The sequence below is a fragment of the Chlorocebus sabaeus genome, chromosome 22 (assembly GCF_047675955.1).
Source record: "Chlorocebus sabaeus isolate Y175 chromosome 22, mChlSab1.0.hap1, whole genome shotgun sequence".
Classification (NCBI taxonomy): Eukaryota; Metazoa; Chordata; class Mammalia; order Primates; family Cercopithecidae; genus Chlorocebus; species Chlorocebus sabaeus.
The window spans coordinates 25,991,699-26,063,787 of record NC_132925.1 but is presented as its reverse complement, the minus strand read 5'-3'; positions in this window follow the sequence as shown (position 1 = coordinate 26,063,787).

Sequence of the window (72,089 nt, the reverse complement as noted above, 5' to 3'; positions counted from 1 at the left end):
CTTAGACCTGTAGCATTTCCAATGTAGTAGAGTAAATGGACAAATATATTCTTAGAATATCCTTGGGCAAATGCCTGATATAGTCCTCTATCAGGACAACTTCATTTTTAGTATTTGATTTCTGAATGTATCCATTTTAAAATATTATAATTTATATCACATTATATACATTTTAAAAGCTAAAAAGGCATAGTCTCATCTTCAAAATTGCCTTACAAATTTATTATATACGTGTGTGTTTATATACAAATGTACATGTCATTTATTATGTACATTATCTTATTTAATTATAATAACCCAGGGAATTAAGACCTTACATCAGATTTTCTTTCCTTTTTCAGATTGGAAGAGGGTTCAAAAATCTGTCAAAAGTCACTCAACAGTTTCATGATGGATCCTGGATTCACAGCCAACTTTACTTGGCGATAAAATTCAGGTACTGTTCACATCACAACACATTTTTACTGAAAGAAAATATGATGTGTAGATGTTTGGAGGCATCCTATCTTAATAAGGCTTTTGTTAGAAAGAGTTTTCTTAAAATTACAGTGTTGGGGAAATAAAAAATGTTTGTTGCTCAGATTAACAAAAAAATAGTATACAGAAAATAAAGCTAAGAAAGGAAAGTGCAGACAACCAAGAGACTAGAATTTTCAATAAATGGCAAAATTGTGGTGTTCTGTGGTAACCTCTTGAAGATCTGACCTGAATCATGCAGCAATTGCTCCTTACCCTCAGTCCTCAAATTACAATAGTGAAAGAGGTTTCCATAGATATTATATTTGAATCTGCTATCTGCTATATTTTCTTTATTACTTGCAAGGACATAGAGGAGAGCACAAGTTTTCCCTGTAATTTCTTAGGTTTAGTAACTGGAGCTTGTGAATTAAACTGGCAAAATACAGATTAACAGAAGAAAAGTCATAGACATTTTATTTTAAATTTCATATGCAACGTAGTTCCAGAGAAAAGAAGTGAAAGCCCAAGGAAGCAATTAGACTTGAGGAGTTACATCTTCAACAAAGATTGATGATTGTAGAGAAGTGACTAGATTTTTTTTTAAGATGGTTTTAGGCTTCCAAGGGTGATAAAGCATGCGAAGGTAAATACATGAGGGAAACTAATGGTATATAGGAGTTATTTAGTAAGGCTTGTTTACACAGACTAATCTCAGTGGTAAGAACGATTTTTTTCCTTTTTCTGGTCAGGGGAAGGAGAAGGGACACCATCACAATGGGAATTTATGCTTTCCTGGTAGACAAATAGAAGAAGAGTAGAGAACTGCTTTCTCTCAATTGTCTTCAGCTCAAAATAATCCTTATGCCAAAAAGGCTTAATTTAGAATTACATATTTTCATCCTCTCCACACACAAGCTTCCACATAAAGTTCAAAGAGAGTAATGTTTTCTTATAATTCACTCTGCCCCAAATATTAACTAAGATGACATTCTTTTTCCAGCTTGATTCTGCAACATTCACTTCCAGAAACTTTATCACATTGGTTAGTTTAGAAGTCTCTTAATCCTGGATTGAAGGAAAATAATTGAATGTGATAAAGGATATATATTCTAAAAACAAAGGAACTGTAAAATAAGGCAAGATGCAGAAACTACGTTGTAATCTGTGACTTAGGGCAATTTAGTCCTTGAATTTCTTGTGTGCAATTATTTATTGAAGCTATCTTACTATATGTTAATTCTGTGTCTTCTTTGCTCTCTCTTTTTGTAAAAATTTCATTTTCTGAATTTTTTTCCAGAGTCAGTCATTGATCTTCTTGATAACATTCATTTCCCTTGGTGAACTAACTTTGATTCATTGCTTTATCATTCTTCTCTAGGCTGTTTTTGTGAGCTGAGAATGGTTTTTAATAGATAAGTGTTCACAATCAATTTGGTGACAAGAAATATTATTTTGAATCTCAGTTACAAAAAATGTTATCCTTCATAAAATAATTTTTTCTCAATAATAAAAAATGTATTTAAAAATATTGTGCCCTTATTGTATTTTAAATTTTGCCAATACAATAATAAAAATTTATTTTATCTAATTATGTAAGTACCTAGATGATTTTTTTAGTTTTGTCTCTTGACTCGGACAAAGCCTAAAATATTTATATCTTCCCCTTTATAGAAAAAGTTTGCCAACCTATTTTCTAAAAGTTGGATTCACTCAACAGGTATCTTCTATTTGGAATTCAAAATGTGCTTCAGAATATATGAAAACAATAATTACAAAAACATACATGAATTTCTTTCTTTCCTGAACTCAAATAGCAACTTGCAACAGCATGCTTTCTAGAGTTGGGATATTCGTGTGTTACATTGTGTGTAGGGGGTTGGAGGGTGTGTGTATGGATCTGTGTCTATAGCATTGGACCTCAGCTCTGCTCTTCAACAAAATTTAGGCTTAGAAAAGGAAGGGAGTAATTTCATAACCTTATTTTGTTTCTCATGAATGATAATATTTTGAAATTAACAAAAATGTTGCTCAGTGAACACCAAACCAATAAATGTGTAAATGAAATGGAGAATTTGAGTCTTAACATTAAATCTTAAGCAAAATACACATTTTAAGGATTATGAATACTTTACTTCAAAATGAAAGTTGTCATCATCAGCTCCCTATACACTCAAGAAATCTCAGTGAAGTGAACAGAATTAGAACTACAAGTGAAAAGAATTAGAACTGCAGTAAGAAGCCCCTGTTAGAGACATGACTCAATATCTCAGCTCCTAGGTGGCCATGGAAAATTGGTTCATCTGGCTGATAAACCAGGTACCTTTTTTTAGGTAACTTGAAGTGGCTGACCTCTAAGATTCCTTGAAGTTATGAATATCTGTGACTAGTATGGTGAGCAGTCTCACCAGCAAGTGACTTTTGTAGTCCCAGATGTTATTATTTAAAGGGGTACAAGTCAGATACTGTTTCTGCAAATTATCAGCCTTACTGACTATTGAGGATTTGTTATGAGTTAAATAGACATCATACCTAGTTTCCCTGTATTCTCAATTCTCAACAGAGATAGCCGATATTGTTATTCCCATTTCTTTTCAGACAAAGAATTCAAGAGATTGAAGTCATTTGTCCCTGGTTATAAAACCTGGAAGTGTCAAAACTGAAATTTAAATGCTGTTTTATTTCAAAACTTAAATTGTTGATGCCCAAGCTACAATAGTTTCATGGTTTAGTGGTCCCCTCTGAAAAATCTTTTCATTTTCTAAATTTGAAACAATCTCCTTTGAAAGGCAAAACCCTTAAGCTTGCTTTGCCTGAGATTTTATCCCCTTAACAAGAATCAGGGATGGCAGGAAGACAAAGGGAGAGTCAGAAGGAAGAAGTGGCTCTGGCAGAAGTAGATGGGAAGCCAGCAGAGATGAATTTTACCTTGATCATTATGTTGCCTAAGACAGGTCTGACTTCCAGTTATAATTATACACGAACATCTTTACCAAGCATTCATTTACTTCATGTGTTTTAGGGAAGAACATTCCACCCTAATGAGACAGAAAGGTTAGAGTTGAACTAGAAAATGAGATTGGAAATCCCATCCAAGCATGTAGCATGCAGTAGTCCCCCTTATCTGTGGAGGATACGTTCTGAGAGTCTAAACCCAGGGTTAGTACTAAACCCTACATATACTATGTGTTTTCCTATCCATACATACCTATGATAAAGTTTCATTTATAAATTAGACACAGTTAGAGATTAATAACAATAACTACTCATAAAATAGAGCAATTAATATACTGCAAGAAAGGTGATGTGAATGTGGTTTCTCTCACTGTTTCTGAAAATATCTTATTGTACTATACTCACCTACTTTCAAATCTGCAACTAACCATGGGTAACCGAAACTGTAGAAAGAGAAACCACAGATAAGAGAATACCATTGTACTCTCTCTGCCCAGGTCCCATCCTAAAAATGTCCTGATTACTGCAAAATGCCTTTTGCTTTTTTTTTTTTTTTAAACTTTTTAAATGAAAACAAAACTATTAAGTTTATATATTTGATGATCTCCTATTTTCTAACTTCTTTCAAAATAAATCAAAGAATATATACATGTGAGCTTGAAATTACATTAAAAGAAAAATTTTCCCATCACATTTATCTCAGCTAACTCATGAAACTGAACTCATTGTTTCACTGAAACAATGAAGTGATATTAACAAGTGTTTTTAGTTGGCGGGGGGTGAAGAAGGAGGTGCATATAGATCTCGGGGAGGTGGGAGGGAGGCTAGACCCAGTGAGATGGATAAGATTAGTAGCCTAAGGAAGCATCTTGCCACTGAAGCCCATGTACCACAAAAATGCATATACGAATTTATTTTTATTTAAATATAGCTGTCAACTTACATATTATAATGCACTTGGTAAAAAATAAGTTAATTAAAAAAGTTCTCTTCTAAAATTTGTTAGATTATCACAAAAAGCAAGACTTCTATAACTTTTTTTTTTTTCTTCTTAGAGCCCTTGGGTTAATGAAACCTACTCAGTTACAGTTACTATTTTTCTCCTCTCTACTGAGCATGGATTACTTGATGTCTCATCTATGGCAGAGTTTGCCAAGACAACTGAGCAAGTCTAGTGTAGAGAACTTGAATGTAGTTGAAACATATCCAGCATCAAACAGGAGTCTGTTTCAGGATCTAAGACTAGACAAATTTTCTTTCTCAGGTGTCTTTTCCTTCTCTCTGGAGTCATTGGGTGTCTGATTCCTAGAGTCCTCAGGCTATCAGGAACTTTCAGAAGAGATGTGTTTTCTCTTGTTAGATCACACAACTTGGTGACAATCCTCAAATCTTCTTGAATTCAAGCATGTCCTAAGGCAGGAATTTTCACTGCTTGCCTGTTTCCGCATCTGAAATTTATGGGTTTTCTCATTCTGAGCCAGTTCACAAGTTGGCTGATGGTTGCTGAGATCAATTATCTTTGTGAGAAAGGAGCTCTACAAATGTTAAATTGTACTAAATTGTTGAGTAACGTAAAGCTGCTAAGTCAAGAGTTACAGAAAGCAATCAAAGCTGCCTAACGCATCTGTTGCCTATTTTCAGAGCCTGAATCAACTCATGGAGCCAGAGTTAGGCAAATCAAATAATAATAATAACTGAGTTCTTATTATTTTTTAGTCTTTATGCTAACATGTTTTATATGAATTAATTTATCTGCCTCATACCAACCTATGAGGTAGGTACTGCTATTATCTTCCGCTAGCAAAAGAGGTAATTAGCCCAGGGACACCGATTGATAAATGGTGGCACTAGAAATTGAACCTGAGACTTCAGGTTCCAGAACAATTCCACTGTATGGCTTATAATGTAGTCATGCCCTTTGACCTCCAGTAGTAATAGAATTTCATGCCAAGACTATTTAGATGTTTACAGTGAACTATGAATTAAAAATGCCTGGGTGGCGCTGCCAAATGCCAGATGCCTACCCTTGTGCAAAGCGATATTAACCTCACCTGTAAAATGGGGTCAATAACCGTCCCTGCCCATAGGGTTGTTTTGAAATAATCCATGTGGAGCATGTCCACTAGTGCTTAGTACTCAGTAAGCATTCAAACATTTTAGGTACTATTAGCACTTACATAATGACACTATCATTTCTTATCACATTACCACAGTTAGCTGGAAAGCATGCATATGAATAAACACCCATTCACAGGTCCTGTCTGAGCTATTGATTTTCACTTGCTGATATAATCAAAATATAACAGTAATAAGGCAGTACAGCCTCTCACACAGATAGTTATCTGGCTTGGTTCTAAGATTTAAACATCCATTTAAATCAGCTATTTCCATCCAAGCCATTTTGAATGAGCTAATGGTTTGTGTGTGTTTTAGGAGAAATTACAAAGTAGAGTGAAGTAATGCCTTCATTATGCACATTAAAGGTTTGGATTCTGCATGGTCAGTGGGTAGGAAGATTCTGGACTTATTTCAAACCACCCTTGTAATTGTATCTGTCTGCCTTTTGTATAAGCAGATAAGAACTACTAAAACCTCTAATTAGACAAAGAATAGACAAAAAGAAACCATGTATATTCATATTTGTTTCCAAATAGCCTATGGAAGCCACAGGGAGTTATGCAACCTTAAAGAGAGAATATTAGAATTTTTTTGTATTGATGTATTTAATGATAATTCCCTTAAATTCAAACCCCCTAGATTAGCATTGAGTTTGAGTTCAAGCTCTGCTACTTAACTAGATGTGTGACCTTAAATATGCCTTTAAGCTGCTTTTTCCACATTGGGAAAGTATAAATGATACTACTACCTACCTCATTTGTAGTTGTAGCATTTAAGAGAATCTATGCAATTCGTGTAGTGACTAGCATACTACGTTATCAGTAAGTTTTAGCAATTACAATGTTATGAGTATTCTTATTGTATATTCCACTCATAATTGAATATGACTGTAATTTAAGCTTGTCTCTCAATTCTGCATAGTATTAAAAAGGTTAAAAAAGACAATAAACTGTGTTTTATAAAAGTTAAGCAATTAAAAATGGCAAGAAGATATACCTTTTACTTGCAAACTCTTATATTTCCCTAAATTCTAGGTAACGAAAGTCAACTTTTTGTGTGTTTTTTAATAATACAAAATCATCAAACCATCAAGTAATATTTGTAAAGTACCTGCATAAGCATGGTATCATGCTGGGTGCTGCAATACAATAATTAATGATGATATCATGCAAAAACAGTATTTTTCAAGGTTTTAAATATAGTTGTAAACTAATTAATTTTCATTGCAAATATTTTTATAAGAACAAGAAACTTATTCTTGTAAAGCATAGTTTGAATGAACTGGATTCAGACTGGAAGCCAGAAGACAACTCAATTCTTCTGATACCCAAACCCAAATCCTATCCAGCCTTTAGTCAGTGTGCGGGAACATCAGTAATTTATGTTCCTTCTATTTAAGTTGAGGAGTTAAGACGTTAAGTAAGAGAACTCACATGGAAGAGGCCTTAACTTCAGTTTATATTAAAGTTTCTCATAAACGTGCTTTTCTTCTGTGAAGCCTATTCCTGGCATCATAGAAGATCGCAGTTGCTCTTTCCCTTAGCGACAATGAAGAAAATATGCTGTGGAAATGTGAAATATATGACCTACAAATATAATAGTATTAACATTCTTCCCAAGGTTTTTACTCTTTTCATTTTTCTCTTGACTTTTATTTCTTTTCTCTCTAGAAAAATACTGTTATTTTGAGACAAGGGTAGTAGGCCAAGGAGCACCTGCCAAGGGCAGGAGCATAACCCTATAGGAAACCCTGAGGGACTGTATGTAAGCATCAGGGAGATTGGTTTTGAATCCCAAACCATCTTCTATTAGGCTGGTGCAAAATTAATTGCAGTATTGCCATTACTTTCAATGGCAAAGACAGCAATTACTTTTGCACCAAGCTATAGGTTTATAATTCTGGAAATTAGGTAGGTTCTTTGTCTTATCTCTATCCTCTATATTTTGCCTTTTATTTCTAAAATAGAAATACTACAAATACTAACATCACAGGTTTAATTTTTAAGGCTACTATATAGTAGAAATTTAAAATGAAATAAAACCTCTTTGTCTAATTCATTTTCAAACATGTTAGCCATTTTCATTCATGAGAATAAAATGTCTGTGTAGCCCTTCTATATCCAGGAAGCTCTAGCAATGCACTCAATACACATACAAAGTATGTTTGATTTGTTTTACCAATAGTTTATAGTTAGTCATAACCATCTCTGAAATAAGTGATTCTCAAGCTAGACTACATATTAGAATCATCTGGGAACTTTTAAAAATACTGATTCTCAGATCCCATCCCAAATGAATCAAACCATTATTTCTGGAAATGGGACCCTTTGCAGTCATTGGATTTTTTAATCAGTTAAATAACTCCACTGTGAAGCCAGTTTTAAGGTGAATTCTTAGAAGGTTTATCTATCTTTCATGTTTCAACTCAATTCTATAGTCTTATCTTATGGACCATACCATTTTGAGGCTGAAAGTGTTACATTTATTTACTGCATTCTTAATGAGGTATCTTGTAAATGCCGGATATATTTGTATACATTATTAAGAGTAGTAGATTTGACTACATTTGCAGATTTCAAGGAAATTCAAACATGGTATCTGACAGGAAGTCTCTCACAGAAATACAAACTTTGTCTCCTCCACTTTTCAAACTTTCCTCCTGAGCATAGAAGCCTATTTATCCTTTTTTCTCAACCTTTTTATAAAAAGTGATTTTATCCCATTTTTCCATTTGCAACCCAAATATTCTCCATCCCTACACTTACTTTCCTTCTGGGAAGTGAAATAACTTTTAATATCTGCAGAATTGCCTAAATGCGGTTAGATACACCTGCATTAGTCTAACCAAATATGCATTAATTTTGTTTTGCACAGTGGTTTGTGATTACCTGAAATTTCCCAAAGGTGTTTTCCAGATAAACCATTAACTCCTATTTCTGGATCTGCCTACCATGGCTCATAGGTAGAAAACCCAGGCTATTATCATACCCCTAGTTAGTTCACAGGCATATCTCCAGACGCAAAGGACTGCAACAAAAATTTGTGAACCTTCAGCTCAAGGGAGGCAGACATGTACTAGAGTCAAGACTCAGAAAATAATATGAAGCTTCTTTTATTCCTTTAGGATAAAAGGATAAAAGAATAAGGGGCAATTAAGTCTCTTTACATCCACCACACTCAGCAGCAAATGACTTCTTGTTTAATAGAATTGACAATGACAAAATTTATTTTCCTTTGAATAATTGCCTTTATTTAATTACAATTAATCAAAACCTACAGGAGTAAAAATGCTAGAGAATTGTGCTGCCATTTTTGCTGTTTTTCACAAAAGGTTTGTATAGGAGAAATAGATAAAGGAGACAAATATGTGGATTTTAGATGACTTTCCCTAATTAGAATAAAGACACATCCTAATACAAGGGAAAATGCAGTTTGCTTTCCTATTAATATAACCAAGTTTCATGGCTTTGAGACCTCTGATCTGCTTGCATTACATTATAGCTGTCATCTGCAATCTGTATTTCTTAATAATAGAATTTGCTCACTTCCTTAAGTTAAATTGTTTTTGGGGAAACATTCAAGAAGCAATGTCTTCACTTGGGAAGCATAAGGTTTAAGCCACACAAACTAAGGTAATTATTTTGCTAAGTTAATTAGTAATGTTTATGCATTTGATAAAATACAAATACAATTACAAGACAAATAGATTACAGCATGAGGCTTAAGGACCATGGACTGATATGTAGGATATCATTTATTTAGATGTCTGTAAGGTAGCTTAATCCCAATATGTATAAAACTGGACCCAGCATCCTCCTTCACTCTCATCCCTGTTTGAGTCATTTTGAAAAAAAAAAAAAAAAAAAAAGAATGAGGAACATAGAGAATAAGAAACCAGAGTCATCCTAAACAAGTCTTCTTCCCCTCCCATCTTTCCATATGTAATTCATCACCAATGTCTGTTCATAAAAATTCAGACACATCTCTCCGCTCTGTTCTCCTATCTATACCTCCATCCTCACGACCACCCGAAACAGGCTACCAGCACCCCTAGACTGGACTGCTGTAAATGGCTCATAAGTGATCTGTCTACTGTCATCCATCCTTATCCCTGCTCATGCATTCGCCCCACTACACCTAGAAAAATCTTTGCAATCTTTTCCACACAAATCTGATTTTGTTGCTCCTTGCTGATTCCCTGTCCTCCCTCAGCTTTGAAATCCTTTCATTTTCCCCCTAACCTCTCACAATCTCCTCCCCATCCCCAGCCCTGGTCTGACCTTGTTTATCCACATTTACCACATCCCAGCTCAGTGTTCTCCTTGGCTTCTTCCCTCAGCATCGCCATCACCCAGCCAGGATATTCAAAGGACAGAACCCTCTTTCCTCCCCTTTAGTCCCAATTTACTCTTGTTCATCCTACAGACTTCAGATCACTCCCCTTTCCCAATCTTCCTGCATGCATTAATTTTCCTGTGATGCCACCTCAGAGCACCATGTACTTTAGCACTTAAAACAATTGCAATTTTACAATTATTGCTTATTATTTACCATCTCCCCCAATAAACTGCATTTGTTTGCCATTATATCTTTAGTGCCTTCTACAACTCTAGGTCAGTTAAGCATTTAAGAAATAAATATTAATTTAATGAATTAATGAATTAAATGGCTTGATTTCCATAGAATATGACACATTTTGAAAATCCCACAACAAATAGGGCATACCTAAATCTTGTATTTTTCAGTAAATGCTATTGAAAAAAATATCGTATTGACAGGCAACTCCTACATGGATTACAGTAACCTATCACTTCTTGTCTAATAGGAAACTGTGGTTCTGGGGAGGAGAAAAAAACACATAATTATAAAACATGATATAATGCCAAATGGGTTACAATCCAAAAGGCTCTGAGCTTAATATAATATCTAAATTCCAGTGTCAGCCAAACTAATTTCCAAGCATATATCTTATAGTTGAAACAAAATGCTTAACACTTGACCCTAAGTACGTAAAAAATCTGTGATGGTTAATATTGAGTGTCAACTTCATTAGATTGAAGGATGAAAAGAACGGTTCCTGGGTGTGTCTGTGACAGTGTTGCCAAAGGAGATTAACATTTGTGTCAGTCGACTGGGAGAGGCAGACTCACCCTCAACATGGATGGGTACCATCTAATCAGCTGCCAGCACAGCCAGAATAAAGCAGACAGGAGAAGATGGAAGAACAGATTTGCCGAGTCATTCGACCTTCATCTTTCTCCTGTGCTGGATGCCTCCTGCCCTCAAACATCAGATTCCAAGTTCTTCAGCTTTTGGACTCTTGGACTTACACCAGTTGCTTGCCAGGGGCTCTGAGGCCTTTGACCACAGATTTAAAGGTTGCGCAGTCGGCTTCTCGGCTTTTGAGATTTGGGGACTTGGACTGATCCACCACTGGGCTTCCTTGCTCCTTGTGCAGATGGCCTATCGTGGGAATTTACCTTGCGATTGTGTGAGTCAATTCTCCTTAATAAACTCCATATATACATATATTCTATTAGGTCTGTCCCTCTAGAGAATCCTAACACAAAATCCTTCTAGTGAAAAACATTTCCTTGAGGGTCAATGGCATGCTTTCCTAACTAAATTTGTCTTTTATAGATGCCAACTCTTACTGGAACATAAACTTTGAGACTATTTTTAGAAGTAAAGATTTTTAAATGTCAGTTTTCTAGGAATTTGGAGGTTTTCCATTTTGTCAGCCATTTTCAGACTCTTTAGCACTCAATGCTATGCCTATGTTCCTGGAGTAGTATTATGGGAATCATAGATCCTGAATTCTTGTTTTTATTTTCCTTACTGGTCTATCTATTTATATAACATGCATAATTTGGTAGAAGCTATTTTCGTATCTCCACACTTCAGTTGCCTCATCAATAACATGGAGATAAAATGTCTCCTACTAATCCTTATTTTTCTTTCTCATTTGTTTCGTTATTTTGACCACTCAAGGTCTTTTAAAATGTGGAGATCTATACATCGATTTGTATACATTCAGTTTCAAACTACTTTTCATCTCATCTCTCCAAAAGATGGATATAAAAGTCTCTCTCTAGAGAAGTGAAATGACTCTTTTATTCTGATAAGTGCATTTGTTTATAGAAAGTTGCCAGTGAAGAGCACACATGAAGACAGAAAGACAAGAAGACCTTTAAATAAAGAAGAGGAAAGAACACATGTAACTTAACGTCATTTTCAGATTGAGGTCCTCTGACATGTGGTTTGCCTGAAGGAAAGAATAAGTGATATCAAAGAATGTAACTTAACCTCTTCTAAACATCTAAAACCTTCTCTGAAGGACCACCTTCGGGTGGAAATCTGAGTCACACACCCTACTTTTCTGGAAAGAGTGATTTTGAAACCAACAGTTAACTTCCTCCAGTCAGTTAAGGGAGGTGCCCCTTTAACCATGTAATGTATGATAGCGAGAACAATTGTTGTCTTTTTCTTTCTAGTAGCACAGACTTTTTTAAAAAACATAGTTAAAAATTATTTAAACCTCCTTGCTCAATAACTTTTGCAAATCGCAGTGAGAATTTGAGGGTTCAGACCTATAAATAAGGTGTATTTATTTTGGATGCTTTATCTCAGCCTTTCAAATCACATTTCTAAGATTAAACCTAAAATATTTTAACATTGAAGTATTCTCTGTTGTTCCCTTTGTAAGCAATCAACCAGTCAACCAAGCAAACAAACAAAAACTTAGCTTGCAAGGGGAAGTATGGCTTTGAAAACAAATCCAAAGTAGTGATTGAGTAAAACTTCTTTTGGAATATGAATTGAATCACTGACATTTAGCAGAGGCATCCAGCTAAGTCTTAACCTGAGATGATAAATAGTGTCTCTCAAAATCAAATCCTCTGGTTTAGGTCCCATTACAAAGATACAACTTTCTGCATATAATGATTCATTCCATGGAATTGATACTTACACAAGGAGATGGTTTTATTATTGCCATGTATTATACTATGTCACCCAAAACCATTACTTAGGAGTTAGGAATATAGATTTGGGCCATGCATGGTGGCTCACATCTGTAATCCCAGCACTTTGGGAGGCCCAGGAGGGCACATCTTCTGAGGTCAGGAGTTTGAGACCAGTCTGGCCAACGTGGCGAAACCTCACCTCTACTAAAAATACAAAAATTAGCTGGGCGTGGTGGTGGGCACCTGTAACCCCAGCTACTCAGGAGACTGAGGCAGGAGAATCGCTTGAACTCGGGAGGCAGAGGTTGCAGTGAACTGAGATCACACCATTGCACTCCAGCCTCGGTGACAGAGTGAGACTTTATCTCAAAAAAAAAAAAAAAAAGAATATAGATTCGAAATTCAGTTTTCCTGAGTCGAAACTGGCTCCATCACTTCTTAACTGTGAGATCCTGGATAAATTATTTAACCTCTCTCTGCTTTGGTTTCTCTTATTTGCAAAATGTTGATAATAAGGATATCTTGTAAGATTGTTATAAATGTATGTGACAAAGTATACATTTGCATGTTAATTATACATATTGGCTACAGTTTCATTATAAAGTCTAGAAACATAAGTATTTACCATATAAAGTCAACATATTAAATAATCAATTTAATGCTTATACTTGACAAGCTAGAAAGTGGTCACCTGGGGATGCCCACAGGATGGGAACTCCCCATTATGCTAGAGTGCTAGGGGACTAGTTGGACAATACATTCCAAAACTGCGTTGCCTTTTATTGCTGTGTGGAATGGACTACACACTTAACAGATTTAAATCCCTTCTACCACTTCTAGGATATGCCGAAGGTACAAGTTGCTTCAGAATAAATCTGAGACACATTCATCCCAGGCAATGCATCACAGATGCACGAGCAGAGACTAGTGAAAACAAAAGCACTGCCTTCGCTGCAATTTTGCACACCTTGTCCATCTATGCATTGTTAATGAGGGACAACCTGTGGAACATACCATGTAGATGATTGAGCAAATTATAATGAAAACCAAAGTTACTACGTAAACTGCCTTGCCTTTCAGATCTCTGGATGCTCAGCATTATGTAAATGGTAGGCATGTTAGTACTAAAGGCAGTTTATTGTGCTCTTGCCCATCCTCAACAGTGCTCCAGGGGATTTTCCCTTGCCCACACATTTAGAAAAAGGCAGGTACTGTGAAAAGGGTTCTTCTCCTAGGCTTATTCCAAAAGTACAATAGGTGGAGCAGATAATAAGCTACTAAAAAGGTGAAACTGGGAAAGTACATTTCTGTGAGTTTACATAGAGGGATCTAAAAGTCTTCAGTTATCATGTAAATGTGCTAATTTCCAAGGCAAGAACCAGTTGAAAGTAGAGTCATTTTCATGGTGAACATAAAGTAGAGCTTCAGATTATGGGACACAGCCCCCAAGAAGGTCAGACTAAGATCTTTTTAACATTTTGTCCAAAATAAAATTCTGGTAAAAGCAGAATTTGCATCCCGATATCAATTTGCAAAAGTCTTTGCTGTTACCACTTTCTGCTTCTGGAGATATCTGGTATCTTCTGTCATGTGCCAGGGATCATGGTAGGTGAACGGTTGTCAGATTTACCAAATAAAAATATGGGGTGCCTAGTTAAATATGAATTTCTCATAAACAATGAGTCATTGTTTAGTATAAGTATGTCCTACGCAATACTTGGAACATATATATAGGAAATTATTTATTTTTCATCATTAAAATTATATTTATATGAATTTACTTAGTTTTTCATCATTAATCTAAAAATTTAAATAGAGCTGCCAGATGAATAACAGTGCACTCAGTTAAGTTAGAACTTCAAATAAACAATGAATAATTGCTTAGTGTAAGGATGTCCCATGCAATAGTTGGGACAAACTTACGTAAAATAAATTATTTGTTGTTTCTTTTGTCATTATTCTTAAATTCAAATTTAATTAGTTCCACCATAGTGCATCTGGCAACTCCATGCTAAATTCAAGTTAAGTAGGTACTAAGCAATCACCTTTGAATTCTAACACAAGTTTCTTTCATGTCAGAGTCTGCACTGGTACGACTGTAGGTTTAGACTTTTCTATAAGGTGTGCAAGGGGCACTACAATGGAAGGAGAATGAGTCTCAGGACAAAATTCACCTACTTTACTATTTTAATTAGAGTTCTGGTCATGCACTTCAAGCTTTCTCCTTCTTTAAATTCAACATCACTTTTTGCTTTACTTAATCCACAAGTTTGCTTAAATAGTAAATAAAGGGCAAATGCTTCTACTCTTATAAACCCAAAAATATCAAGCCAATTTTCCTCAATCAAAACTTAGAGTGCACACTCTGAAAATAATCTCACAAATGGACAAAATATTTAAATTATAATGATCAGGAAAATCAGGGATAAAGTATCACTTGACCCATAGCTCCAATTCCTTTTTAAGTACACAGTAAAGTATGTTATTTCACGTGGCTAAGTGGTATTATTTTTCTTATGTTAATGTCACTCACTAGGATTACATAATTTCTCATTTATATTTAGTGGTTTGTGTCTTCCACTTATCAGTATCAGAACCCCTAGATTAGATTAAAATATCCTCTATAGAGTTTTACAACCTACCTGAGAATCCTCATAACAACAAAACCCCTTCAATTTTAATTCATTTCAAAAATATTTTCATTAGTTACCATAAACTAATTCAGACAATAGACATAGACCACTGGAGTTAAGGGAGCTCTAAACCAGAGACTCATGTAATGACCCCTCTTTTTGCATAATAAACCCAAAGTACACATTCGGAGGTTTTTGCTTGTTTGTTTTTCCCTGAATGGAGATTTTTTGGTACATATCCATCTTTGTTACTTGATATATTTTTAAGCTACTACAACTTCAAGTATGCAGCAAAAGCACTCTTATAACAAATGACCTATGTTGGTGAGGATGTTAAATCTGAGCTGCTGCAAGAAATCCTGTCATACTAACTGACACACTCTATCTTTAGTACGAAATATATATTTAATTATATAAATTAAATAGAGCAGATATCAAAATGACATTTGAAATAGACACTGAATAATAAATAGTTTTTATAAAAATAGTGTTCTTATCTTATACCATTGTTCTCAGTATTAATATATAAAAGGAACTACTAAAAGCTTTGAGGGTTTTGCTGTGGTTTTGGTTTTTTTTTTTTCCACAAGCGCGGATTGACTCATTAATAGGCTGAGAAAACCATTTAAAATGGAAAATGTCAGTATGCATTGCACATACAAAGGTTAAATATTATTTTATGCTCTTTAAACCTGTAGGTCAGTGTCGCCATATTTGACAGCTATTGTACTAGAATGCTTGGCAAAAAAACCCAGAGTACTCTTGCATAAATGTCCTCTTACACTGTTATTTAAAGGGAAATTATAGCCCTATGCCTTAGTCAGCTTGGGTTGCTATGAGAAAGTACCACAGGCTAGGTGGATTATAAGCAATGGAAAGCATCTCAAGGTCTTTAAGGAGGGTCTTTAAAAGGAGGGTCTCTAAAAGGTCTTATAATGATGCCTGTCTCAATCTCAAAGACCTTGAGATCCCTTTAAAGATGAAATTCATGCCCCTAATACTAATATCATATCCATTTCTAGAACTGCAGAACTGCCAGATTTTGTTAGTATTCATTATCTGCTTCTAAGCTATCTTCCAACCCAAGTCTCTCTGTAGTCTTTAATCTCCTATAAGATGCATTTATTTCTCAATGTCTTTAACTCAATATCTCTCACACATGCTCTCTCTCTCTTTCCCCCTCCTTGTCTCTCATATTTATGGTATATTAATGCTTCAAGTATAGTGGATTATGTCACTTGGTTGTTTCAAAGGATCCCTAAGGAGGAAGAGAATGACGGAAAGAACTCAAACTCATCCCACTGAATGCTTACCAAATGCTAAGCACATTTACAGATGTTATCAAGTACAATCCTCATGGTACATTTGTGAAGAAAGATGTAATTGTCTGTCCATCGTGAATTATCACACTTAGGCCTAGAGTGTAAAACTAGGTTGGAGAGATATTGTCCTCACTACTTTATAGGCAGACCAACTGAAATTTATAAACGAAGGCCACTTGCACAAATCACAAAGAACAGTGGAAGCAGGAACTGACTTCTAGTTTAGTGCTTGCTCTTTCCCCCTGTTTCCTCACTGACCAAATTCTTGCTCATGTACCATTTGTACTTCTTGGGAGAAATGGCATGAGGGTTAGGCAGACTGAATATATTATGAATATTTTCATCTGATGCAGTGGCTTCCAAGAGTGCTTTTGCTGCATATTTGAAGTTGTAGCAGCTTTAAAAAAATAAGAGTGATATGCATTGTTTTTCTTCTCCAACAACAGCAATAGTAACAATAATAATAGACTTCTTGTTTATGGTGTGTGTGTGTGTGTGTGTGTGTGTGTGTGTATGTATGTGGTTTTTTTCTCATTTTGACTAATGCAGGAGGCTGGATTAAAAAGCTCTGAGTATTTGAGCTGCTCCTGTAACAACAACAACAAAAAAATGATTCGTCCCATCATTATTCCTAAAGTGCTAAGTTTTGAGATTATAAATTATTCCATTCTCCACAATATTCAACTTCTAATCGAGTCTGAAGTGGATGAGACTGTCGGATTCTAAGATTTGAGTAAAGGATGCTACATGCTGCTGTGATGAGGAGAGTAAAAAGCACTTAAAATAAATGATCTGCCTAAGAGATTCACATTTATGATTGATTATTGATCTCTGGAAGGCTTGCTACAAGTAGGAAATTTTCTGCATTAAATCTTATATTCTAGAACATGATCCAAGCATCCTTACATACAACCTGAACATTGTAACATTAAAGAGATTTTAACTCTTCATTTTGTGCGACTCCACTGCTGCCTTTGACATTGTTGACAATCTGTTCTCAAAACTCTCTTTTCCAGCTTTGTGACACTTAGTTTTTATAGTACATCTACTTGCCTTTTTGACAAGTTCTCCTTAATTGAATCTTCTTCCTTCAATCTTCTAACTCTGGCTGTATTGAAGGCCTAGTCCTTGCCCCTCTGCTTGCTTTATTTTCACAATCTTTCTTTGGCAGTTTTCTCACAATTTTTATCTGAATTACTTCTGACAGCAATAGTGAATGAATGCAGATTTATTCCATCCTGTGTTTAATCTTAAAAATGTTTGTAGACTTTATTTTCTATTTCATAATACTTCATTGTATGAGGGCATGATGATTTTTAATTGCAAAAATTTTTAAACATTTTTTTCATATCTTGGAATGTGCTATGTGATTATATCTTGTGGCTTTATGCACTGCCTGGCCTCCTGCCTTGGAGCAGAAGTACAATCTGAGAAAAACTGCCTTAAACTGTATTTCTCTCCAACCCAGACATACATCCTAAATCTGCACAAAATGCGGTCTAGTTGGGGTTTTACTTAGCAGTTCTGACAACCTGAAAATCAACAAGTTCCAGACTGACCATCTCTTCTCTGGAAACATCAGGATATTCTGGGCAAAATGATTAAAGTTTTCGGTATCATTTTCAACTTCTCCTTTAATTGGGGTATGCAATAATTACATCTTGTTATTGTTTTCCACTTCTCTTCCTTAGTCCTTGATAGTGTAGCATCTTCTATAATACACACAGGAATTTTCACCTTTTTGGAAGTCACAGACTCATTCAATAATCAAAAGCTTATGTATCTGTCCCCAGAAGAACTTTATTATGCATACATTGTTTTATGGGGATTCAAACTCTCTGTCCTATAAAATGATGTGTAGCTAGCTTCCTCGCCTCCAACTCCTCCTGCAAACTGCTGATCAAATTTATCTTCCTAAAACACTGTTTTTATCAAGTCATTAGCCCACTCAAAAATTTTTATAACGCTCAACTACATAGAGAATAAAATGGAAGATTGGCATGATACCTAACATATGTCAGGGTTTGTATGGCTCAGCTACTTTATATATATTATTATACTTAATATTCATAATAAAGTTATATGATAATATTATTTTCTTTTTATAAGGAAGAAATAGAGAATTGGGATCCAAACCCAAGTTTCTCTTACTTCAAAACTTCTGCTTTTTCTCTTACTCCACCTTGCCTTCATTATGCCATTTTGTCTAAAATCCAAACAACTTTCTTAACCTTGCACAAAGGGTTTTTTCCCAAAATTTCTTTCAACTTTGTCTTCATGCTTCTCTTTTTATAGACCCTATTCCGACCAAAATTATCTTGTTATTCTCCCCTAAAACTTGCCATTCATACACATGCTCTTTTGTATGTTTTGTCCTCATTTTAAATAGAAAAGAAAACTCAAAGACCTTTGCTCCTCTAATCCAATTTCTTGTTATTTTCTAGAGTCCAATTAAATCATGATTTCTTCTGTCATAACTTTCCCTAAGATCATCTAGTTGGTACTTTTAATCATACTCTATATTGTCATTTCCTTTCAGTATTTTTCTTACAATCATTTTGTATTATTATATAAAATGACAGTTGTTTGTATTCTCCAATCCCATTAAAATGCAGGCAGTTGAGGGAGCTATATAATTTAATTTACAAATAGCAGAGGCTTTCTGTACTTGTTGAATGAGTGACTGTGTATGTATTCATAAGTGTCCCATTTTCCTGGCATTAACCCCAATCACAATTATTTGATCTTTATTTTCTCTAAGTTGATCCCTTTGTGAATTCTTTATGAAGCAGAATAGCAAAGATTCTTGATTTTTCCTTTAAAATGGTATTAAAGTATTCACTGTAACCACACTGGAAATATACATTGAACCCTAAAGAGAGCCCTTCATTTGAAAAAGTGGAAAGGGAAATTTCACTCAACTCTGTGGTTCTCAAATAGGCCATTAGGCTTTTCTTCTGTCAATATCAATGTTCCTCAATCAGGGTAAGAGGCTGTTCAGACTTGCCTTTAATAAACAATGGAAGTAGATCCTGTTCACATTTGAAAATCTGTTAAGTCATGTGCTTAATGTTAACTGGTTAGGACACTGGCATGGAATGTTGAGAGCTTTGTCAAACATGCCCACAGGTTCACCATTTGCATAATCCTAAATGGAGTATTCCCAATAGGGGAGCTTTGCGTAGCTGTAAGCAGGAAATATGTTATAGTACTCTTGTCAGAGATACCGAAGAAGAAGTTTTTTTTTCCCCAGATATCATATAGTAAATCAAGGGCAGGGCCTAATATGCAAAGATTGCTTCTTTTCTTCTAATTTAAATGTCACAGAATTTGTTCTGTCTTTATATGTAAAAGAATTGGGCCTTCTAAAGAGAAATGAAAAAACAGTAAATGTTTGATTCTCTTCTTTCTTTATTTATTTATTATTTTTATTTTAGATTTAGGAGGTTCATGTGCAGGTTTGTCACGAGGGTATACAAGGGTATATTGTATGATGCTGAGGTTTGGGGTATGAAGGAATCTGTCACCCAGGTAATGAGCATAGTAGCCAATAGGTAGTTTACAACCCTTGCTTCCCCTCCCCTCCCCCTTTTAATAGTCCTCGGTGTGTATTGTTCCCATCTTTACGTCCATGTATATCCCGTATTTAGCTCCCACTTATATGTGAGAACATAAAGTATTTGGTTTTCTGTTTCTGTGTTAATTCACTTAAGGATAATGACCTGCAGCGGCACCCATGTTGCTGCAAAAGACATAAATTTATTTATTTTTTTTTAGTTTCATAATATTCCATGGTGTATATGTACCACATTCCTTAGCCAATCCACTGTTGCTGGGCACCTAGGTTGATTCTATGCTGATTGTATGTTTTCACTATCGTGAATAGCACTGCGACCAACACGTGAGTGCTTGTGTCTTTTTGGCAGACCAGCTTATTTTCCTCTGGGTATATACGCAGTAAAGAGATGACTGGGTTAAATGGTAGTTCTAGCTTTCGTTTTTAAATAAACCTCCAAACTGCTTTCCACAGTGGCTGAACTAATTTACATTCCCACCAACAGAGTATGAGTTCCCTTTTTTTCACAGCTTCACCAGCATCTGTTATTTTGGGGGGTTTTTTTGGCGGGGTCGAGGGGCAAAAGAACTGGGTCACTTTTATTCTGGAACAAAGTATAGCGCATAGAAATTAAATGAATTTCAGTATTTCCAGAATAAGCCCATTATGTGAGGAGAGCTATGAAATATGTAATTTATTTTCACAAATTTCCCAACATTGATTATTTAAAAGGTAACTAGAACTTATTTCTCCTATTCCACTTAATAGCATATATTCTAGCATCATTGCCCAGTTAAAAATCATACTCTGCCTGAGAATTTACATTAGATGAATGAAGTTTAACAGGTTTTATATGTTATGGGATAAATGCATTCTTTTTTAAAAAAATTATTTTTTATTTCAATAAGTTTTTGGGAAACAGGCAGTGTTTGCTTACATGAGTAAGTTCTTTAGTGATAATTTCTGAGATTTTGGTGCATCCATGAACCAAGCAGTGTACAAGTACCCAAAATATAGTCTGTTAACCCTTGCCACACCCCACCCTTTCCCCTGAGCCCCCAAAGTCCAATGTATCATTCATATACCTTTCCATTCTCATAGCTTAGCTCCCACATATTAATCAGAACACAGGATGTTTTGTTTTCCATTCCTTCATCACTTCACTTAGAATAACAGTCTCCATCCAGGTTGCTGTGAATGCCATTATTTCAGTCTTTTATATGGCTCAGGAGTATTCCATTTTATATATATATATATATATATATATGGATATATCTGGCCTATATATAATGAATATAATGGAATATATATTGGAATATATACTATATATTATATATAATATATATTATATGTAAATACATATATAATATATAATGGAATATATCTGGAATATATATAATGAATATAATGGAATATATATATATCACATTTTCTTTATCCACTCATTGATTGATGGGTATTTCAGCTGGTTCCATATTTTTGCAGCTGCAAACTGTGCTGCTATAAACATGCATGTGCAAGTGTGTTTTGCATAGAATGACTTCTTTTCCTCTGGGTAGAGACCTAGTAGTGGGATTGCTGGATAAAATGGTAGATCTACGTTCAGTGCTTTAAGGAATCTCCACACTGTTTTCCATAGTGGTTGTACTAGTTTACATTTTCAACACCAGTGTAAAAGTGTTCCCTTTTCACCGTGTCCCCGCCAACATCTATTTTTTTTTTTAATTTTTTGCTTATGGCCATTTTTGCAGGAGTGAAGTAGTATCACATTGTGGTTGTGATTTACATTTCCCTGATCATTAATGTTGTTGAGCATTTTTCCCCATATGCTTGTTGTCCATTTGTATATCTTCTTTTGAGAACTGTCTATTCATGTCCTTAGCCCATTTTTTGATAGGATTGTTTGTTTTGTTCTTGCTGATTTGTTTTAGTTCTTCGTAGATTCTGGATATTAGTCCTTTGTAAGATGTATAGATTGTGAAGATTTTCTCCCACTCTGTGTGAGTTGTCAGTTAACTTTGCTGATTATTTCTTTTGCTGTGCAGAAACTTTTTAGTTTAATTAAGTCCCGTCTATTTATCTTTGTTTTATTGCATTCACTTTGGGGTTTGGGTCATGAAGTCTTTGCCTAAGCAATATCTAGAAGGGGTTTTCTAATGTTATCTTCCAGAATATTTATGTTTTTAGGTCTTACATCTAAGTTCTTGATCCATCTTGAGTTGATTTTTGTATAGGGTGAGAGATGAGGATCCAGTTTCATTCTTCTACATGCAACTTACCAATTATACCAGCATCATTTGTTCAATAGGGTGTCCTTTACCTGCTTTATGTTTTTGGCTACTTTGTTGAAAATCAGTTGCTTGTAAGTATTTGGGTTTATCTGGGTTCTCTACTCTGGTCCATTGGTCTATGCGCCTATTTTTATACCCGTATCATGCTGTTTTGGTGACTAATGCCTTATAGTACAGTTTGAAGGCGGGTAATGTGATGTCTCCAGATTTGTTGTTTTTGCTTAGTCTTACTTCAGCTCTGCAGGCTCTTTTTTGGTTCCATATAAATTTTAGTATTGTTTTTTCTAGTTCTATGAAGAATGATGGTGGTATTTTGTTAGGAATTGCATTGAATTTTTTTATTGCTTTCGACAGTAAGGTCATTTTCACAATATTGATTCTACCCATCTATAAGCATGAGATGTGTTTCCATTTGTTTGTGTTGTCTATGATTTCTCTAAGCAGTGTTTTGTAGTTTTCTTTGTAAAAGTCGTTCACATCCTTGGTTAGGTATATTCGTAACTATTTTATGTGGTTTTTTTTTGTAGCTATTGGGAAAAAGGTTGAGTTCTTGATTTGATTCTCAGTTTGGTCGCTGTTGGTGTATAGCAGAGCTCCTGATGTGTGTATATTAATTTTGTATCCTGGAACTTTGAAGAATTCATTTACCAGTTGTAGGAGCTTTTTGGATGTGTCTTTAGGGTTTTCCAGGTATATAATCGTGTCATCAGTAAACAGCAAAAGCATGACTTCCTCTTTACCAATTTAGATGTCCTTTATTTCTTTCTCTTGTCTGATTTATCTGGCTAGAACTTCCAATACTAAGTTGAACAGAAGGGGCGAAAGTGAGCATCCTTGTCTTCTTCTAGTTCTCAGGGATGTTGGCTGTGGGTTTGTTGTACATGGCTTTCATTACCTTAAGGTATGTCTTTACTATGCTGATTTTGCTGAGAGTTTTACTCATAAAGGGATATTGAATTTTGTCAAATGCTTTTTCTGCATCTATTGAGTTGTATCATGTGAGTTTTGTTTTTAATTCTGTTTATGTGGTGTATCACATTTATTGACTTATGTATGTTAAACTGTCCCTGCATCCCTGGTATAAAACCCACTTGATCATGGCGGATTATCTTTTTGATATGCTGTTGCATTTGGTTAGATAGTATTTTGTTGGGGATTTTTACATCTATATTCATCAGGGATATTGGTCTGTGGTTTTCTTTTTTTGTTATATCCTTGCCTGGTTTTGGTATTCAGGTGATACTGGCTTTATGGAATGATTTAGGGAGGATTTCCTCTTTTTGTATCTTTTGGAATAATGTCAATAGGATTGGTATCAATTCTTCTTTGAACGTTTGATAGAATTCAGCTGTCAATCCATTTGGTCCTGGACTTTTTTTGTTGGAAATTTTTTTTATTACCATTTCAATCTTGCTGCTTGTTATTAGTGTGTTTAGAGATTCTATACCTTCCTGGTTTAATCTGGGAAGGTTGTATATTTTCAGGAATTTATGCATCTCCTCTAGGTTTTCTAGTTTATACATAAAGGTATTCATAGCAGCCTTGAATACTCTTTTGTATTTCTGCGGTATCATTTGTAATATCTCCCGTTTCATTTCTAATTGAGCTTGTTTGAATTTTCTCTCTTATTTTGTTGGTTACTCTTGCTAATGGTCTATCAATTTTATTTATCTTTTCAAAGAACCAGCTTTTTGTTTCATTTATCTTTTGTATTGTTTTTATTTGCTTGTTTCAATTTCATTTAGTTCTGCTCTGATCTCAGTTATTTCTTTTCTTCTGCTGGGTTTAAGTTTGGATTGTTTTTGTTTCTCCAGTTTCATGACGTATGACCTTAGATTGTCTTTTTGTGCTCTTTCAGACTTTTTGATGTAGGCATTTAATGCTATGAACTTTCCTCTTAGCACTGCTTTTGCTGTATCCCAGAGGTTTTCATAGGTTCTGTCACTTCTATCTTTCAGTTCAAATAATTTTTTAATTTCCATCTTGATTTCATTGTCGACCCAATGATCATTCAGGAGGAGGTTATTTAATTTCCGTGTATTTGCATGGTTTTCAGGGTTCCTTTTGGAGGTGATTTCCAATTTCATTCCACTATGGTCTGAGAGAGTACTTGATATCATTTTTTCTCAAATTTACTGAGACTTGTTTTGTGCCCTATCATATGGTCTATCTTGGAGAATGTTCCGTGCGCTGATGAATAGAATGTGTATTCTGCAATCGTTGGGTAGAATGTTCTGTAAATGTCTGTTAAATCCATTTGTTTTAGGGTGTAGTTTAAGTTCATTGTTTCTTTGTTGACTTTCTGTCTTGATGACCTGTCTAGTGCTGTCAGTGGAGTTTTAAAATCCTGCACCATTATTGTGTTGCTGTCTACCTCACTTCTTGGTCTATTCGTAATTGTTTTATAAATTTGGGAGCTCCAGTGTTAAGTGCATATATATTTAGAATTGTGAAATTTTCCTATCAGAGTAGTCCTTTTACCGTTATATAATGTCTTTTTAAACTTCTCTTGCTTTAAAGTTTGTTTTGTCTAAGAATAGCTATTCCTGCTCTCTTTTGGTGTCCATGTGCATGGAGTATCTTTTTCTACCCCTTTACCTTAAGTTTATGTGAGTCCTTACGTGTTAGGTGAGTCTCCTGGATACAGCAGAAACTTGTTTGGTGAATTCTTATCCATTCTGCCATTCTGCATCTTTTTAAGTGGAGGATTTAAGCCATTTAGATTCAATGTTAGTATTGAGATATGAGGTACTATTCTATTCATTGTGCTATTTGTTGCCTAAATACCTCGTTTGTTTGTTTTTTTCTTATTGTTATATAGATTCTGGGAGATTCATGCTTTAAGGAGGTTCTATTTTGGTGTATTTTGAGAACTTGTTTCAAGATTTAGGGCTCCTTTTAGCAGTTTTTGTAGTGCTGGCCTGGTAGTGGCAAATTCTTTCAGTATTTGTTTGTCTGGAAAAAACTGTATCTTTCCATCATTTACAAAGTTTAGTTTTGCTGGAGAAAAATTTCTTGGCTGATAATCGGAAGAGATATGTGCACTTCTCTGTTCATTATTGACATTAGTCAAGATGTGGAATCAAGCTAAATGTCCAGTAACAGATGAAAAGATTTTAAAAACTGATATATATGCATGTGTCTGCATATGTATATATGTATGTATGTATATGTGTATGTGTATGTCTCTCTGTCATATATAATGAAATATTATTCAGCCTTCAAAAAGAAGCAATGCTTCCATGCCTTCCACATGTGACAACATGGATAAATCTAGAGGGCATTATGCTAAGTGAAATATTTGAACCAGAAGCAGGAAGACAAATCCTGCATGATATCACTTACATGTGGAATTTAAAAACGTTGAACTCTTAGGAACCAATATTTTTAAAGTAGGATAATTTCTCCTGATACTATGAATTTCCAGTTTTTCCAGAAAAATAGCAAGACTTACAATGCTGGGTCACAATGGCACAAAAGTCTGAGGCTAAGGCCTACTTCAGATAAAGCATGTGTTCTTCTGTTTACTTCAGTATCTGCTCAGCACACTTTATTCACTGCTAATACCCTCTTGCTCCCTGCAGGTACATATGTGTGTGAAATGCACGTGTGTTTTTCAAAGAGCAAAACTCTTTATAACTATAGAAGCATATTGAAATAAAGAAAAATAAAGCTTTTTAAAGATGGTAAGAGATTCTTCAAAGGCTATTTCCTTTCATGTTGTTGACCTGCTTGACTTAATAAAGTAGATACGAATGTGTAGATAAATATAAAGAGAAAATAAATTCAAAGAAGGGTGAAATGAGAACTCCCCTCTTATTTTTGCTCCAAATTTTCCATTCCTATATTAACTAATTGAAATTATTACTAATAGTTTTACTTACATCCTTCCATATATGTTTCTAAGAGTGCATGTAGGTACACATATGTGCATCCATCCACCGTTTACATAAATGGTATCAGAATACACATCTTATTCCATGGCTTTTTTTTTACACAAGAATAGACATCTTTCTATATAAGTAAATATAAATCTGCTCCAAATTTTGATGGCAACATAATATTTGAAATGCAAATTATTAGTTTATTGAACCATTCCATCACTGATCCACATTTAGGCTGTTTCTGGTTTTTTACTTTTTGAACAATAATAATATGACCATATTTATTCATATTTCTTGATTCTTATTTGTCAGTGTGTATGCAGGGTGAACTCATCCTAAGTTGTATTATGGGGTCAAAATAAGTGCATGTTTTAAAGTCTGACTGATACGGCTAGACAAAAGAAGTCAATCATTAATCTTTGTCAAATGTTTAGGTGAAGAATGGATCTGGTTAGATTTTGGTGTGGGGTCCCTAAACATAGTGTGACATTTTCATTTGATAAGAATAGTTGTCTGGGTTATGTTTTCCCTATGTGCAAATTTAATCTGTTTCATGTCCAAAACAAAAAGAATGGCATCCACTGCTAGCTTCTCTCCCCTCCCCCTGCCATACACATAAACTGTGGTATACCTGTCTCTGAAAAGTAAACTGGACATCTTTTACTTACGATGAAGATGACAATAGGGACATAATTGATCCTCATCGCAACAAATCAGATGCCCAGAAGAGAAGCCAAATGGTAGAGATGCAGGGCTTTGTGCCAAAAATCCTAAGAGGCAGGAAGTGCCCTGGGATATGCTCCAGCTGCAGCGGAAATGTGAGAAGCCTCAAATGGTTAAAAGGAAATAGCCTGCTGAAGGAGAGACGTGTGTGTGGCAGCATGTGTTGCTACAAAGAATTTCTCTAGCTCTTTGTTGTTAAGTTAATTGAATACTGTGCATATCCATTTGCTTTTTACTAAATTTTACTGCATAAGATAAGGAAAAGGCTATGGTATATAGATCATTTCACCTCTTCTGCTGATATCACGCCTTTGCATCTTATCTGTAACTTCCCTGTAAAAACACCACTGAAGAGGCAATGAGTTGTAAAATGGCTACTTTTTTTCCTCCAAAATAATATTTCACTAATACCTGTGTTTGGAAATTCATAGAGAATTCCAATTACATAGATTTATTATGAAATGTAATATTTATTCTGGGGGAAGACATATCCTATTATTCAATAACAGTTTTGTCCAAAGGGCAAATATTAACAGAGATTAATGAATTCATCTTTTTAACGTTTATACAATGTGGGAAAGGGCAAATAACATTATTCTCATTAAAGATTACCATATTTGATAGAACAAGTACCAGTATGTTTTGAGCTTAACTGAACATAATTTGTGAGTGTAGAAATCTAAACTATTCATAACAATAGCTTTTATTTGTGGAGTATCAGCAGTATGTCACATACCCTAACTGGAGCAACATCAGCAACCTTGTGAGTTTTGCAGAATAGGCGCTAAATTTGATTTGCCAATGTTACCTCAATTTCATTTGTGAAAGGTCAGTATAAAAATGAATTCAATAAGCAATTTTGGGATTAGAAATCTGAGAGGTTAAGTGTATTACCCAAGACCATACTAGTTAGTAACAGACCAAGGCCAACATTTCCACAGAGCTCAAGGGCGAAACTATTTACCTGCTACTTGCTTTCATTTTCTTTCTTCGGAGAGAATACGTGTTCTTTCTTGAGAGGTTTTTCTCTTGCCCACCCTGTCAGTAATGGGCATTAAGACTTCTGAACCACTCTCCACAGTGAGAAACTTCCTCATACTGAATTATTTGCTCTGTTTACTGTCATTTGGCAATAGTTGTTTTGTTTTGTATTGTTTTTTGTTTGAGACAGAGTCTGGCTTTGTTACCCAGACTGGAGTGCAATGGAGACATCTCGGCTCACTGCAACCTCTACCTCCTGGGTTCAAGCTATTCTCCTACCTAAGCCTCCCAAGTAGTTGGGACTGCAGGTGCACACCACTACTCCTGGCTAATTTTTGTATTTTCAGTAGAGACAGGGTTTCACCATTTTGGCCAGGCTGGTCTCAAACTCCTGACCTCAAGGGATCCACCTACCTTGGCCTCCCAAAGTGCTGGGATTATAGGCGTGAGCCACCGTACCTGGCAGGTGTTGGATCCATTGAAGAAATCGTATTTTGAAGTTGAAAATGATAAAATATACACGAAAAGGTGCAATAGAACTGAAACAAAAGTGAAGACAGAGATTAAAATACTGGTTATCAGTTTTTAATGAGTTCATACATCTACCTCCAGGAAAAGCTGGTGTGGTGAAAAGAGTTGTATCCAACTTTCGGTTCAATTCTGGGTTTTGCATTTCTAGCTGTGTGAAATACAAGCAAAATATTTTTAGTTGCTTTGAACTTTAATATCATCAGTGATAAAATGGGGATGATGATAGCTATGTCATAAGGTATTTTTTAAGAGTTAAGGTAATGTCTGTAAAATCGTTGTACCTCATGAGTTCTTAATAAATCATAGCAGTCATGAATAAAGTATGAAATCAGATTGCTGAATTGACTTACATATCATATATCCAGAATACATTGTTAATTAGTAAGTGATTTACCAAAATTTATAGGGGCAGGGAAACAGTGAGTACTAAGACTTAGCAAGTATTCGCTGAACTCAAATGATGCTATACAAATCTCATTTCCTTTAGAGTGTGATGCTAGATCAGGGATCAGCACACAGGCCAAATCTGGCATGCAGTCTGTTTTTGTATTTCTGAGAACTAAAACATTTTTTTAATATTTTTAAGCAAGCAAACCAAAAACACTGAAGAGTATTTCTTCACATGAAAATTATACAAAAATCAAATTTAAGTCTTCATAATCAAGTTTACGGGAACATAGCCACACTTATGCATTTGTCTTACAAGGCAGCTTTGTCATTACAATGACAGTCCTTGGAACAGAGACTATATGATCTGCAAAGCCTAAAATCTTTACTTTCTGGCTGTTTATGGAAAAAGTTTGCAGATTCTGTACGAATATTAGGTCACAGAAATTTCCCAGACACATTATTTCTGTATTTAAGAAAGAATTTAACAAAGCCAACATGCCATCTGCCTAACATAAGTGCTTCTCTCCAAAGGCTGAGCTAAATTCTGAAAGATGGCAGCCCACCTTAGATGATATTCCCTAGGTCTCTTTTGTCTAGATGGGCCATATGACAAGTTTTGCCAATGGAATGTGAGTGAACATGATGAGCATCCTTTCTAGACAGGGGTTTTAAGAAGCAGATGTTCCTTCCAGCTAACTGAAGCAGAAGACTCAAAGACTGTAAGAATGACAGAACCATAAAACATAAGGAGCCTGGATGCCTGGATCACATGTGGAGGAGAGATACGCACCTACCAAAAACTTCTGGTTTGTACTGTTGAGTGGCAAATGAAGTTCTATTGTTTAATCATTGAAACTTGGGAGTTTGTTCATTATAGCTATTAGTATTTTCCTAACTAATTGACTTCTCAAGATATCCTCCTAGAGAAAATACAGGAATATAGCTGAATAACAGTACTTGAATGAATTTAGAGATGAATAACTGAGTTCAACCATGGTTGATTAATCAATTAATGCCAAAATGGGCAGAATAGGTATACCACAGGGATTTTCTATCCCTGGCCCTATTCTGATAACCAATTCTATGAAACTCAACGAGCATTTAGAAATGTTTTGAAGGTTTCCTGCCTTTGGAAGAGTTACGTTTTTTTTTTTTTTAAGTCAGTGGATAGAATCATTGGGACAAATTTTTAAAGGCATAGTCAGCTTCGTATAAAGAATAATGGAAAAATAAAAAGAGAGACAGTTGCCTGAAAGGAGCTACCTTGCAATATAGTGTGCCCTCCACAAAGTGGTCAAGCAGTGTGTGAAGAACTTTCATTACTTTGGCAAAAGAGAGTTCATAATTACTCAGGAAGTTGAATTAATAATTCCTTCAATCCTCCTAACTTTTGATTATTTAATTTCATCACTAAATGTTTTCTTGTTTTAATCATAGACTTACTATTTAGCTTCAGGAAATAGACAAATCAACAAGATGAAAAGATAACTCTGCCACTGATTATCTATAAATTGACTTTTTATAAAAATTTATTTATAAATAAATAATTTATAAACTATTTATTCACAGGTCATAAATATATAATCCAGGAACTCTTGATTAAGTTATTCATTCTGTCATACAGCAAACAAGGTACAATGGAGAAAAGAAAGATAACTCAAAGGACTGGCATATTTGTTATGATGTATTCATCTGCAAGTAAGATAATAGCATTTTTATTAAGTTGATTAAATGATAAGATACTTAATAATTTCACACCAAAAAGGTTGAACCTAGCTGAGACCACATTATGAGAACAAAGTTAGTATCATATGCATAAGATGTATTAGTAATTATTTAATAATTAATAAATATATAAGACAACTGATATCATTTATATTCTGATACGATACAGTAGGAGGGGATCATCACTTCTTTGTTTTTCTGGTCTAAAATGCATAGTCTATCATGAGAAAACATTGGATAAGCTCAAATTATGGGACATTCTAGTAAATAATTAACTAGCATTCTTCCAAAATGTGAAGACCATAATGATGAACAAATTGTTTGCTGGACCTGGTGGCTCACATCTACAATCCCTAGCACTTTGGGAGGCTGAGGTGGGCAGATCACCTGAGGTCAGGAATTCAAGACCAGCCTGGCTAACATGGTGAAATCCCATCTCTACTAAAAATACAAAAATTTGCCAGACATGGTGGCAGATGCATGTAACCCCAGCTACTCGGGAGGCTGAGGCAGGAGAATTGCTTTCACCAGGGAAGCGGAGATTACAGCGAGTGGAGATCGTACCATTGCACTCCAGCCTGGGCGACAAGAGTGAAACTCCATCTTAACAAAAAAAAAAAAAAAAAAAAAAAGTCGCAGAAATAATGGACTAAAGAAACACAACAATTAAATTCTATTTGGGATCCTGCATTGGATCTTGGAACAGGGAAAAAAGAAAGATATTAGCAGAAAAACTGGTAAAATCCAAATATCTATAGATCAGTTAACATTATTATACCAATGTTAATTCTTACTTCTGATAAGTGTACTATGGTCATGCAAGATCTTAACATTGAGGGAAGCTGGCTGAAGGCTATACAGAAACCCTTTACTAATTATACAACTTTTCTGTAAGTCTAAAATTATTTCAAAAAGGAAAAAAGAAACAAAATTGGTCATTCCAGATACAGCATAATAACACAGGAACATCATCAGAGACCCAAGATTTTTTCTGCTTCTCCATTCTGCCACCCTTCCATGTTGCTTTTTGTCTCTAGGCTCATTTGCATACTGGATGCTCTCCACTTCAGATCCACATATCTCCATCCTGTTTTGTTCCCTGTAAAACAGCCTTCTATGAACTAAATCTACTGAACATCCCTGTCCTATGGCTTATGTTAAGGCAATGCTAGCAGATGAAAGTGCCAGAAGAGTGGGAATTTAGGTAGATAATTCCCCTGGCTCTTTCCATTTTAGGCTAAGGTTTTGTAAGAACCTGAGGTCCTCTACCTAAGGCCCTGATGTCGGTTACTCTAGGGCATCCCTCTCCTAAAGCTGTACTCACAGTTCTGGTAATCATTCTCTCCTCTTGCATCTTCAGCCCTAGGGTGCTATCTATTCCTGCACTTCCCTTTTACCCTGCCCACTCTTTACAAAATTAATAATTACCTCATTTGCATGTGCCATCTCATTCTTGCCTGAACTCTGACTGATGCATCTCCTCATAGTAACAAAATAGTCCATGTAGTTCCAAGCATTATGTCGTCTTTCATGTATTTAGAGAGGTAAGAACAGATAACGTCTATGAGGCATGAAAAAAATTGCCTGCTGTATATGGCTTCAGTTCTAGCCGTGTCATTCACTGGCTTTATAGTATGTCTGGCACACAGTAGGTATTCATATTCACTATCTTGTTAATAGAAAGTTCATCCTGCTGCTCAGGATAAATACTCTAGAGTCATACTCACTTTCTTTCTAACCCCAAAGCCAATATAAGTTCTGCCTCTAAATATGTCTACATCATCCATCAGTTTTCATTCCCTGCACCATCACAGTCCTAGTTCACCATCTGTCCTTTTGATAATTGTGTTTGTCTCCCTGCTTTAACACTCCTTTATGCTCCTCCCGTGCGCGTGTGTGCGAGCGCGCACACACACACACACACATTTTTACAGTAGGCAGAGAAATCTTTTAAAATGTAATTCGGATCATGTGACTCCTCTGCTCAGAACTCTCCCAATTCACTGAGAGGAAAAGCCAGTCCATGTCTTGACAGTGTCATAGGATCCTACAAGATTTGCCTCCTTCCACTCCTTACCTTCCTTACCTTACCGGCGATTGCTTTCTTCTTTATATGCTGTTCAGCCGCACTGGGCTCCTAGCTGTTGCTGAAACATGCCACGTGCGCTCCCACCTAAGGGTCTGTCCTACTTCCTCTGCCTGAAACTTTCTTCTACCAGACACCTTACTGATCTGCTCCCTCACTTTCCTCTGGTCTTTGCTCAAATATCAGCCTTTCTGATCACCCTAAATAAAATAAAACTCCATCTTTATCATACTACTGCCAGGACTTCTTATTCCGATTATTTGCTTGTTTTCATATAACTGAACCATTATAGATATATGTGTGTGTGCATGTGCTATGTGCATGTGTGTGCATATACATATACGCATGTGTGTATACACACACACATTTTGGGTCTATCATTAGAATGCAGTATTCTTACTGTCAAAGATTTTGTTCAGTGTTACATGCACAGTCCCTAGGATGGTGCCTGGTACATAGAAGATAATAAATATTTGTGAAATAAAGGAATGTATGAATATTAATTGAATGCAAATCTGTACAAATACTTTTTAAAGGTTATTTCCCTGCTGGGATTTGGGAAGATTTCTTCTTGTGAAATAAGCAGAGGGAGTTTGAATTAAATAACTCCATTGCCTACTGAAGAAGCTGCCTAGAAAAGAGAAAAGTGCTGCTCATCAAATATTCTTTCAACGTTCCTCTCGCAGAGCCATCTTGAATGGAGACTGCCTTAGACAACCAGAGAAAAGTTTTATGGCTACAGTAAATAAATTTTTATTGCTATGTAAGCCAACATGTAAGCAGGAATACTTAATGATACTCAAGATATACCTGGAGGAAACTTTTGCCATACTTCATACATTGCTGACATGTCAGCTACAACACTTCACGCTTGACTGAGGCACTATTAAAACAATTACCAAGTCATTAACAAGAGCTTTTAAGACCAGTTTTGAAATCACACTAGCAAGAAAATTTGCTTTGATAGCCATATTAGCCCCCAGTGTGGCCTGGACTTGGACAGTTTTCAACTTCAAGATTCTGTCTCCTGGCTTCTTATCTATTTATTCCTTTGATTCCTGAGAGCACTCCAAAGGCAGGTATAAACTATATTTCAAATGTCATTAAAACTTCATCCATCTAGGCCTGAACTAATGGAAAACTACTTCAAGAATGTCTTTGATTTTGAGTGTCCACATTCTGACCATTCTGAGAGCTAACAGGGAAAGAAAAATTGGAAAAACCAAAGGACAGTCCCTCTTTTATACTCTCAGGGATCCAAGGACAAGATTCAATAAAAATTTCTGCCCCATCTTCTAAAATCTTTTATAGCAATTACTACCACCTGAATCTCAGACACACTTTCCAAGTTGGTATAGTTGAACTTTTCATACTTGATTAACTTTATTCTGCTTACTCCTCTCAAACTTGGGGACTTCTCTCCTCTCATCTCTAACATCTTAATGTTCACCATCCTTCATGCAGACTATGGCTATTGAAACATCCAGGGAGACAGTTCATTCACTTTCCTCAACCACAATGCCACACCTAGTCCAAATTACCTTATAACCCCTACCGGCAAAAGTTCTATCTTTTCCCTGTTAACTACCTATGTACAGTGAAGAGCATATACTCGTATCTTAATCAAAGTAATTTATTAAGATGATAAGTTACTATTAAGGCTAATCAATGAAATACATATTTGCATTTTAAAGAGGAGGCCAATGAAAATGAATTGTCTGATGCATAACCTCCTATCTCTGAGGAAAACAGTACTGTTTTATGTTTTCTTTTACTCTGACAGAAATTGAAGATACACAATGACACAGAGACTAGTTAGGAAGATTTTAATTCTCTCTTTATAAACAACAAACTAAGCAATAGCCATTATCATGAGATCTGTTTATCCCTGCCTTTCCTCCCCTGCCCACCTAAGGTGAGATTCTTTACAAAACACCTGTCATATAGAGATACAGAGGTGGATATGTATGCAAAGGGACTGTCTACGATGTGCCCAACACCTGACAGGAAGTGGGAAAGAAAGGAGGACATTCTGACCCCTCTAACGCTTTCCACAGGACACTCTGTTGTAAACTTTTTACTCATCTGGGACACTGAGGAGGAGTCTCTTCTCAATTACTTATGGAAATGTGAAAAAGTAGGCCAATGTGATTTCTAATCAGTTTAAAACAGTTTTTTTAAAACAGAAAATATATATAGGTTATTCTCCCTTATTGCAGAGACACAGCCCATTTCAGTAGGGAGAAAAATTTTTGCAGAATCTCACTTCATTAATAATCAATAGTCAAAGTCTATTGCAAATAAGAAGACTCAGGCCCCATTTTGGTATTTTCCATAGACTTTTGCGAAACAGGTAGCAAGCACATGCTTGAGTAGGAAAGTCTTTTTTTTTTTTCCCCACATCAACTTTACTACCAGTACATTTTTCCCCATAGAAAATAACTGAGTACAGTCAGGCACGGTGGCTCACACCTGTAATCCGAGCCAGGTGTGGGATTTTTGAGAGGCTGAGGCAGGTGGATCACCTGAGGTCAGGAGTTCAAAACCAGCCTGGCCAGCATGGTGAAATCCTGTCTCTACTAAAAATACAAAAATTAGCTAGGTGTGGTGACGGGCACCCATAATGCCAGCTACTCAGGAGGCTGAGGCAGGAGAATTGCTTGAACCCAGGAGGCTGAGGTTGCAGTGAGCCAAGATCGCTCCATTGTACTCCAGCCTAGGGAATAAGAGCAAAACTCCATCTCAGAAAAAAAGAAAGAAAGAAAGAAAGAAAGAAAGAAAGAAAGAAAGAAAGAAAGAAAGAAAGAAAGAAAGAAAGAAAGAAAGAGAAAGAAAATAACTGAGTAGAAATCAAATCTTAATATTCTACTCACAGAATCTTGCTGCAATCAATCTCAACTCTTATAGAAAGTAATATTGCTCCCAGTGCCATTTCATCCATTTCTTAGACTACCTAAAAGATCTACTTCAGCACTTTCAAAAATACAGGTTGTTTAAAGTCTCACTACAGTTCAAAGCAAGTGATTAATATTGCCAATGTAACAGTTGATTCTTAACTTCCACAGTTGTTTACAGAAACTAAACATTTAAAAACATATCATTTTTAGATAAGAATGTTCCAAAATTTAAGAATCCGGTGGGTTTTTTTATTATTATTATTGTTTTTATATCCTGGGCATAAACAAAAAGGCAGCATACTAAAGTCTTTATAGTACACATATTTCTTTGTTATCCTTCAGAACACATAATATTTAACACACGTTTATTCTTTTTCTCATGTGATAAAATAAGCTGTATTAATTTTCTCATGCTATATAAACCTTATCTTAAATTTAATGGTTTAAAGCAACAGTAAACCTTTGTTCTCTCAGTTTCTAGAGGTGAAGAATTTAGGAGCAGATTAGATGGGTGGTTCCAGTTTGCAGTTAAAGTAAAGGTGCTGGCCGGGGCATAGTTATCTAATGTCTTCACTAGGGTTCTCAGCAACATAGCTGGCAAGCTGGTGCTGGTTGATTGCAAGAGCCCTCAGTTCTTCATTATGTGGACCTCACTATTAGACTGCTTAACTGTCCTCCTTAAATGATTGCTGCCTTTACTCTGAACAAATTACCCAACAGGCAACAAGACTAAAGTGACAATGCGCTAGTTATACACTGAATGTTTGTGTCCCCCAAAAATTTATATGTTGAAATCCTAACCCTCAATATGAGAGTATTAGTGAGTTTGGCCTTTGAGAGGTAATTAGGTCATATAGATGGAGCCATCGTGAGTGGGATTATAAAAAGGACTCCGAGAGTTTTCTAGCTCTTTTTACATCATGTGAGCATACCATGAGAAGACCATCTGTGGACCAAGAATTGAGTCTCTTAACACGTTCAAATATTATAGCTAACTAGAAAAACCAGTTTAGAGAAGAACATAAATGACGTGATGGAGCTGAAAAATACAGCATGAGAACTTTGTGAAGCATACACAAGTATCAATAGCCAAATAAATCAAGCAGAAGAAAGGATATCAGACATAGATCAACTTAATGCAGTAATGCATGAAGGCAAGATTAGAGAAAAAAAGAATGAAAAGGAATGAACAAAGCCTCCAAGAAATATGGGACTATGTGAAAAGACCAAACCCATGTTTGGTTGGTGTAGCTGAAAGTGATGGGCAGAATGGAACCAAGTTGGAAAACACACTTCAAGATATTATACAGGAGAACTTCCCCAACCTACCAAGACAGTCCAATGTTCAAATTCAGGAAATACAGAGGACACCACAAAGAAATCCTCGAGAACAACCCCAAGATGCATAACCATCAGACTCACCAAGGTTGAAATGAAGGGAAAAATGTTAAGCACAGCCAGAGAGAAAGGTTGGGTTATCCACAAAGGGAAGCCCATCAGACTAACAGTAGATCTCTCAGCAGAAACCCTACAAGCCAGGAGATGGTTTGGGCTAATATTCAACATTCTTTAATATTCAGCCAAGCTAAGCTTCATAAGTGAAGAATAAATAAAATCTTTTACAGACAAACAAATGCTGAGGGATTTTGTCACCACCAGGCCTGCCTTACCAGAGCTTCTGAAGGAAGCACTGAATATGGAAAGGAAAAAGCAGTACCAACCACTGCAAAAACAAACCAAAATGTAAAGACCATTGACACTATGAGGAAACTGCATCAACTAATGGGCAAAATAACCAGCTAGCATCATAATGACAGGATCAAATTCACACATAACAATATTAACCTTAAATGTAAATGAGCTAAATGCCCCAATTAAAAGGCACAGACTGGAAAATTGGATAAAGAGTCAAGACCCATCTGTCTGCTGTATTCAGGAGACCCATCTCACCAGCAAAGACACACATAGGCTCAAAATAAAGGGATGGTGGAAGATTTACCAAGCAAATGGAAACCAAAAAAACACCACCAACAACAAAAAAAAACAAGGGTTGCAATCCTAGTCTCTGATAAAACAGACTTTGAACCAACAAAGATCAAAAAAGACAAAGAAGGGCATTACATAATGTTAAGGGGATCAATGCAACAAGGAGAGCTAACTATCCTAAATATGTATGCACCTAATACAGGAGCAACCAGATTCATAAAGCAAATTCTTAGAGACCTACAAAGAGACTTAGACTCCCACACAATAATAATGGGGAGTTTAACACCCCACTGTCAATATAAGACAGATAAACAGGTCAGAAAATTAACAAGGATACTCAAGACTTGAACTCAGCTCTAGACCTAATGAACCTAAAAGACATCTACAGAACTCTCCACCCCAAATCAACAGAATATACATTCTTCTCTGCACCACATTGCACTTATTCTAAAATTGACTACATAATTGGATGTAAAACACTCCTCAGCAAATGCAAAAGAATAGAAATCATAACAAACACTCTCTCAGGTGACAGTGCAATCAAATTAGAACTAAGGATTAAGAAACACACTCAAAACCACACAACTACATGGAAACTGAACAACCTGCTCCTGAATAACTACTGGGTAAATAATGAAATTAAGGCAGAAATGAAGTTCTTTGAAACCAATGACAACAAAGACACAACATACCAGAATCTCTGGGACACAGCTAAAGCAATGCTTAGAGGGAAACTTATAGCATTAATGCCCACAGGAGAAAGTTGGAAAGATCTAAAATCGACACCCTAATATCACAATTAAAGGAACTAGAGAAGCAAGAGCAATAAATCCAAAAGCTAGCAGAAGACAAGAAATGACTAAGATAACAGCAGAACTGAAGGAGATAGAGACACAAAAAAACCCTTCAAAAAATCAATGAATCCAGGAGCTGGTGTTTTGAAAAGATTGACAAAATAGACCAGTAGCCAGACTAATAAAGAAGAAAAGAGAGAAGAATCAAATAGATACAATAAAAAATGATAAAGGGGATATCACCACTGATCCCACAGCAACACAAACTACCATCAGAGAATACTATAAACACCTCTATGCAAATAAACTAGAAAATCTAGAAGAAATAGATAAATTCCTGAACAAATTCACCCTCCCAAGACTAAACCAGGAAGAAGTTGAATCCCTGAATAGACCAATAACAAGATCTGAAATTGAGGCAGTAATTAATAGCCTACCAACCAAGAAAAGCCCAGGACTAGATGGATTCACAGCCAAATTCAACAGGAGGTACAAAGTGGAGTTTGTACCATTACTTCTGAAGCTATTCCAAACAATAGAAAAACAGGGATGCCTCCCTAATTCATTTTATGAGGCCAGCATCATCCTGATACAAAAACCTGGAAGAGACACAACAAAAAAAGACAATTTCAGGCCAATATCCCTGAGGAACATTGATGCAAAAATCCTCAATAAAATTCTGGCACACTGAATCAATCCAGTAGCACATCAAAAACTTATCCACCACAATCAAGTTTGCTTCATTCCTGGGATACCAGGCTGGTTCAACATATACAAATTAATAAACGTAATCCATCACATAAACAGAACCAAAGACAAAAACCACATGATTATCTCAATAGATGCACAAAAGGCCTTTGATAAAATTTACCACCACTTTATGCTAAGAATTCTCACTAAATCAGGTATTGATGGAACATAACTCAAAATAATAAGATCTATTTATGACAAACCCACAGTCAATATCATTCTGAATGGTCAAAAGCTGAAAGCATTCCCTTTGAAAATCAGCATAAGACAAGGATGCCCTCTCTCACCACTCCTATTCAGCATAGTGTTGGAAGTTCTGGCCAGGGCAATCAGGCAAGAGAACGAAAAAAATGGTATTCAAATAGGAAGAGAGGAAGTCAAATTGTCTCTGTTTGCAGATGACATGATTGTATATTTAGAAAACCCCATCATCTCCACCCAAAATCTTCTTAAGCTGATAAGCAACTTCAGCAAAGTCTCAGGATACAAAATCAATGTGCAAAAATCACAAGCATTCCTATACACCAGTAATAGACAAATGGAGCCAAATCATGAGTGAACTCCCATTCACAATTTCTACTAAGAGAATGAAATACCTAGGAATACAGCTAACAAGGGATGTGAAAGACCTCTTCAAGGAGAACTACAAACCACTGCTCAAGGAAATAAGAGAGGACACAAACAAATGGAAAAATATTCCATGCTCATGGATAGGGAGAATCAATATCATGAAAATGGCAGTACTGCCCCAAAGTAATTTATAGATTTGATCCTATTCCCATCAAGCTACCATTGACTTTCTTCACAGAATTAGAAAAAACTGCCTTAAATTTGATATGAATCCAAAAAAGAGCTCATATAGCCAAGACAATTCTAAGCAGAATAACCAAAGCTGTAGGCATCATGCTACCTGACTTCAAACTATACTACAAGGCTACACTGACCAAAACAGCATGGTACTGTTACCAAAACAGATGTACAGACCAATGCACAAAACAGAGGCCTCAGAAATAATGCCACACATCTACAACCATCTGATTTTTGTCAAACCTGACAATAACAAGCAATAGGGAAAGGATTCGCTATTTAACGAATGGTGTTGGGAAAACCAGCTAGCCATATGCAGAAATCTAAAACTGGACCACTTCCTTACAGCTTATACAAAAATTAACTCAAGATGGATTAAAGACTTAAAAATCCTAGAAGAACCATAAAAACCCTCGAAGAAAACCTAGGCAATACCATTCAGGACATAGGCATGGGAAAGTCTTCATGACTAAAACACTAAAAGCAATGGCAAGAAAAGTCAAAACTGACAAATGGGGTCTAATTAAACTAAAGAACTTTTGCACAGCAAAAGAAACTATCATCAGAATGAACAGGCAACTTACAGAATGGGAGAAAATTTTTACAATCTATCCATCTGACAAAGAGCTAATATCCAGGATGTACAAAGAACTTAAACAAATTTACAAGAAAAAAAGAAACAAACAACCCCATCAAAAAGCAGGTGCAGGAAATGAACAGACACTTCTCAAAAGAAGACATTAATGTAGCCAAAAAACATATGAAAAAAAAAAACTCATCATCACTGTTCATTAGATAAATGCAAATCAAAGTCACCATGCCAGTTAGAATGGCTATTATTAAAAAGTCAGGAACAACAGATGCTGGAGAGGATGTGGAGAAATAGAAACACTTTTACACTCTCAGTGTAAATTAGTTCAACCATTGTGAAAGACAGTGTGATGTTTCCTCAAGGATCTAGAACCAGAAATACCATTTGATCCAGCAATCCCATTACTGGGTATGTACCCAAAGGATTATAAATCACTCTACTATAAAGACACATACACACATATGTTTATTGCAGCATTGTTCACAATAGCAAAGACTTGGAACCAACCCGAATGCCCATCAATGATAGACTGGATAAGGAAAATGTGGCCCATATATACCATGGAACACTATGCAACCATAAAATTGGGTGAGTTCATATCCTTTGCAGAGGCATGGATGAAGGTGGAAACCATCATTCTCAGGAAACTAACACAGGAACAGAAAACCAAACACCACATGTTCTTACTCATAAGTGGGAGGTGAACAATGAGAACACATGGACACAGGGAGGTGAAAAACGCACACTAGGGCCTGTGGGGGGGGTGGGAGATTAAGGGAGGGATAGCATAGGAGAAATATCTAATGTAGATGATGGGTTGATGGGTGCAGCAAACCACTGTGGCACGTGTATACCTATGTAACAAACCTGCATGTTCTGCATATGTATCACAGAACTTAAAGTATGATTTTTTAAAAATGTTGTCTACAAATTGGGTTCCACATTATTTTAGTACTTTTTCATATAGGAAATATTGTGGGTACAATTAGCAATTCTGATTATTTCATTCCAGCATACATGCATTCTCCTAATTTCATTTTTTTAAATATAGAAATAATAAAAATAAATAGTGTCTTTAAAATCTTAAATGTAATCAAACCTTTAAGATCAAAGAAACATCTTCCTCCACTTCACCACTTCCTTCCAAAAAGATCAATGAGTTTCTCCACTACAAGAGGAGCAATGATTTTTTAAAAAATAATTATCTGCTTCATCTTTTCAAGTCTTTTTATTCTTCAAAATGATTGAAAGGTAAAAGTCCTCATTGCAACTCATTGATGCAAATAAAACTTTGGCTTGAAATCTTTGAAAATTTTCAGAAAAATAAAAAGTTTTCCAGATACTGAGAGCCAACCTTGTTCCTTCAGGAATTAACCATGATTACTTTACTTGGAGGGCTATTTCACAACTCAATAGATTCACTTCCAACAAAATTGTCTTGGTGTTAAACCTAGTTTGTTTTTTTCTTCGTCTTTACATGACACCTACCGTAGTGTTCTTTTATTTTGTGAAGCACCCTGCAGGGAATGGAAATGCTTTGCAATTTAAACACTATTTGAACAAATTCAACATGGAAACGAAGGCCTTTATACTAGATGTTACATTTAACTTCAGTCATTTTCCTGTGTCAGTAGTAATGGTCAATTTCAGTATGGATATTTACATCTACTATAAATTCGATTCCAAGAAATCTCTAATATTGCAAGGGTTTTGTGAGAACACTTGCATGCATGGATTACTAGTGTTCTACTGCTTCGTTTTATGTTTCAGTGGGTATTTTTTCTGTTCTCTGTGTTTGGACAGTATTCTGAGATAGTCATCTAGTAACCAGACTCTGCTCTGCTATAGTAGGTTCTTTTGGTCTTTCCTCATAAATCACTCTCTCTAGACCCTAGAAGACTTGTTTTTCTTCTGAACTCATTCCAGATTTGCTTTTATTCTTTTAAATTTCTTCTTAATTTTAAATAATGAAGTGAGTAGCCCTAAATGTTGCATTTCAGAGTTTCATTCAAAAGGAATTTTGTATATTTTTGGCTGCTTGCCTGATTTTATATATATATATATACACACACACACATTCATACAAAGAAGTAGTATATAACAGAGTGAAAAGAGCACAGGACAAAAAATTTAAAACATGGTTCCAGACCTAGCTGTTACACTGGTGTGCTATGTTGAGAAAATCACCTAATCACTCTTGTCTCCCCTGTCTTCATTTATGCACTCACTCATTCATTCAAGAAGCACATATTATCTGTTTGAGGATACAGCCAAGTATAAGACAGGTTAGGTCTCTGTCCCGTTTTAACTTATATTCTAGTGAGGATTGACAAATTATAAACTAGTAAGAAAAACATTTAGAATCTTGAGATTTGATATTTGCTTTTAATGAGTGTCTTAGTTCATTTTGTATTGCTATCAAGAAATACTTGAGGCTGGGTAATTTATAGAGAAAAATGGTTTATTTAGCTCACAGTTCTGCAGGCTGTACAAGAAGCATGACACTGGTATCTGCTCGGATTAATGTGAGGGCTTTTGTGCTGCCATATAAGGCAGAGAAGGTAGAAGGGGAAGTGAGCACATATGAAGAGAAACCAAACTCAAGGGGCCTCCTGGCTTTATAATAACTCACTCAGAGGAAGACTAATCCCTTTCCCTCAAGAAGTAACCCAGTCTCAAAAGAGCAAGAACTCATTTACTCCCACGAGAATGGCACCAAGCCATTTACAAGGAATCTGACCCCATGATGCAAACACCTCCCACTAAGCTCCACCTCCCAATACCACCACACTGGAGACCATTATTTCAACATAAGATTTGGTGGGGATAAGCAAACCATACCCAAACCACAGCAATGAGTAAACATGGTAATTTGTTAGAAGATGACAAGACTAAGAAAAGGGACTGTGTTTAAACAGATGGACACAAAAGCCGTCTCCAAGAAAGCATTTTTGTCCTGAAATCCAATGAGTAAGAAGGATTCAGGTATGGGAAGAGTCAGAGAAAAAGCAGGAAGAACAGCCAAATAATTATACATTTAGTTGCTTTTATGGTTCCAGAATATTATTTTTATTACAACTACATCTCTGTCAAGGTCATAGTTTAAAAAACTTTGTAAGCAAACTTAATCACACCTTACCCATACATCTCTGTGGGAAAAGCATAGACCTTATCCATATACTTAGACTTTAGGAAATGAACTACAAAATGACTAATGTTCACATTTCACCAAAGGGAACTACCTCACCATCATTAGTCAGAAGAGAATGGGGGCCAATAGTCAACATTCTTAAAGAAAAGAATTTTCAACCCAGAATTTCATATCCAGCCAAACCAAGATTCATAAGTAAAGGAGAAATAAAATCCTTTACAGACAAGCAAATGTTTAGAGATTTTGCCACCACCAGGCCTGCCCTACAAGAGATCCTGAAGGAAGCACTAAACATGGAAAGGAACAACTGGTACCAGCCATTGCAAAAACATGCCAAAATGTAAAGACCATTGATGCTAGGAAGAAACTGCATCAACTAACAAGCAAAATAACCAGTCAATATCATAATGACAGGATGAAGTTCACATATAACAACATTAACCTCAAATGTAAATGGACTAAATGGTGCAATTAAAAGACACAGACTGGCAAATTGGATAAAGAGTCAAGACCCATCAGTTTGCTGTATTCAGGAGACCCATCTCACGTGCAGAGACACACATAGGCTTAAAATAAAGGGATGGAGGAAGATCTACCAAGCAAATGGAAAACAAAAAAAAAAAGGCAGGGATTGCAATCCTAGTCTCTGATAAAACAGACTTTAAACCAACAAAGATCAAAAGGGACAAAGAAGGCCATTACATAATGGTAAAGGGATCAATACAACAAGAAGAGCTAACTATCCTACATATATATGCACCCAATACAGGAGCACCCAGATACATAAAGCAAGTACTTAGAGACTTACAAAGAGACTTAGACTCCCATACAATAATAATGGGAGACTTTAACACCCCTCTGTCAACGTTAGACAGATCAACGAGACAGAAAGTTAACAAGAATATCCAGGAATTGAACTCAACTCTGCACCAAGTGGACCTAATAGACATCTATAGAACTCTCCAAATCAACAGAATATACATTCTTCTCAGCACCACATCGCACTTATTCCAAAATTGACCACATAGTTGGAAGTAAAGCACTCCCCAGCAAATATAAAAGAACAGAAATTATAACAAACTGTCTCTCAGACCACAGTGCAATTAAACTAGAAGTCAGTACTAAGAAACTCAGTCAAAACCACTCAACTACATGGAAACTGAACAACCTGCTCCTGAATGACTACTAGGTATATAACGAAATGAAGATAGAAATAAAAATGTTCTTTGAAACCAATGAGAACAAAGATACAACATACTAGACTCTCTGGGACACATTTAAAGCAGTGTGTAGAGGGAAATTTATAGCACTAAATGCCCACAAGAGAAAGCAGGAAAGATCTAAACTTGACACCCTAACACCACAACTAAAAGAACTAGAGAAGCAAGAGCAAATACATTTAAAAGCTAGCAGAAGACAAGAAATAACTAAGATCAGAGCAGAACTGAAGGAGATAGAGACACAAAAAACCCTTCAAAAAAATCAATGAATCCAGGAGCTGGTTTTTTGAAAAGATCAACAAAATTGATAGACTGCTAGCAAGACTAATAAAGAAGAAAAGAGAGAAGAATCAAATAGAGGCAATAAAAATGATAAAGGGGATATCACCACTGACCCCACAGAAACTACCATCAGAGAATACTATAAACACCTCTATGCAAATAAACTAGAAAATCCAGAAGAAATAGATAAATTCCTGGACACATACACTCTCCCAAGACTAAACCAGGAAGAAGTTGAATCCCTGAATACACCAAAAGCAGGCTCTGAAATTGAGGCAATAATTAATAGTCTACCAACCAAAAAAAGTCCAGGACCAGACGGATTCACAGCCAAATTCTACCAGAGGTACAAGGAGGAGCTGGTACCATTCCTTCTGAAACTATTCCAATCAATAGAAAAAGAGGGAATCCTCCCTAACTCATTTTATGAGGCCTGATACTAAAACCTGGCAGAGACACAACAAAAAAGAGAATTTTAGGCCAATATCCCTGATGAACATCGATGTAAAAATCCTCAATAAAATACTGGCAAACCGAATCCAGCAGCACATCAAAAAGCTTATCCACCATGATCAAGTGGGCTTCATCCCTAGGATGCAAGGCTGGTTCAACATACACAAATCAATAAATGTAATCCAGCATATAAACACAACCACAAACAAAAACCACATGATTATCTCAATAGATACAGAAAAGGCCTTTGACAAAATCAACAGCCCTTCATGCTAAAATCTCTCAATAAATTTGGTATTGATGGAACATATCTCAAAATAATAAGAGCTATTTATGACAAACCCACAGCCAATATCATACTGAATGGGCAAAAATTGGAAGCATTCCCTTTGAAAACTGGCACAAGAGAGGGATGCCCTCTCTCACCACTCCTGTTCAACATAGTGTTGGAAGTTCTGGCTAGGGCAATCAAGCAAGAGAAAGAAATAAAGGGTATTCAATTAGGAAGAGAAGAAGTCAACTTGTCCCTGTTTGCAGATGACATGATTGTATATTTAGAAAACTCCATCGTCTCAGCCCAAAATCTCCTTAAGCTGATAAGCAACTTCAGCAAAGTCTCCGAATACAAAATCAATGTGCAAAAATAACAAGCATTCTTATACACCAGTAACAGACAGACAGCCAAATCATGAATGAACTCCCATTCACAATTGCTTCAAAGAGAATAAAATACCTAGGAATCCAACTTACAAGGGACGTAAAGGAACACTTCAAGGAGAACTACAAAGCACTGCTAAGTGAAATGAAGGAGGACACAAACAAATGGGGGAACATACCATGCTCATGGATAGGAAGAATCAATATCGTGAAAATGGCCATACTGCCCAGGGTATTTTATAGATTTAATGCTGTCTGCATTAAGCTATCAATGACTTTCTTCACAGAATTGGAAAAATCTGCTTTAAAGTTCATATGGAACCAAAAAAGGCTCCGCATTGCCAAGACAGTCCTAAACCAAAAGAACAAAGCTAGAGGCATCACGCTACCTGACTTCAAACTATACTACAAGGCTACAGTAACCAAAACAGCATGGTACTTGTACCAAAACAGTGATACAGACCAATGGAACAGAACAGAGCCCTCAGAAATAATACCATACATCTACAGCCATCTAATCTTTGACAAATCTGACAAAAATAAGAAATGGGGAAAGTATTCCCTATTTAATAAATGGTGCTGGGAAAATTGACTAGTCATAAGTAGAAAGCCGAAACTGGATCCTTTCCTTACTCCTTATACGGAAATTAATTGAAGATGGATTAGACTTAAATGTTAGACCTAAAACCATAAAAACCCTAGAAGAAAACCTAGGTAATACCATTCAGGATATAGGCATGGGCAAGGACTTCATGTCTAAAACATCAAAAGCAACAGCAACAAAAGCCAAAATTGACATATGGGATCTAATTAAACTAAAGAGCCTCTGCACAGCAAGACAAACTACCATCAGAGTGAACAACCAACCTACAGAATGGGAGAAAATTTTTGCAATCTGCTCATTGGACAAAGGACTAATATCCAGAACCTACAAAGAACTCAAACAAATGTACAAGAAAAAACAAACAACCCCATCAAAAAGTGGGCAAAGGATATGAACGGACACTTCTCAAGAGAAGACGTTTATACAACCAACAGACACATGAAAAAATGCTCATTATCACTTGCCATCAGAGAAATGCAAATCAAAACCACAACGAGATACCATCTCACACCAGTTAGAATGGCAATCATTAAAAAGTCAGGAAACAACAGGTGCTGGAGAGGATGTGGAGAAATAGGAACACTTTTACACTGTTGGTGGAACTGTAAACTAGTTCAACCATTGTGGAAGACAGTATGGCGATTCTTCAAGGATCTAGAACCAGAAATACCATGTGACCCAGCCATCCCATTACTGGGTATATACCCAAAGGATTATAAATCATGCTGCTATAAAGACACATGCACACATATGTTTATTGTGGCACTATTCACAATAACAAAGACTTGGAATCAACCCAAATGTCCATCAGTGACAGACTGTATTAAGAAAATGTGGCACATATACACTATGGAATACTATGCAGCCATAAAAAATGATGAGTTCGTGTCCTTTGTTGGGACATGGATGCAGCCGGAAACCATCATTCTCAGCAAACTATTGCAAGAACAGAAAACCAAACACCACATGTTTTCACTCATAGGTGGGAATTGAACAATGAGATCACTTGGACACAGGAAGGGGATCATCACACATCGGGACCTATTGTGGGAAAGGGGTAGGGGAGAGGGATAGCATTAGGAGATATACCTAATGTAAATGACGAGTTAATGGGTGCAGCACACCAACATGGCACATGTATACATATGTAACAAACCTACATGTTGTGCATATATACCCCAGAACTTAAGGTATAATTTAAAAAAAAACAGAAAAGAAAAATACTAGATTCCCCAAAGCCATCATCGTGCTTTCTTTGAGATATATGTGTACTTTCACTTTTCAACCTTTTCAAATATTTTTTTCTATTTATTATTTCCTGCCTTTCCAAATTATGGGAAAACCTCATTAATTTTGACTTGTTGAGGGACAAGTGTTTAAGGTTGAGAGAAAGGGCTGAAGTAATTATTAGAAATTAGAGATCTGGATCCAAGTTGACCACTAAATAGGATGAGAACTTGGACAAGTTATAATTATCTGTGCCTCAGATTGGGACTCCTGAATGACTCTCTTTTCTACCCGCTCTATAAAATCCAAGGCTCCTTTCCTTTTCTTGTCAAGCTGTTTCTCATTAATGAATGTTGTCTTTATTTCAATAACCTGAATAAAATCTTTTTTCTAGTCCCGTGCATTTTATCTTTCACAGTTTGATGCCAGGACTCAGAGGTGATTGGATCTCATCTTCAGATCCCCATTTACTCCACCCTGGTAAGGAGGCCTCTCTGGTCCCTTTGTGCGCCATTCCTCACTGGCAGTCCAGGGACCCAGTGGTGTGTCCTACATCTGGTCTTCTGCTCTATAGTCTCATCTGTTGGTAGTGTGGTAAGGATTTGATTTCATTTTATTCAGCACTGACTTGATTTCTAATGCTTGCTTCTTTTTAAAAAAATAAAAATAAACCATTTGACCCTTCATTTGGTGATCTCTAATTAATGGTTTGCAGAGATTTTGTCTCTGCTGGGTGAAAGATGACAGGAAATCTGTTTTTTAAATCTCTGTGTATCTATTATGAGCTCAAATCAAGTAAGAATTCAGATCCATTAGAAAGAGAACAACTTTTTTTATAAGAATTTTGTATTTCTGTTTAAGATTAACTCATGAGTAAAATTTTAGAACTGAAGTTATATCTGTGTGTATAAAGTATGTTTATATGTCTATAATTTATAAAGCCCTTTCCCTCTCACTGTGTGGAATAGTTTCCTAATTCCACATGGTATTCACAAGTTAGATTATAAAATCTCTTATATTAAAGGAATCCTATTCTAATTGACTTTGAAAGAAATAAGCACTTACATAAATTAAATAATCCTACAATTATCAGAAACTAAGAAAAGTGAATATCTTATAGTTTCAATGTGCAAAGAAAAAAAACCATATTCTTATAGAAACTAACCTTGAAAAATTTTAACAATTCAAGTTAATATAATTCAAGTAAATTTTCATCAAATGAAACTAGTTTTAAATTTTTGGTTTAGTGAAAAAATCTCTGATTTTTCAACCTAAGTATAGTATACCTGATGATTTTTTTTTACTTGAATATATTCTTCCTAAAGTTACATACATTTACTAAACAAATAAACTAGTATTAGTGATCCTCCCACTTTGGCCTCCCAAAGTGCTGGGACTATAGGCTTGAGCCACTGCACCTGGCCTAGTTCTCCTGAATGTTTAAAATTGTGAAAAGTATAAATTTGTGTTTTACCTAATTAAATCATTATTCTGAGAAAACTTTTTTTCACCACAAATTACATTTTATAATAGAAAAGTTTGAATGCAATCTCCAAGATCTTTGGGTAACTTGAAATCTTGACTCAATACAAGCTTCCAAACCAATGTTTTCAATTTATCTCCCTTTTTCCTGACTTGGCCTCATTTAGAACTAAAATCTGAGCGCACAGATTTTCATTGCCTTATATCCTGCTCATTTCCCCATAGTCTACAGAAGCCCAGAAACATTAACTTCAAAATATTATCATCATGTAGACCATGCATGGGCTGGATTTCTTCCTGGGCAAGTCTCTATCTAGAACGCAAAAAGAAGTCAGGCAAAATGGTTGGGTCATCCATGCCCTTCTGCAAGAGATACGGACAACATCACCAAGAATATTGACAGCCTAGCTCAAGAGCTATAAGAAACTCAAAGAACACTGCTTTACAACCAAAAGATTTTTATCCTCTGACTTCTTGGAATCCACTGGAATTTGTTACCCTAAGTGGTTCAGCTCCTGGCTCACTAATACAATCTTTTATATTAATATTTCTTTTTAATTTTAGATCTCTCTTTTTTTAGATGTCTAGTCTTCAGGTAGCTAAAACAGCTCAACTTTGCCACCATCTCTCAAGAGGTTGTTTAACTGGTTTTACAGGACACTGTAAGAAGAATCCCTGAAAGACTATATATTAGGCCTTGCTTCATTCACCCCACTAAGGTTTATGACTACCTGTCAGTTGTTCAGTGATTAATGATGTTTATCTTTGAAAAAGGGAGAATGAAAATGTTGAATGTCACCTGACTTTTGTACTCTTTGAAAGTAGTGATGGATAAGAAATTGCCTCACATTTTCATGTTCTGGGAAATCATAAAAGACTACTTTGCCCTTAAATCTAAGACCCATCTCCATGCATTCTCTGGATTCCTATAAGAACTGTAGTTACCTTCCTTGTTTACTTGCCTCTATAAAACTCTAGTCCTTCTTCCTTTTCTTTTAGGTGTTCCTCATTAATGCACATTTTCCAGGCTGCAGTAGCCCAAATAAAATCGTATCTTTAATTGTTCAGGGCATTTTGTCTTTCAAAAACTTCTCTAAATTCCATTTTTTTTCACCTGTGCTTCTTAAACATCTGAAGATTCACAAATATATTGCAAAAGTTTGTGTTTATTTGAGTTGGTAGTGGAGTTCCTTTTCAACACAATTTTTCAAACAAAAAATAATTAGTTTCCCCTTTATAACTGAACAGATTTTTAGGACCTCAGAATGCACTTTGAGTATGCACAACAGGGAGTAGGAATCTGATTAACATGCTGTTCTCCTCTCTCTCATGCTTGCATTCTCTCTCTCTCTCTCTGTCTCTCTCTCAGTATATTTATTACTCAGCTGAACACTGTTAGAACAATTTATACCCTAATGGATGATAGTTAAAGGCCAAGCTTTTTCTCATGTAATTACTTGAAAGTTAAATAGTTTGCTATTATTAAGGTTTATGCTAAACCTTAAACACTATCTTTAATAATTCTAACCTAATATAAATATTTTTTTCTAAAAATAATATTTTATATCACTCAGGAATGATAAAATATTATAAAAATCCATGACACAAAGCCTTTCAGAGTACGCACTACAGTAAAAGATGTTTGGGGCAAACACATGTAAACAGACTCAGATGATAAACACCGAAGGTCTTCTGTAGCCATAATTCTATGAAAATGCCTTTATAAACATGTATAGCAAGTAAGTTGTTTAATTGTAACCTTTTTAAATAAACATTGAAATGAGTTGTGATAGCATGTGTGATTCCATCTAGTTTCACTGCTACAATTACATTAAAACGGAAAAAATATGAAAGCTTAATATAGGGTGTTCTTTTAAGTAAACCTTAGCTTTTACACTGTTATTTTTCTGCCTTAGTACTTTCATTAATGAAGCAAGATTAATTTCAACTGAATCATAGCACTTTGATTACAAATTTCTATTTAGGTAATTGTGAAAGAATGAGATTTTATGTTTGTTTCTGTTTTGAAACCAAGAGATACCGTTCCTTTGCTTGCTTTAATTTGGGGGATATTACTATTAAATTTTTGGCACTCCTTCTTTTTTATCTTTGTTAAATGTTTGGCACTCTTTCTTTTTTAGCTTTATTTGTAGTAACTCAAACTGCAATCTTATTTCCAAATCCCTCTTGTACCCAAGTACAGTACTGAAGTCTTTAATGTAGACCCTCTTTATTTCTTCTTCCCAATTCCTTCTCTTTATTAGGTTTATCTTTGGGCATTGCATAGCTTGCAGTATTTGGCCAGTTTCCTACACCTCTGTGGAGTTTACGACTTATTTATGAAAACTGGCCTCTCTAGAGTTTCTCACAGCATTTATTCCAATATCCTCTTTATATAACCTCAGAAATCGGTAATTTGGCGAGTCACCAGGCATGATTAATTCTTTATGTTTTCTGTAGTTTCTATTCACTGAATATCAAGGTTTTGTTTCTCCAAAGGTATAGAAACCACATATATTGATGCCCAGTCAGTACTAGAAAGAGACTCTATTAGAAAGATTTAGAAATACCATACCCCCCATTTCTTTCTTTCTTTCTTTTTTTCTTTTTTTTTTTTTTTTCTTTTTTTTTAAATGAGACAGAGTTTCACTCTTTCACCTGGGCTGGAGTGCAGTGGTGCAATCTTGGCTCACTGGGACTCCACCTCCTAGGTTCAAGTGATTCTTGTGCCTCAGCCTCCAGAATAGCTGGGACTACAGGTGCTTGCCACCATGCCTGTCTGATTTTTTTTATATGTATATATTTTTAGTAGAGACAGGGTTTCAACCTGTGAAACACCCTGTGTTGGCCAGGCTGTTCTCAAACTCCTGGCTTCAAGTGATCCTCCCACCTGGGCCTCCCAAAGGGCTGGGATTACAGGTGTGCACCACTGCACCTGGCCTCACATCCCCGTTTCTTATCTTGCACTGGGAGATAAAGTCCTCAGCCCTAAGTCTTTTTCATATGCTTGTTGTTGGTCTCATGTATGTCTTCTTTTGAAAAGTGTCTGTTTATGTCTTGAGCCCACTTTTTAATGAGGATTTTTTTTTCTTGTAAATTCGTTTAAGTTCCTTGTAAATGCTGGATATTAGACTTCTGTCACATGTGTAGTTTGCAATTTTCTTTCCATTCTGTAGGTTGTCTGTTCACTCTATTGATAGATTATTTTGCTGTCCAGAAGTTCTTAAGTTTAATTAGGTCTAATTTGTCAATTTTTGCTTTTGCTGCAATTGCTTTTTGAGTCTTCGTCATTAAATCTTTGCCCATTCCTAAGTCCAGAATGGTATTGCCTATGTTGTCCTCCAGGGTTTTTATAATTTTGGGTTTTACATTTAAGTCTTTAATTCATCTTGAGTTAATTTTTGTATATGGTAAAAGATGGGGTCCAGTTTCAGTCTTCTGCATATGGCTAGCCAGTTATCCCAGCACCATTTATTGAATAGGGAGTTCTTTTTCCATTGCTTGTTTTAGTCAGCTTTGTAGAAAATCAGATAGTTGTAGGTGTGTGGCCTTATTTCTGGGTTTTCTGTTCTGTTCCTTGGGTCTATGTGTCTGTTTTTGTGTCAGTACCATGCTGTTTTGGTGACTGTAGCTCTGTAGTATAGTGTGAAGTTGGTTAGCGTGATGTCTCCAGATTTGTTTTTTTTGTTTGTTTGTTTGTTTGTTTGTTTGTTTTTTTGCTTAGGATTGCCTTGGCTATTTGGGCCTTTCGTTGGTTTCATATGAATTTTAAAATAGTTTTCTCTAGTTCTGTGATAAATGTCCTTGGTAGTTTAATAGGAATAACATTGAATCTGTAAATTATTTTGGGCTGTATAGCTATTTAACAATTCTTCCTATCCATGAACATGGAATGTTTTTCCATTTGTTTGTGCATTATTTTTGTCTGGCTGTCTTATTTTGGAATGACAGTCTTCAAACTCTGAGATTCTTTCCTCTGCTTGGTCTATTCTGCTCTTAATACTTGTGATTGTATTATAAAATTCTTGTAGTGTGTTTTTCAGTTCTATCAGGTTACACTCTTTTCTATACTGCCTATTTTGTCTGTCTGCTCTTACATTGCTGGGCTTAGCTTCCATAGGTTCAGTTTCAACATACTTCCTTAGCACAGTGATGTTTGTTTCTATCCACATTCTGAATTCTATTTCTGTCATTTCAGCCATCTCAGCCTGGTTCAGAACCCTTGCAGGAGAGGTGACACAGTTGTTTAGAGGAAAGACAGCTCTCTGGTTTTTGAGTCGTCAGGGTTCTTTTGCTGGTTCTTTCTCATCTTTGTGTCCTTATGTTCTTTCAATCTTTGAGGTTGCTGACCTTTGGATGCTTTTTTTTTTTTTTTTTTTTTTTAATCCTATTTGCTGACCTTGAAGACTTATAAGATGAATTCAGTCGACTGACTCTTTTCCTGAAAGATTTTAGGGGGCCAGCGTTCAGCTCCCAACTCTTGGACTGCGTGCTCTAACTCTGGGGGACTTCTATTGGGCCTCAACTTTGTCATCTGGCTCCTTGAGGTTAGGAATCCATTGAATTTGGGAGGCTGAGGTGCTCCCAAATTGCTGGTCACTACATTCCAATAGGCGGTGTCAGCCGAAGTGTTTCATAGTGCAGTAACAGCAGAGTTCATCTTCGTTCACATGTGCCAGCAACAGCAGTAGTTTCAGCTGCAGCAGGGTGCCAGTGGGTTCCGGGATGCCTGCCTCCCTGCCAGTATTCACATAGCGGTGGAGGCAATGCAGCTGGGAAGGTGTGTGGTACCTGCCTGCCTCCCTGCCGGTATTCACACAGTGGTGGAGTCAATGCAGCTGGAAAGGTGTGGGGGACTCCTGCTGGCAACAGTTTGCAGGCTGGGCTGGTTGTGGTCTTGGCTCGGGGCAGGTCACTGACTGGCTCAGGTCTGTGTGCCGTGTGGCCCACAAGCAAGAGTGATTGCTGAGGGCCAGGGAGGATCTGCTCTTCTCCGAGCCTAGTTTTACTCCTGTGGCAGTGTTAGCGCAAGGGTGGGGCACTGGTAGGGACTGGGCTGGCTGGTTTTTTTGCCCGACAAGGCGCTGACTGCAGTGGCAGTAAGCAGCGCGGGGGTGAGTGGACTACACTCCTGCCTGCTGGCCAGGCGAGGAAATCAAAGCCAACCCACACAGACACGTGTCAAAAAAGCAATGTGGGAAGTTGCCCTGGGCCCAGGGGAGGCTGCAGTGTGAGGAGGGAGCCTGTGGGGCAGGTGCGTAGCCGTGGGGGCCGCCCTGCTGGAGCTCTCCGCTGTTCTGGCACGGTCCGCCAGCGCAGAAGCTATGAGAAGGTCGCCACGGCACCTCAGGCTTCCCCTGCAAGTAGGCGCGGCCAGGCTAGGGCCCTGAGATAGGCCAGTTGCCCAAGAGGTGTTCAGTTCGAATTGTCCCCTCTAAGGGGAAAGACGGTCCTGCAGAGTTCAGGTCTGTCAGTTTCCCCAGGGCTAAAGTCTCGTATGGGAGCAAGTCAAGCCTAGGGGTATGACCTTCAGGGTCACGCTCTGCTACAGATGCTCTCGCCCCAAACCCTCTGGGTTCCACATCCGCTGGCTTGCTGCCCCTACCACTTCTCTAAGCAGCTCTCTGTGTTAACTCCAGTGTCCATGGTGGTTGAGGGGGTCTCCTCCTGCCGGGTGCCAGAGGCCCATGGTAACAACGAGTTGCTCCTCGCCAGTTTAACTCACCCAGTCCTCCAGAGTCATTGGGGGCCAGAACAACTCCTGGTGCACAGTAGACCCAAGTAGAGTTCCCGGCTGTCTCCCACTTCAGCCCAGCTTCTGTGTCTTCCCTCCGTTCACTCTCGGTGCCTTCTTCTGAAGATCTGTTAGGAGTGCGCCAGTCATCTTGGATCTTGGCCCCTAGGTGACAGCCGTCCCACCTGGCTACATCTAGTCAGCCATCTTGCCCTCCCCCCAGTCTTTTAAATCGTGTGCGTGGGTGTGTGTGTGTGTGTGTGTGTGTGTGTGTATCTATCTGGATATATTATATATATGACATATATATAATAGGAACTCAAGACTGAATATTTTCATCTATTTCAGGCAAACAAATCTGTAAATTAGCAGGAGTGTAATTTTATACATTATGACTTGAGAAAGATTTCATGATAAATTGCCTGTTTAAGAAGATAATATATGAAAAAGCCTGAGAGTTAATTTTCATCCCCCTCTTTTCCCTTTCTGAACAATAACTAGGTAACTCTATTATTGGCCAAGAACAATGCCTACATGCTCTACCTGTCTAACCCTTATCCAAATCCCGAAATTGCTTTGTTCTTCCCTCAACTATTACTCCACAATGAAGTTAATAAAATATGTCATGATTTCAATAAACTACCTTTTGCTGAGTAGCTACTAAGTGCTAAGAAAGTATATGTGTAAAGATCTCCTGCAGGGTTGTAGATGATTGAATCCTTGTTCTTTAAGAGACCTATTGAAGACATGGGTTGGTAAACCAATTTAAAAAAAGATGATTCCAGCAGTTCACTATTCTGATTAGACAATATTTTTCTAGAACACTCCTAGAAACATAATAATTTTATTCTTCTTCAAGGTTAAATACTTTTCAAACTACCTTTACATTTTTACTCTCCACTGAAATACTTTGTGTTCCATTAGTGAGTCCAGAAGAATGTTTGAAATGTAATTTTCTCACTGGGGCCACTTACTTCCAAATTTATTGTTACATCTTATCACGTCCTCCAAAATAGAACCAGCTTACTGGCAGACATCACCAATGAAATTCACCATTTCTTGCCAATAATCATGAAATTCTTTGAATATATGATTTCTCCAAAGTAATATCGTTTTGGCTGTAGTGTTCAAGTCTCTTTGAAAATGTCTGTTTTTCAAGTTTTAGCATATTGATGTTATGTCTAAATAAGGTGACAAAAGTTAATCAATTTGCCCAGGGCCACACCATGAGCCTAGGTAGGAACTAAGATTAGAAACCTAGTTTCTTAACTCCTAGTTTAAGGTAATGTATACAAAAAAGAAAAAAAAAAAACAGAAGAAGATATCACACATAAACATAGTTTAGGAGTGTTGCACGGCTTGCAGAGCTATCTCAATCACTCTAGGACAAAACTCTAGGAAAGCTCATGAATGTCATTGCTTTTGTTTTTCACTTTAGCACCTCAGAGTAGAAATTCTCACAGCTACTTTTTATCTGTAAAGCCTCAGACTTTGTTCTTTCCAAGAAAATAGTGCCATATTGAAAAAAAAAAATCTAAAAGGGAAATGTACCTTTTGTACATACAGAATATTCTGTAATAAAAACCCTTCTGCTGTAAACTCACAATAATTATTTCAATAGTGCCTTTGTTAAGAAAAGTCCAAATGTGGGTGGAGTGATTTGAATAATAGAACTTCAAGATTATTTTGGATTCCAATTGAGTCTGGAGGTCTCACATTTCTCCAAACAGATCCAATCAATTCCTCAATGGAGTCATAAAATTAATATACTTTCTTTGGGTCTTTCAGGTGAGGATACTCCATGGCATAATCCAGTTTCTCAGATTTACCTTTTATGTTATCTTCCTCTGCATAATCTTAAACCACGAGCCTAGCGATAAAACAAATTTGAACAACGTATGCAGGTAAGGGAGTAGCTGACTTCTATCATTTCTTCCTTTTAGAAGAAATCCTGGCAATCTAGGGAATCCATTCTGGTTAATCTGACTCCAATGTGTTTAGAAAATATAGGCTTAAGGATCCAACTTTTAGGAACTTGATAAAATTGGTTCTTAATTTTAATATCTTTAAAATGAGGATACTGAGTTATTAAATTCTAAAGTCTATTTGAACTCTAAATTCCAAATTTTTACATACCTCTAGAATAGCATCTAGAATCACAGAATATTTGAGGTGGTAGGAGGTTTGGAGAATATCTGGCCCAATAGTTTTCAAACTGTGATCTAAAGAAATCCCTCACAGGTCAGAGTAATTTTTTGAAAAAGTGAAGTATTAAGTAAACTGGTTTCTACATCTTGCAACCTATGAAATCTTCCCAATATGGAACTCTTTATTTCATCAGTTTTATAGAATATGCTTCCTTACCTTAAAATATAAAGGCTTGAAAGAATTAATCTAATCAAACATCTTACTTACAGATGAGAAAATTAAATCCCAGAAAATCCAGGTAGCTCGCCTAAGATCCCACAGCTACGTGATGGCAGAACATGAACATTAGATCAAAATTGACAATGCTTGTTTTTCTTAGAATTTTGCTTAAAGCAATTTTAATCTCACTAGGTCAGCTCCCTGAACTCACAGCTAGTGTTTCTTCCCCCTGTGTCATTGTCTAGTGCTGGAAAATCCCTGAAAGCAGAGGACTAGAAAGAAGTCTGTACATTTTTGAGTGTGAGCTCATAACTCAGACAGATGAAATGAAAGATTCATTATTCTGAATTCTAAGAATGCATTTCAACAAAATTTCTCAACAACTCATTTCAATTAACAATATGATTAACAAGTATTTAACAAATACCACCAGAGTGGTTTAGAGCTCATTTATCTCCCACTACAAATGTGTACGCTAAAGAAAAAATATTAGGAAACTAAAAACCAATCAAACTACATTGAGTTGGTTATTCTTTTCCTTCCATCATAGGAGGTCTTTTGAAGACTGTACCTGACTTTGAGAACGACAAATATTGTACCCAAAACATTTTATCACATGTCTAAGGGTCAAGAAAAAAAGTAAAACTCGAGTTTGGTGTTTTGTTTGTGAGTGGAAAATATATATAATGGACTTCCTCACAAAAAAAGATAAAAATGCCCTATAATTTAACATTTTAAAAAAGACTTAACCATGATTTCTACTTAACTCAGGAAGATTCTTACATGTTGTTTCAAAACATTCACATAGATGTGCACACAGCAGTCTTTGAACTCTCTTAAAGCCCTGGGCAGATGAAACTAACATTTTACACAAATATCAATTGCCTTTACTGCTCTTTTTTATATAATCTTTTTTTTTTTTTTTACCATTGAAAAAATTTTAAACAAATAGTAAGACATCTGGAGCACTTGTGCTTTTATTAGAGCTCTCACAGTGTACCAGAAAATGTCTGAAGGCTCATAAAACGTATTTAGAAAATATGTCAATATTTTAAGAACAGATTTTTTTTTGGCCCTGCTGAAAACGTATTTTTTATGTTGTAAAGTAATTATAAAATCATTTGAATTCACAAAAATTGGTTTCTCACAGAAAATATTTTAAAACTTTTAAAAATGTATGCTTATGACATCCAATGTTGCCAAATAAGCTTTTATTCTTGGGCTTAGCTTTGGCAAATTCTCTTGATAGGACTCTTGTTCCCTAGACAACTAGCTAATGAAACAAGAGAGAGAGAAAGAAAGAGAGATAGAGAAAGAGAAAGAGGTTTACATGAGACAGAAGAGGACAGCTTGGGAAATAAACTTCCTTTTCTCACTTATTCAGCAGTTATTCCTTGGGGATGGAAGCATCTGGCCTAACTGATTAAAGCTGCTTCTACCTGCCCAGAGGCAGTTTATAATCCAATTTCTAATCTAAATTCAAGAATTTCACCACTGTGGATAAGCATACACCATCTCAGTGTGAAGAATCAGTTTCCTTGAGAAAAGACTTTGCTCTGAAGTTTTATAACATCCCAGTGCTTGCCTTAGGAGTTTAAAGAAGGTCTCTGTGCACTCTGGGGGCCTGTGAGCTAGCATGGAATTATTATGTCTTGCAGTCCTTGCACTGTGCTGAGTTGGCTGAACCAGCAGTCTAAGAAAATATGTTGCTATAAATCCAATGGATGTGTTCCTTAAAAGTCATACACACTATGCAGCTGCACCCTTACATACACTAAATATGTACAAAGTGATGCCCCTTGGCTTGGTATCAAGTGTTGGGTTGAAAGTGGATAAACTTGTCAAGACAAACTGCAAAAAATATCTTTGTGAGATGGTAACCCACTGCAGCAGGCTCAGCGCAGGAGAAAATGTGCCTGAAGAAGGCAGATCTGGCTGTAGGAGGCACTTCCTGAGAATTCCTGGCTATATCTTATGAGAATGGGAGGGGGTGGGGAAGCTTTCCAAGAAGCTATGAGTAATTTTCTTAACATTTTAAGCAGATGAATATTTAAACATGAAAAAAAAAAATCTAACCTAGGTCAGACTGGCAAATGAGAAAGACGATGGACTGACATTTCCTGGAAATCCAGTCAATTAAAAAAATAAAAATAGTTATCAGTCTCTCACTTATATGACAATTGCCATCATCATTTAATAGAAAATTTTAAGCAATAAGTTTTATTTCAAGTATTTGGTTAAAAGTATCCTTAAAGAAAGGAATTGCTCTGTTTATATCTGAATGTTAAACGTGACCTTTAATTTTTTTTTTCTCACACATAATTCTTCCTGAGTCATCAAAGTCTAGGAAATAACTGAAAGACATTTCTCTTTCTGTAATTTTTTTAATGCTTTTATTCTGGTTCTTGTGTAACTTTAAGGGTTTGGATTAAGATTTCAGAATTGGCTTCAATTCTCTTGTTAAAGAAGAATGTGTCTCTGATTTGGGAGGAAAAAAATATCTACTTAAAATAAAACAAAAATGTCCTGGGCAGTTGAATCACATGTGTTCTTACTATGTCAGTCTTAATCCCTCCCACTGTATGGGCTCATCAAATTCTCAACTTTTCCAGAAAATATCCTGAAAATATTGCTATTAAGAAAAAAGAGAAAGCAAAATAAATATGCTCAAAATTCCTCAGATAATCTTCCACTGTCTTGCCATCCTTACTTCTTCTAAAAAATATTTCCAGTTTGACTCTTTTTTCCAGGTTTCTCATTATTCAAGGGGCACAAGCCCTCTTTTTTGGGTGTTTCTCTTCATACTCCCATTAGGATATTTACCACATCCTAGAGCAATCCACTCTGTTGTATCACTGAATTGTTTTAGATGATGCATGTTAGAATAGAGCAAAATGAATACAACTTATTTTTCTGTCATGTGGCTAATGAAATTACAAGAATTAAAACCAAAGACAGAGAATAGATATCTGTCAAGTAAAAAGGTAAATAGATTTAAACAGAAATCCAGTTATAGAAATAAAATAACAGTTTGGCAAATAGAGTGAAATAATCTCCCTTAACCTCTTCACCAACCTAACCAATTAACTATAATACTTTATGTGAATATAATTCTGCATTTTTTCACATGCATATTTTCTAAAGCTGTAATCAATTTGAAATGTTTAATTTTAATTTATTCCATTGGAAAAAAAAATGTATTGCAATGTACTTTACCAGTTTTCTATTTTCAGACATCTGGGTTGTTTCCAAATTTAAATTTTCTAGAATAAAACTTTGCTGTGATCTTCAGGCTTATAGGGATACTTACAAGTAGGATTATCAAGCCAGGGAGTATATTTATTTGCACATTTCTTAATATCCGTTGCCAAATTGCTTCTCAAAGGGTTATGTTTGTCTATAACTAACGATCTAAGGGAGTACAATTTAGTTAGTATCAAAAGCTTTGTTTTGACCTTAGAAGTAATCAAACAACAATACAATGAACATAATTCTATAACATTGGTTATTCATAATTGGTGTAACTACAAGGCTTTTGTGTTTTGAAACATTTAGATCATCTTTTTTAAGTATCATGATGATAATTTTACACATTCATTCATTCACTCATCCATTCATTTTTACATTCATTTATTTATTCAAAAGCTATGTATTGAGACCTGCAGAAAGGCATGATACTAAATGTAGTGAAAAGACAGTATTGTACATACAGTGGAAATACAGGGAGATAAAGTATTAGGGATAGAGTAGTGAATAGGAAAGATCCAGATCAAACTCTTCGTTCAGATTTCAGCGAGGGACACAAAAATTAAACACATTATTACACAATTAATTATTTCAGTTTAATTTTTATATAAACTATGAAGCTAACTATGTATTAGACATACTGAAAGATGAAACATGATAGCCTTAAATTGGTATAGATGGACAGTATCTCTGAGGAAGTTATACGTAAAATTAATGCAAAAGAATGCACCAAGTTAAGAGCAAACGGATGGGAGAAAAGGCTTTAAATTGAGTCATTATCCCAATGCAAGAAGAACTCAGACAGTTAAACAACCAAAAGTTAGTTCTGAAGAATGAAGCACTAGTGAGAAAGTGGGAGATTTTTAGGATATGCGACCTAAGAGACAAACAAGGAAAAGTTCATATAAGACTTTAGGACCAGGAAAAGGACTGTTAGTTTTATAAAAGTCCAATAGAACTTAATCTAAGAGGCATGGGGAGATATAGAAAAGTTTTAAGTAGTAGAGTGATACGATTAGATTAGTCTTTTTAAAACAAACAATTATTCTAATAACTATCTGGAGAATAAACTGGAACAGATAAAATAGATGAACATATATAATTTAGGAGACTTTTGAAGGAAACCAGGATGAGTTGTGTTGGTAGCTTGTATTAGGGAAGATATATACCGGAAGATTCTTACAAACTTAGGTGATTGAGCAAATATCCAGAAGAAAGAAGTCACAAAGCTGGTGCCCAGATTTCTGACATGAGACAGTGGGCAAGCACTGGTGCTGTTTATTGAAAAGGGATTCAAAAGTGAAAATCTTGACAGTATCTTTTACCATTTAATCGGAGTAGATTTGTTAAGTTGATAGTTGCATATACTTGTTAGAAACTCAGAAGAGGCATCTTGGTTGAAGATGTAAATGCATCATCATGAGTGAAGTCAGGAGTGGCTGAGACCATCTGGGAGGAAAATGTAGAGAGACATGAGAAAGGTGATAATACAGAGTCCTGAAGATTTCAAATACTTGCTCATCGGGTTTAAGAGGAAGGCCTTCCAAAAGAGATTGAGAAGAAGGAAGGAAAGGAGGTAGAAGGAAAACAGAGAGTGCTTCCCAGAATCAAAAGGACAAGGCCTTTTAAATCAAAATTGTGGCAAATACTGACAAATTGACAAGTTAAAGCAAGGAATGAAAATTTGAAGCCCAGATGACCTTCCAAAAACAGTTTGGATGGCATGAGATAGCTGATCAGAGTAGGATGGGGTGTATAAATGAGGTGAGAAGGTACAGATGGCAAATATGAGAAACTCTGAGTGATTACTTGAACAGACATTTTTAATGTCCAAATCATAATGATATTAAAAACTAAAGAGTTAACAGAAGATGTATTTTAGAAGCTGTTTCAGGTTATGCCACCATTACAGAGAAGCTTCATATTTTCTAAGGACTCTATCAAAATATTTAAGTTTCTTCATGGTTTTGAGGGCACTGACGTACTCCAAACAGTATTTTTAAATGTCTTGTTTATGATATTGCAAGCTCAAGGAAATGTGCCACCGGTAAATTTTGCCTTGAGGAGAAGGTGGAAAGGCTTGGAATATCAGGCGATCCTAAGAGTTATTTATAAGATTTCCTCAGGGACAGACTAATGTACCCTATTACAAGATGAGGGCAGCCACTTTGGCATATTTATATATGCAATATATATTATATGTGATGCATTTACCCATTTCTAGATAGGTAAAATGTAAGGTCTAACTTAGGCAGGTCAACCACACAAGGGCTCAGTATTCTCACTTATTTTCCTGGCACTTTATCCTGTACATTACTTTACTAAAAATACCATTTCTAGAGCAAATACTGAATGTTAAACTCTCAGGTTACAACTACATTGAAGTATTCAATTGTTTAATATGTTAATCACTTATTTAGATTTATTTCCAATTTATCACTTGAGATATGTTTTGACCCAGGTAAAAGAGTCTATTTAACTTTCTGGGCTCACCAAGGATGCCAAGCACTTGACTATTTTTCCTGTGCACATCGTCCCTTCTTTAGGATGACTTTAACTAGCAAGCCTACGCTCTTATCTCTGGAAATCCTTCTTAACCCTTATCTCTCTTTCCTGGGCTCCTTCTCTTCACTTGGACAAATGCCTTTTAGTAGCCCATTTGCAAGAATATTCTGGCTCAGCTGCTTTTGAGCAGCCAGTGTTTGTCTTTCAAGATACCCCAGCAGCCCTTCCATCTTTATCGATTCCATTTGTTTTCTATTCCATTTCCTCTAAGCTCCCTTTTATTTGTCAACCCTAATTGCTCCCCTACCACTTCCACTCCCTAACCTTAGTTGATCTAGGCTTCCCAAGAGAAAACTGCCCTGTAGGTCATTTGGCATGATAGTTCCCTTCTCTGTGAAATGGTTATAGTCAGAATAGTATTTCTAAGCCTATTTTACGATGGATGGCTTTTATTTTTCATATAAAGTGATAAAAAGGTAACAACACAATCTAAAATGTGTATCTAAGTAAAACACTTTTCACTACAGAAAGCAACTGAATTTTCCAAGACTAGAGCCAACACAAACTATAGATATTTGTCCTTTGACATTTTACTTTCTAATTCCAGATTATCAGAGTTAAGGAATCATTTTTATATCTCACCAGTCCCTTCTTAGGGAAAATGACAGACGCAGGGCATATTCAGAATTAAAATGTAGATGTTAACATATTATGTCACATTTGAAACTATGAGATGAGTAAAAAAAAATACATTTTTATATGGTTAACCACTTCACTAGAACTGTATAATTCTACATTATTTGCTGTTTCTTTCTTTTTTAAAGGAAGCCAATCTTCTCTAGAAAAAATATTTTCCTTGTGCCGATTGGATTTAGAAAGCCAACAAAGTTTTGTTTCTCTTCTTTAAAGCATATTTATTTTTAGACCTTTCAATCCACTATTGCAAACAGATGTGCTTTTTTTTTCTCTCTCTCTCCATGGAAGCAAATAAATAACCAAGATTGCAATTCCCTTTAAAAACTTTTATAAGAAGAAAGAGAAAAACAATAGGAGTTTTATTTCAGAATGCTGCTCTGTGCCAAACATCCAATCTGTAAAACATTTTGGCCTGTTGGGGAAGGATGTCTCATGTGTGGGGCATCAATCTGTTCTTCTGAAATGCAATTCCAGTTCACAGAGATTTGATCTGAGTGATAAACACAATTTTCTGAAGCTGCTTATTAAAAGACAGAAATATTGACAGTCTAAATCCTGACACCTGAAACAAAGTTTCATGCAAACAAAAACCTAGTAACTAATATTTTTAGAGTCTCACAGTGTGTCAGATTCTGAGTAAATTATAACATCCATATTATCTCAGTTACTGTTTATTGTTGGAGATCAACGCCAATACTACCTGCATTTTACAGATGATAAAATGAAGCAAACGGTTACACGTTTTGTACAAATTATTTGGCTAATTAGTCACAACCTGATATAGAATTAAGGTTTTGCCACTCAGTGCAGACATCTTTCCTCTACCTCCCTCAACTAAAGCACACGTTGGATAGGAGAGATGAGACCTGTGAGTCAAATTGGACTCCAGCAATAAATTTTCTTTTAGGATCAGCTGGGGAATCAGATAGAGGCAGAGAAAAATTGGAATCCATCTACTGCATCTGCAGGTGTTCAGGCACTACATTATATACTTACCTAGAGAAAGTTTTTCTGCTGAACAGAAACAATGGTAAAACAGACATCTACTTGGCGGCATTCATTCAATAGCCATTTATTACCTATAATGAGAAGTCTTGTCACCTAGGTTAAATAGCACTAAAGGGTCTATAGTCCAACAACTCCTTCAGGTTGGCTTTAAGTCTATGAAAGGTCATTCTTTAATTTTCAGGCAATACATACGACCTCACATTTAAATCAGGCTTTTCTAAGAGTACTGAGCACTTTTACACACACTATTTCATTTATTGTCTCAATGTCTGTATGGAACAAGGAAATGAACTTCACTTTTATAAGCCTCACTTAATGCTAGTCAATAGGTTTGCATTTTCACATTTCTACTTAATTTTTCACGCACCTTCCTAGAAACTAAAATAATAATTCCTAGATCCTGGTTCTGGCTTTTTCACTAACCAGCTTGGTCCCCTGAGGGCAGTCTCTTAGCTTCCCAGAGCTAGAGTTCAGTTTGGGATATCATGTAGGTATCAGGCTAGGTAAGTTCCAAGTTCCCTTCCAGCTCTGCCACTCTAGGATTCTATGCTAACAGAACACCTGTAGTATTTTGTGGAAAAATTATCTTCAAGTCTGAGGAAACCTGGGGCTATATTGACCTCTTGAGTTATTACAATACCCATTTGCATTGCTTTAGCAGCCAGACTTTATCACACCTCAAGGTTCCCAGAGGGCATTGACAGGACTGCAGCTTAGGTAGTAAAAGTTGGAAAAGAGGGAAGGAAAAATGAATGAAACTAGAAAAAGAAAGGGAGAATTATCAGGGGGAGAAGGAGAGGAAAAGGAGAGTGATAAATAGTAAAAGCCAGAGTAGGAGATGGGGAAGAGGATCAGGGGAAGCAAGGGAGGGAGGAAGAGAAGGAGAAATGGAGGAAGGCAGAAACAACAGGTAATTGTAAGGATGATGCAGTGGACACTATTTGTGTTTTTCCTCTATCATTATTATTATTATAATGTCATTGTTACATTGGAGAGGAGGTGGAATTGGTTGAATAGAAAGCATGGACTTTGGAGTTAGCCTAGACAAGGTTTCGAATTTTGTCCCTTTTCCTGACAAGCATTATGTCCTGTCTTAGTCCAGTGGACTGCTATAACAAAATGCTACAGAATGGGTGACTTATTAACAACAAAAATTTATTTCCCACAGTTCTGAAAGCTGGGAAGTCCAAGATCAAGGCACCACTCATTGTCTGGCGAGGGCCAGCTTGTAGACAGCGCCTTCTTACTGTGTCCTCACACAGGGGAACAAGCAAGGAGTATCTCTCCTGCCTCTTTGATAAAGCAACTAATTCCTTTTATGACCTAATCACCTCCCAGCGTTCCACATCCAGATACTATCACCTTGGGACTGAGGATTTCAACATATAAATTTGGGGGGAAATAAAAATACTCAGATCATAACCTATCTCTAGGCAAGACACTTAATCTCTCTCTCAAAGTTAGGTTATTTTTAATTATAAAAAAGGGATAACATCTCTCCTCTTAGTTATCTTTAAAAATCATATAATATAAATGGCCTATCACAAAGTAAGTTTATATTAGTATTTATAATATAAATGCTATGTGTTAATTATCTTTCATCTACCAGCATCAATATTGATTATACCTAACAAAGAACACACCAAGTATGCTTTATAGATCTTAAAACACTGCTGCTTTCTTTATCCCTGTCTGTCATATGCCAGCCATTAATTTCTGCTGCAACATATGTGAGTGCTAATGGCCATGGATCTCACATTTTGGGAACATCTCTCCCTGTTCACTGGTAGAATTTCCTGCAAGCAGATAAAGCAAGTTATGAAGATAGCACAAGGGCATCATTGAGACTGCTTCTTTGTCCTGTCTGTTAGAACTTTCTATGTTTCTACACACTAAAACATATTGAAAGACTTTATAAGGCCACAATCTTGAGGAAAAAAAAATTTGTTTTGCTTATGAATCTGTTAACTTACTTATCTGTGCACAAGTGATTCTCACTTTAATTAACCCTTGTTACTATCCTATGAGTTCTAAAAGAAGTGAATATGCATGAGAAAAACAAGCATTTCCAGCTTAGATTTCTTAAAAAAACAGAAAGATCTATGAGAAGATAAATTGCACCGTAAGGTTGCTGTCTGAAATGAAGACTACAAATGATTGCTAAGAGAAGAAATATAATATGCAGGCATCCTATTTGGAATTAATATGTACAGTCTCCTCATATTCCAAAATACCACACTTGTAGGTTTTCTTTTTCCTGGAGTTTCTTATTATTCATTCAACTCACAAAAATTATTAAGCTAAGTGTAATACTAATCTTGTCACTAGGGAAAAGGAAAGTTATGACAATCTATTAATATAATGACCTTTGCCCTAAAGAAACTGCACTCTATTTGAAAGTCTTCAAGTGATTTAAGTCTTTCATCAATTGTTTAACAGTTGACATGATTTAGTTTATAACTATTGGATCAGCCCTAAGATTTCTTATAGCCCTACTCAGTTTATATCACTAAGGTAAATGGCAAGGAATAGTCCAGCACAGCAGTGTCTAACAGAAATAGAATACAAAAAAAAAAAAAAATCACATATATAATTTTTAAGTTTTCTAGTAGCCATGAGAAAAAGGTAAAAAAGAAACAAAAATAATTTTAAAATTGTATTTTATTTAACTCAACATATCTAAAGTATTATCATTTCAACCTGAAATCAACATAAAAATATATTAATGAGTATTTACATTTTGTTTGGTAATCAGTCTTCAAAATCAGTGTCTTTACACTTATAACATATGACAATTTGGAGTAGCCACATTTCAAGTACTCAGTAGCCATACATGACTAGTGGCTAGCCTATCGACACATAGTTCAAGCGTTTCCTCTAAGTAACTTATTCATTTCAATTATATATCTATACCCAACTGTTCCTGTGCATTTATCCTTACAATCAAATCTCCATTATTTTATGAAACAGAGAAGTTGCCCATCTTCTAATACCAGGAAAGACAAAGTAGGGCTTGGTGTTCCTGAGCTTAGATTTTAACCTATAAATCAACATTCTTTGATATATCTTACTAACTGTATTCAGCAAAGTTTTAACATTTATGACAAAAGAGCCAGAATGGCAAGATAAAATAATAGGTCTGGACAGGAAATGTCAATGGGTACTGGAAGCCACTGAAAGAACACCCAGAGTTTAGGAAAGCAGAGAATAGAATTGTTATGCCCATGGCAACATTTATATGGGAAATGTCTCTCTCATTCCCTTTCAAGACCACCAGCAGTGTCGCTCTAACATTTATATATGGCTTTGATGAAAATGTGAAATATAGGACAGGGTCTTAAGTTGAAATATTACCATAGTTGACCAGGAGGTAGAATACCTTCATCATTTTTAATCCTGTTTCTTTGTCTAGCTACGGTCTTATTTGTGGCTCCTTATAGACACACTCAGTTTAGATTGCTAAGGTAGGTCTCATAGGTAAGATGTGGAAATGTAGCATTTGAATGTTAATATCACCTGTAATTAAGAACTATGAAAAGTCTGAGGTTTTACTCTGCTTTCAAGCTAATATGTTAGCTTGCCACAGTTTCATAGATACTAGCAGATTGTATGAGACTCTTGGGTCAGAGACAAAGGGCATTATTATGTGCTCCCATTAGTCCCCATTGCCTCCAAAGCCCCAGGGGATAATGCAGAATGGCTCAAGGAAATGCTGTACACATAGTGAATATGTGTCACACCTTAGGAATCCTAGGTTAAGAAAATCTCAATCTCCCGAAAGACCTGCTAGTCAACCTGCCCAACTTTTATCCTGGAGGGAAACATTATCTTTATTATCTTGGAGAGCAAATAAATCTTCCCTCTGCCCTAGACAGAGACACACACACTCTCTCTTTTCCAAGGCTATTTACCAAACAAACATCCTTGAAAAGACAACAAGGAACAAAGCTATCAATACCTTTGTTCAGAAAATGGGCAGATGCAAGAGCTACCTGTGGATAAATGTCCCCCAACAAACTTCTATTAAAGCCCCTCACCGGCCCTCTTATTATCTACCAGACAAACTCCTCCTTTCCTCACTCACTCAACCTATATTTATTTATTGCTTTTTATGTGCTATTAGATTTGAAAGATTGTCAAATGTTTGCAAAAACCAAGGTCTAATAGATGAAAAAGTTTCAAAAAATACTCAGGGTAAAAATTAAGAGAATTCTGATCATTTCCACAATAAGGACTTTGAGGAACTAATGGATCTTCTTAAGAGAACTTAGTTTCCCCAAGTCTCTGACAATCATGAGATCTGGATCTTTTGGGGGTCCAGGTTGCACATATTATATTTACTTACCAAGTGCCCTGATTTGAGGATTAAGTAAAATATAATTATAAAAAAATATTTAGTCTCTTGCTTTAATATGGCATTTTTACATCCTTTTTTCTGATGGTAAATAATAACACACTTACATAAAGTGGCATTTCACAGCAAATACATTTCATAAACCATGTCCAGATTGTATAAACTCATAAATGCATATTGAACCCTTCATATGCATGTCGGTGATATTTAAACATATGAAAATCCATTTAGTGTACAACTAGTACCCTGATAACTCTATAAAATCTCACTTTTTAAACAGCTGTGCAGAAGAGCTTCGTAATTTAGGATAGCAAAAGAAGATGGAAACTATATACAATTTTAGCCTTCAGGAGAATTTAGGTCAGTTAGAGGTCATTCTCCAAAATTGAATCAAAAAGGAATTCCAAACTATTGCCCAACTAGGGCCCACTTTGGAAGAGTAAATTTGTGCTGTACTCTGTGATTTGTAGAGACCTCAGAGGGGTCCAGGTTTGGCTCACTTTCCAGCTAACCATAAACACAACTTGGGAATAGATTGTCACAAGGAAAAGAGTGCTACCCACTAAATGAATCACAGCCCATTTCCTGCAGCTCCTCCGTGTTTTTGAATGTCTTAGTCATCACACTCTTGACTTATGGGAATCAGTTCCCAAAGCTCACATAGATTGCACTTCTATGGTAGTTTGATAATTTTCTGTCTACTCTAGAATAATCAGCCAGCATTTTGAAAGTCATTATATGTGACCATATGGTGTGTATAAAAGAACAAGGGCTTAAAACTAGGGATCTGGACATAAGTCCTGGTTTTGCCATTATTTGCCACTGGGCAAGTCACTGAAGTGTCCTGGTCTCCTCACATGTAGAATGGCAAGATAGGTAAAGAGGTTATGACTCATGACCACTAAAGACTTTTCCAGTCTTACCTTTGTATTATTCTACCTCATTTAAGACCTGGCCTTGTAAATTGTGTACTAGGAAGAACACATCTAGGCACTTTTCAGCATCTGCTGCTATGACTACTTTATCAAGTAAGTTGCTTGGTGTCCCATTCAAAGAGCATTATGGACAGAGCTAAAGAAATGTGTGTAGCTATTTGTCAGCATGGGTAACTCCTCAGTGACATTTGGATCTCGTGACTTACTTCTTTTTTCTTGGGTGACTCAAACTCTCAGGGTCATCCTCCTGGGAGACATGTCACATGGTTATATAAAGCATGAGGCAGATATCGTCAGTTTAACCAGAAGGTAAAGGAAAAATACAATCATCTTCCAGTCCACTCATTCTGAGTCTTCTCACAGCATCAAAGGAGAGCTCAAAGATGGATTTCTTGCAATTTTCCCCCTTGACAGTGTAGGATACTTCAGTCACATGAATAATACATGCAGTTGCAAGGAACACAATTTTAAAAGAATCTGGCATTTACAAAGCAGCTTTACTTCTGGAGAGAGTAAAGCCTTTGAATATTCTGTCAGTTTGAAAAGAGGTTCCGTGTCACCCTATCAGGTCACACAAACCATCTGATCAAGTGCCATTTGATGAAAGCATTTATTAAAGTCAGAGTAAGAAAAATCAGTTTGAAGGATGGAAAAAGCCTAGAGGATTTATTTTTACACCTTTGGGAATGAAAAGCAGTGGGGAGATTTCTGCTTCTAGAGTGAAATACAATATAGAATTTGGATTTGACTGAATGGGGGAGCATGAGTCCTATCAGTGAAGAACTGTTTCCATTTTTTTGTTTGTTGGTTTTGGTTTCTGTCTTTTAAGTCTTGAGACTGCTTCCAGGAAGAGGAAATAGATGATGAACATTTCCCTATTCCTCCCACTAGGAGTACTGAAAATCTTGGGGCACACAAGCAATATGGACAATTTCTAAGACAACAACTGTTCTATCCTAGTCAAACAACACAGAAAAAAAACTGGTCCTATCCTCCATGTCACCAAAACTAAATGGGTAACACTGGCTCCCTTCTCTCCTGCCTATAAAAAGGTGTGCCCACAGCCCCAACAAAGTGGTATCAGAGAAGACTAAGTAGAGAGCTGAGACCTTCATTACCTCCATCAGTGTTAGTGGGCCCAGCCCCCATGCCAGTGTCAATGGAGAACACATGGCGAGACTGGACTACCACCCCAATGCAGCAGCAATGAGGTGCTTCCCCCATTCCTCCCTTGGGTGTTAGTAAAGGAGGCCCAGGGATCAGTCAGGACTTTCAACATCACCCGTTAGTAACAAGGACACCTGTATATGATGCATGATGTAACTGGAAAATATACAAGCGGGGGGCTGAAACTCCCATATTCACCTAACATTAAAGAGGGTTCCCCCACCTCAGGTGGCAGTGGAGACTTGAGGGGGGAACCTGAACTTCTACTTCCACCTAGTAGTAAAGAGGCAGACTCTAGAGCGTCGTTGGAGAATTCCAGCTATACAGCAGAAGGTTAAAATGAGATTGTGAGTCTTAACATTTTAAAAGTGCACATTTCAATAAAAAATAACTCATATTAAGAGCCTGAATGAACATGCTAGCATCAAGATAACAGAGATGTTAGAATTATTTGGCAAAGATTTTGAAGCGGTCATAATACATTTGCTTTAAAATCAATGAACATGCTTGAAATAAACTGAAAACTAGAAAATATCAGCAAAGAAATTGAAAGCCTCGA